This window comes from Leptonychotes weddellii, chromosome 5 (assembly GCF_054177405.1).
Source record: "Leptonychotes weddellii isolate Sample4059 chromosome 5, ASM5417740v2, whole genome shotgun sequence".
Taxonomy (NCBI): domain Eukaryota; kingdom Metazoa; phylum Chordata; class Mammalia; order Carnivora; family Phocidae; genus Leptonychotes; species Leptonychotes weddellii.
This window is the reverse complement of record NC_138373.1, coordinates 102,135,004-102,204,813: the sequence shown is the minus strand read 5'-3', so window position 1 is coordinate 102,204,813 and position 69,810 is coordinate 102,135,004. Positions and strand designations below refer to the sequence as shown.

General features: G+C 47.9%; 4 protein-coding genes across 9 annotated transcripts in view; 1 reads left to right on the top strand and 3 right to left on the bottom strand.

Moving 5' to 3' along the window:
- ASIC1 (acid sensing ion channel subunit 1) overlaps positions 1-330 on the bottom strand; it is a 23,515-nt gene extending 23,185 nt beyond the window's left edge. The window contains exon 1 of the mRNA XM_081818961.1: positions 247-330. The gene's annotated coding sequence lies outside the window, so the exon portion shown is untranslated. The remainder of the gene's footprint in view (positions 1-246) is intronic.
- A 22,663-nt stretch (positions 331-22,993) lies between these two features.
- On the top strand, positions 22,994-49,776 carry RACGAP1 (Rac GTPase activating protein 1). Of its 6 annotated transcripts, none has more exons than XM_081821635.1 (18): positions 22,994-23,146; positions 29,734-29,822; positions 35,696-35,731; positions 36,068-36,270; positions 37,291-37,427; positions 38,574-38,643; positions 40,528-40,581; positions 41,249-41,329; positions 41,940-42,057; positions 42,612-42,742; positions 43,394-43,558; positions 44,777-44,872; positions 45,164-45,362; positions 46,561-46,666; positions 46,843-46,975; positions 47,102-47,237; positions 48,161-48,269; positions 48,596-49,776. In XM_081821635.1, exons 2-18 carry the CDS (start codon positions 29,738-29,740, stop codon positions 48,669-48,671), a joined length of 1,935 nt encoding a protein of 644 aa, XP_081677761.1. In that variant the 5' UTR covers positions 22,994-23,146; positions 29,734-29,737; the 3' UTR covers positions 48,672-49,776. The 6 variants fall into 6 exon arrangements, with proteins under 6 accessions (XP_081677761.1, XP_081677764.1, XP_081677762.1 ...); XM_081821636.1 differs by having other exon boundaries at positions 23,002-23,146; positions 29,738-29,822; XM_081821637.1 differs by lacking the exon at positions 22,994-23,146 and adding an exon at positions 28,519-28,639.
- A 9,279-nt stretch (positions 49,777-59,055) lies between these two features.
- On the bottom strand, positions 59,056-65,530 carry AQP6 (aquaporin 6). Its single transcript, XM_006729287.3, is given in 6 exon segments — positions 59,056-60,463; positions 61,119-61,199; positions 61,463-61,621; positions 62,402-62,547; positions 62,550-62,792; positions 65,524-65,530. Coding segments are annotated over 6 exon segments (849 nt in total). The 3' UTR covers positions 59,056-60,250.
- A 4,153-nt stretch (positions 65,531-69,683) lies between these two features.
- AQP5 (aquaporin 5) overlaps positions 69,684-69,810 on the bottom strand; it is a 4,272-nt gene continuing 4,145 nt past the window's right edge. Inside the window, exon 4 of the mRNA XM_081821632.1 lies at positions 69,684-69,810. This exon is cut by the window's right edge and continues 598 nt beyond it. The gene's annotated coding sequence lies outside the window, so the exon portion shown is untranslated.

The following is a 69,810-nucleotide window of genomic DNA, read 5'->3' as shown; positions in this document are numbered from 1 at the left end:
GGCAGCCCGAGGTGGATGCATGGTGGCGGGGACCGCGGTTCCCTATGACAGCTAGCTGTCCCCGCCCCGGACGCAACCCCCCTCCAGTCCAGCTTCTCGACGCAGCCAGATCCCCTGCTCGGCCCCCGCCCCCCTCCCCAGCCACCGAGCCGCCCCAGCAGCTGGGGAAAGCGAGAGGGGAGGAAAGTCCTGGCTTCGGGGCGCTGGGGAGTCCCGCAGCCAAAGGCGGGGGTATCGGAGACCCACCTGAGGGGGCTTCGGGAACCCGGCAAGCGGCGGCGGGTCCTGGGGCGCGGGGCCGGACGCGGGCTCAGCGCCGAGCCGCGGAGGGGCTCATGGCCCGGACCGGGAGCCCGCGGCTGCCGCGGCACGCCGCGCAGAGCCCTGCAGGGAGCGGCCCGCCCGGCCCGGCTCGGCTCGGCTCCGTCCGCTCGCCCGCGCGCGCTCGCTCGCTCGCCAGCCTCGGCTCGGTCCGCCCGGGCTCGGCGCGGTGCGCGGTGCTCTCAGCCCCGGGATCTGCAGGGATCCATCGTCCGGCCGGGAGGCGGCGGGAGGGAAGGCGGAGGGGGGAGGGGAGAGGGTGCGCGTGCGCGCCTACGAGTGTCTGCGAGGGTGTCTCTGGGCCGGTGTGCGCGCGGGGCCCCCGGACGCGGGAGCGGGACCGAAGGCTCCCCCCCTCCACGGCTGCCTCGCCCCCTCCTCCCGGCCGCTCTCCGCGGCTCTGCCTCCCTCCGGTCCGGGAGCCGTCTCCCTGCCTGCGAGGCCCTATGGCTTGTGTGTGTGACTATGTGTGGCGTGTGTGCGCGCGCACGCGTGCCCCCGCGCGCGAGAGGGAGGGAGTCTGCCCCCAGCGTCCCCCTCCCCGCTCTGTCTCCTTCGGATCGATGCTCCTGCCTCTGCTGCTGCTTCCTCTGATGGCACGCGCGCGCGCGCGGGAGGGCGCGCGCGCGCGCGCACACACACACACACACACGCAAGCTCCGAGTCACACTTGACTGATTCAAGCACTTGCTCGTATGGAGACAGAGACACTCATAAGACCAGAGTCACACCACGCCACTCACAGTCACACACACACACACACACACACACACACCTCACAGATACCACACATCCCAGAGGTCTGGCCTACAGGGTAGGCACTCAGGAGCTTACACTTATTCACGCCTGTTCTTATCCCTGCTTCCACCTATGTGTGACATGTACACACATGCACATATGTAAACAAACACAGCTTGGCTGCCCAAACCCCATCCTTGTAGCCTTGGGCTTGCCTTTACAGGGTGACATGTTTGTAGCCCCTCACTGCCAAACCTCTAAAGAAGGAGCATAGAGAAAGAAGAGATAGCCAGAGGTCAAGGGAATTTGGACAGAAGTCAAGAAGCAGGGAAAGAGAAGGGGGTGGGATGAGGTGGGAAGGTGGAGGGTTAGGAGGGTGGGGATGGACAGGATGAGGAAGGGATGGAAGGAGGAGCTGTACTCAGTAATGGAGCAGAATTCTGGGGCACTAAGCCCAGGCCTGGGGGCTGCTCCTATAGCTCTCACTTCTCTCCTTCTCTCTCTCCCTCCCTTCTCCTCCCTGAGAGGCCTTGGGGGGCCCTCCCTATCCAATTAACAGAGAAGGAGCAATCAAAGGGAAGTTGTTAATTTGCTGATGCTCATTAGTGGCTCTTAGCACGGAGACGGTTGAGGTCTGATGGTGTCAGATGATGAGGAAGGGGGGGACCAGAATTCTATCTCTAGCAACTCCTTCAATCCACTTGCAGGTTGGCACAGCTCTGGCAGAAGGAAGGTGAGAGATGTGTTCCCAGGGCTTTAAGTGAGAAGAAAGAACTTGTAATGAGAAGAGTGGCACAATGGAAAGAAGTTGGATGAGAAGTGAGGTGTTGGGGGCAGGGGGTACATGAGAAAGCAGAGAAGGGAGCTGGAAATCCCTATAGAGGGTGTGGGCTTAGGACCCCAGGAGGGAGAATGGGATCCATTTACTAGGGGCTTGCTCATGGTGCTACCAAAGGGAAGAGAGGATCTTGAGTTCTGGTCTTGAGTTGGGGAGCTGTCCAGCAGCACCAGGCGGTGCTGGAGGACTGCCATGTCCCTGGGTAGCCACTGGGTGGCAGCACTGTTCCAGATACTTAGAATCGACCTACGGGGGCATTTGGGAGTGGGAATTTGGCCCCAAACAGGGACGGGGGAAGCATGGGGCAGGATTCTTGAATTCCAAGTGTCTCAGGGGAGAGGAGGACCATCTTGGAGCATCTGTAATTCCCATAACTCCCCACCCTCGCAGGTTGAGTGACACATGGAGCTTCCTCAAATGGCTGCAAATTGCTTCAGTCACCTGGGATGTTATTGAGGGAGCAGCGGGGGTGGAAGGAAGGTGATGAGGTGAGGTGGAGGCAGACAAGGACTAATCGAGGCCAACGAGCAGCCTCAAGAGTCTGAGGGAAGATAAAAGTTGTGAATCAGGTAATCTCAGCTTCCAGAACTGGCCCTGTCATTCATTAGCATGGGCAGGTCTCTTGACCTCTCTGAGCTCAGTTTCCTCATCTGTAAGATGGGGATAATATTTATTTCACAGGAATTTCTGAGGATTATATAAGCTCATGCATAGAAAGTGTTAGCACATTAGCTTGTACCTAGTAAATCCCCAATAAGTAACTATTATTAGTAGCATTAGTGTTTAGATCCAGCCATAAAAGCACCAGAATCTGAGAGCGGTTCTCAACCCAGGCTGCACGTTTGAATCACCTAGGAAGCTTTTTAAAGTGATGCTGTGGCTCCATCTTAGTCCAATTAAATCAGAATCTCTGAGTGTGGGGCTCAGATTTCCCAACTTTTCAAGACCTCTAATAAATAGCAGCCAGTCTTGAGAAACCTCGATCTTGAGAATCCACAGGTCTGAATCAAGGCTTCAATATGGTTCCTTGTATGACAGGCCCAGACTCAGAAGTTCTTTCTTTCTTTTTTGTTTTTTAAAGATTTTATTTATTTGAGAGAGCGAGCAGGTGCCTGGGTGGCTCAGTCGGTTGGGCATCTGGCTGCGGCTCAGGTCATGATCTCAGGGTCCTGGGCTTGAGCCCTGGATCTCATGCATTGGGCTTCCTGCTCAACGGGGAGCCTGCTTCTCCCCCTCCCTCTGCCCCTCTCCCCTGTGTGTGCATGCTCTCTCTCTCAAATAAATAGAAAAAAATCTTAAAAAAAAAAAAGACAGAGCACACGAGTGGGGGTGGGGTTGGGGGGAAGGGCAGAGAGAGAAGCAGACTCCCTGCTGAGCAGGGAGCCCAGGCGGGCCTCAATGCAGGGGCGGGGCTTGATCCCAAGACCCTGGGATAAGGACCTGAGCCCAAGGCAGATGCTTAGCCAACTGAGCCACCCAGGCGCCCTGGAAGTTCTTTCTTATGCACAACCTAAGTACATCATGTTACTGTTTCCTCTTCATTTGAGGTGAGATGGATTCCCCCCGCACAGATGCCCCCCCATCCCTGCCCTGTACATTTCGGCAAACCTACACTGTGTGAAATCCCAGGATTGGCCCTGGGGACATGGTGAGGAGTGGCATGGTCACTGTCTTCAAAATTTTCCAGTGTCAAAGGAGAGGTGGATGTGTTGACAAGTGACTCTAGTGCAAAGGCCAGGAGTGAAAATGAGGGATGGGCCAGGGCTGCTGGCATAGAGTGGCAGAGGGGCAAGTCATACTGACAGGGGTTTGGGTTGCAAGGATGAGGAAAAGGGGAAGTTGACAAGATGACACTTGAGGGATCCAAGGACTGTGATTAGTGTCCCACGGCTCCTTTCTGCTTCTCTGGACCCACCTACCTCTTATGCAGGATGTGACAGATCCTAGCTCCTTCAGCCTCCTCCCAGTCCCTTGCCCACACGTTCCTCCTCTCTGGCTCCTATAGTCCCTAGACCTCAGTGCCCTTTCTGCCCTGGGGCTGAGAGAAAAGTAGGCCTGGAAATATTCCTCCCTCCACTGGCATGAGACATCTGGCCAGGACCCCCCCCAGCCCCCCAACCCTCCCCCACCCCCCACCACCAGAGCTTTGGCCTTCTGCTGACCTGGGATTCAAATCCCACTTCTGTCACACCAGTGCTGTGTGATTATGGACAAGTTACTCAACCTGCATGAGCCTCACTCTTTCAGAGTGGCTATCTGGCTAAAGCTCACAAGGATGAAATAATGTGTGCCTAGTAAACAGTAGGTGTTCCATCAATAGTAGCAAGTATTATTTTCACCCCAGAGAGGCTGATGGGGCCAAATTCCCCATGGACACTTCCTTTGCTGATGGCCCCATCTGCTCTAGGTATAGAAGCACCCTCCAGCCTCTCAGAGACAAGGGGGAAGGGAGGAGGGCAAAGAGGGGGGTGAAGCCCCCTGGGACTCCCAGGCAGCTCTTCTCTGCTCCCCCATGCGTGAAATCACACAAGCCCCAATCTGTCTGCATCCCCTTCATCTGCCAGCTCAGCAAATGCAGAGACAATTAAGGAGTTAATTAGCAGGCGGGTGGGAAGGGGCTGTGGACCTGAGGCTGATGGGACCCATCAATACACTCCTCCTTCACCCCTCTGGGTACCACGTTGCCCCCTGTGATTCTCATCTTCCCCCCCTGCTTTCTCTTTTCTGGTCCAAATGCTCCTCTTACCCTCCTGGCTCATTTCTCTGCTATCCTCGCCCTTTCCCTTCAACCCCATGCTGTTTTCCTCTCTTCTACCTGTCCTGTCTCTGATCTCTCTCCTCCCCCATTTAGCTTGCCCTCCCTTTCCCTTTCCCACCCAAGTCACTGCCTCTTCCATCTTTTGGGGCTCACCCTTCTCCCCATGTCCTCCTCTTACTCTAGCCCCACTTCACTCTCCACCTCTTCTCCCTCTCTCCTCATCACTCCTCCTCTCCAACTTGAATGTGGGTCTCAGAGAATGTGGCTTGTTCACTCATACGGAGTGCTGCGGGGCTCCAGGAGACAGGGGGTTCAAGGTCGTCTGCCAGGCTGAGTCCCTACCTCTGTAATTTGAAGGGGACTCCTCTGGTCCTTACCTTCTCCTAGCACCTCCCACTCCTGGCTCTTCGGAGGGGTGGTATCCGTCTCTTTCCTATGTCAGTGCCTCTCTGGGGGCTCTCTCCCCAAACTGCTCCTGCTGACGCTCTCAGGGTCTTGGCAGTTCTTGTGCACATCCAGGACCATGCTGGACTCTTCTTTTTTCTCCCTTCCTCCCCACGGAAGGGGGCCAGCAGATGGGCACCTTTCTTCCATCATACATCCCAATTTGTGTGTCATCATGACACTCAGGGAGTCATGGCTTCAAAAGAAAGGGATGATTAAAGAGAAAACAGAGAGACTGAGAGACAGAGAAAGGCAGAGTGCAAGAGAGAGGTGGAGAAATTGGGGCCAAGGCAGAGATTAAAAGGGCAGATCTTGGTGGGGGTGGGGGAGGAGGAGGGAAGAGAGATTGAGGGGGAGAGAAAGGATGAGGAGAAGGTGGTAATAGAGACTGCAAGATAGGGAAGAGACCTCTAAGGTCCCATCCCTGCTTTAAAATGCTGGCTCTTTGAAGAGTGAACAAAGGAGAAACAAAAGACCCACAGAGTGCCTGGGCCTTTTCCTCATCCAGGAAACTTCCCTGGTTAATCCCTCACCCTAGCACTGACCTCCCATTCCCTGCTGCACCAGCTGCCTTGGTCTCTGTTTCATGAGCTCTGGCTGCCCTGAGAGCAGGTCTGTCCTCGCACCCCCTCCTCAAGGTGAAGTGCTTCCCCAGAGTGGGTAGTAGCTATCTAGACCTCCACGGGAGGGAAGGAGGTAAGGGTTGTGGACAAGGCAAATGGAAGGGGGCGGTGACTGTGCTCTACCCACACTCAGTAGATGCCCTGGATCCTGGGTTCCTTGAGGGCAGGGACTGCATCTGCAGCTCCAGGATGCCAGGACTTGGCCCTGGCCTGGCACTTATAGCTGCTCAAAAGTGTTTAGTGAGTTGCATAAATGAGGAGCATCCCTGGGGGCCATAGCTGGGTCTGAGGGTCCCTTGGGCTTGGGGACATCCTCCATCCTCTGTATCAATTGGCCCAGTGGGGCACTTATGTCTGTGAGCTCTCCCTCAGCTGAGCGCAGTCCTCTCCTCTCCCTGTCCACCGCCCCCCCAATCCCCACCCCAGGAGGACTGTTCCACAGCCCATGCCTTTCCCCATAGACCCTCCTCCCACCTTACCCAGGCCCCTCTGGAAGGCGCAATCTCAGCGCTCAGGGCAGCCTTTGAGCAGGAGGAGGAAGTGCCAGTGAATAATTCATGGGGCTGGGAGGCCCTTATCTCCCAGGCCGGCCCCACCCGGGGCCCCTGAGTTGGGCCGCTGTCCCACGGCTCCCCGCTTTATCTTGACGCCCAGCTTGTAATGCAGCCCGCCATATCACAGGCAGAAGGGGAGATTAATTTTCTGGTTTTGCATGGGTGGGGAGAAGGAGGGGGCGTGGGGAGGTGCTGGGGAGCAGAAGCTGGGATCTTTCCGATTTCAGACTCCAGCGGCTTAATCCTCTCCCAGGCCTGCAGGAAGGGGAGGAAGAGGGTGTTGCAAGCCAAATTTCATCATCAGCGGCAGCCCCAACAGAGGGAGGAGGAGGCGAGGGGCAAACAGAAGGGAGAAGCAGGGCTCTGGCGCAGAAAAGGGAGTTGTTTGGAAACAGGGTAAAAGGCAGCCCTCTCAGCCTGGGCTTACAGACTGCTCGGCTTGTCAGGAGAAGAGCCTTGGGCACGTGGGGTGCACGTGTGAGCACACATATGTGTACACACAGGAGTTCTGGGCACATGGGCATACCTCTTAGGGAAGCGGCGCCAGCATTAGTGTCTGTCACACCTCACACAGGGCCTGGCACAGGAGAATCCAAAAAAAAAATGTTGACTGACTGAGGGGTTGAATGTCTGGGAGAATGCTGATGAGCTGAGCAGATAGAGCTCCACATGCTCCTGGAATGTGGCTCTGCCATTTTTCCACCTGCCCCAGGGGCCCTGGCACACACAGACTGCTGGCTCCTTCGGTTTCCTGTGCCTCTAGGGTCTACATAGGCCAGCGAGGGTGGGGACAGGCCTGGGGAGCCTGGAGGTCCCTGCTGCTTCTGCTTAGATGACACAATCACCCCCGAGCTAGAGGAATCTAACACCTGTTCACTGAGCGCCTCTTAACGCGCCAGGACCTGGGCCCGGCAGCCATGAGTCCCTCAAGATCAATATTAGAAGTGAATCTCACCTTCAAGGAGCTTATGGCCCCACTGGGAGGACCAGACACATAAGTAGTGGACTGTGATGCATGACAGAATGTGATGCTTGCCAGGAAAGAACTACTAATCAAGTGCTCCAAGGAGGAAGAGAGTTGAAGATGACCAAGAAAGTGTCCTGGAGGATGGAGCATTTGAGATGGGTTTTGAAGCATGGGTAGGAGTTTGAGTTAGCCATAATGGCATATGAAGGAGGCAAGGCATTTTAGGAGGAAGAAGAAATGGGAGAAATGGTCATAGAGGCTGAGGGTGAAGCAAAGAGATAGTAACTTTGGTGGGTGAGGGGGAATAGTGAGGACCGAGGTTGGGAAGCAGGCAGAGGTGAGGACATGAAGGTTCTTGACACGTGGAAGGAGCTTGCATTTGTCTGGGGTCATTGGGGAGCAACTGCAGGGTTTTGAGCAGGAGGTGGCATAATTAAAGTGGTACTGGGGGAAGATAAAGATAGCCAACATTATTGAGAGCTGTTGTGCGCTGGGTATTGTTCTAAGTGTTATGGAAGCAATTTTCTCATTTAATTCTCACAGCTACCCTCTAAGTGGGTGGTAATATTATCCCATTTTATAGATGAGCAAATGGGGTCACAGAGGTCTTGGCAAGAGGATGGGAATTAATTGAAGACAGCAGAAATCACAGATGGGAAGTTTAGGATGATAAATTCTTTAATGTCTCAAGCACTTTGGGGCATGGAGGGGAATACTAACTTTTTTTCTACTTTGATGTCCAATTTATTAATCTTTACTCAATTATTAACATTTCCCTAAATATTCTCATACCACTTATACAACCAATAAATAAAAAAACTTATGAATTTGGCAAATTGTATTTCCCCAAATATTTAAACATTGACTGCAAATGGAATTAATTCAACTCTTCATAAATCAGGTTTTCTTAAAAACTTTCAACATCTTAAAGAGCAGACAAAACAAACAATATTACTGGGTGCTTGGGTGGCTCAGTCGGTTAAGTGTCTGCCTTCGGCTCAGGTCAGGATCCCAGGGTCCTGGCATGGAGTCTTGCATCCCACATCGGGCTCCCTGTTCAGCCCCCATTCCCCAGCCAGCTTCTCCCTCTGCCCCTCCCCCCACTCGTGCTCTCTCTTTCTCTCCCTCTCTCAAAAATAAATAAAATCTTAAAAAAACCCAAATAATATTACAATGGTTGTCTCCCCTCAAAAGCCCATTACAAAAACAATATCATGAATTTATATTTCTTTGTTCAATATTTCTAATATTTTCTTCATTCTTATTCTCTTTTCTTCCTGGGGCAGGATTTTCCTGACTTAACCTAGAGAGTCAAGGTTTACCGGCTCCAGCAGGCTGAGGGTGCAGATTGGGTTGCCTGGAGTTGATCTGGGACCAGGCACAGGGTCCTGGTAGGGTGGGGCTTCCAGAGAGATTCTCCTGGACGTCATTATGCAGCCCTTCACCTATTTCATCAGGGAACTGTCCTCTTTATGCCTAGACCAATCACAGATTCTGAATTTTTGTGTGTGACCCTAATCTTTTCCCCAGAATAATTCTACTTCTGAGTGCCTTATCTTTACAGTACAGCCCACTGTTTTCGGAGTGGGGCCTGGTCTGGTTCAGCTAAGTCTAAAGCCCTTGGTCAATTGGTTAACTGGAACTACATCCTTCCCTTCAACTCTGCTGCTAAGACCTACACTATTGTGAGCTAGGGCGCTGAAGCAAGGGTCTAAGATGAGGCATTAAAGGCTTGAATTAAAGCAGTGGCAATGGAAATAAAAAGGAAAGGACAGTTTTCAGAGACTCCATGAAGGCAAAATTGACTTCTATTTAATGGAAGAGAACAGTTTACCTCATAGAATCAAATAAAAATACATGTGAAGGTCCTTTGTGGCGTATAAGAACCACTAAATCTGAGTTGTTTTTGCTTTTGTTATTATGTTACCATTTTGAGATGGCCAAGGACAAAGCCTTAGGGAGTTCACCCAAATTTAAGGGGTGTGCAGCAGGATGGGAGGCAGGAAAGGAGGCTGGAAGAGAAAGGGAACTGAGGAAGACGGTCAAAGAGAAGAACCAGGAGAGAGAGGTGTGGTACAGACCAAGTGGGTGGGAGTCATGAGGACAGTCAGGTGTATCTTCTGGAGGTCCAGGAGAGAAGAGGCTAAGGTCTGAATGAGGGTGGGGACAATATGGGTGTGTTGGGAGGAAGGAAGGAAACAAAAGAGGTGAGTGATATCTTAGAAGTGGCAGATGGGGACTGTCTGGACAGGCTGATGAGGGCCAGAGCGGGGGCCAGCAATTCTAAGGTCATGCACCTGGGGGTGGGGAGCCTGGGCAAATGCAGGAAAGGAAGGTTGGGGTGGCCCTGGGGCCCTATGGTGCACAGAGCGAAAGGCTCCCCACTATGACCAGGTTTGACTATCCTTTGCAGACACTATTCTGTCAGCCACATGGCCCTTGGCCTTGTAGCCAGGCCATCATCCTCCACTCAACCTCCACCATTCTCATGGGAATTAGAACCAGAGAAGTTCAGAACTGGCGGGGTCTTCAGAGGTCATCTGATCTACCCTCCACCCTCAACTACCACCATTAAACAGATGAGGACATTGAGCAGAAGTGGCATGGTTAGTGAGTGACAAATCTGGGATTAGAATCCTGGTCTCCTTACTCCCAATCTAATATATTTTACCCCTGTCACTCAACCTGATGATTCTACTGCAAGAAGACTTGGGTCCATGACACCCAATATCACCTGGCTGCTTAAAGAGACTTTTCCAGATAATAGGCTTTATTTTGGCTTACCAGACCTAAAAACCTTGGCACTGGGGTAGGATTAGGGGGCTTAGTGATAGTCATGGAATGTATGAGACATCAGAAAAGATGAGCCTCTTCTGTGCTTATCAAAGAACAGAGGTAATATTGGGGGGATTTTAAGAAATAGCAGGTAGTCAGAAGTGGGGAGAGATTAGAGGAAGGAGCTAGAGGCAGGGGGTACTGGAGAGGATGGGCTACCCTGAGCTTAGCAAAGCTCTAGCCTAAAGCCTATGGGAAGAATTGAGAGAGGGAAGATAAAGTGATGGTGGCGGTGGGCTTTGTCCTATGGGAATGTGGAGCAAGAGACTGAGGACGTGAGGACTCAGTATAGGGTCAGGTGGATGGCTTTATCCAACTTGCGAGAACAGCAGCCCAGCCCCCAAACTGGCAGCACCTCTCTGTCTCCCTTGGGCCTCTGACCACTCTCTTCTTCCTTCCTTTGATTGCTGGTGGTAACTGCTCTCGATTTGGCCATTACTTAGCTCATTAATTGCCTAAAGGAGAACATCAGCCTAGGGTGGGGGTGATTGGCAAAGAAAGCAATAGGGAGGGAGGACTCTAGGGGAAGGGATATGGACATGGGCCTGGGATGGGGCTGGAGTGCAGTGGAGGAGAGCGGGTCTTGTGTATCTGGCTCTAGTCAATGGCACTCCTCTGCCCAGATCTAGTTTGGAGGAACCACTTTTCAACTTTAATTTGGACACTAATACTTTCACTCTCTGACACCCTACCATCCCTGATGCAATCATACTCTCCATCTTTCCTCCTCCACCATTATCATTACCACCATCACCATTGTAATAGGCAGCCTCTAAGGTGACTCCCACTGGCCACTGCCTCCCAGTATTCATGCCCTTGTGTAATCCTATCCCCTCAAGTATGGGCTGTATTAGTGTTGGGGAGGATGTGGAGAAAAAGGAACCCTCGTGCACTGTTGGTGGGAATGCAAGCTGGTGCAGCCACCGTGGAAAACAGCATGGAGTTTCCTCAAAAAGTTAAAAATAGAACTACTCTACGATCAAAAAAACGAAAACAAAAACAAACAACTACTCTACGATCCAGTAATTGCACTACTGTGTACTTACCCAAAGAAAACAAAAACACTAATGTGAAAAGATATATGCACCCCGTGTTTACTGCAGCATTATTTACAATAGCTAAATATGGAAGCAACCTGTGTCCATCAAGAGACAAATGGATAAAGAAGATGTGATCTGTGTGTGTGTGTGTGTGTGTGTAAAGAATATTATGCAGCCTTAAGAAAGGATGAGATATGCCATTTGTTACAACATAGAGGACATAGAGGGTATTATGCTAAGTGAAATAAGTCAGACTAAGATACCATATGATTTCATTCATATATGGAATCTAGAGTAACAAATGAATAAACAAAATAAATGCAGAATCAGACCTCTAAATACAGAGAACAAACTGATGGTTGCCAGAGTAGGGGGGAGGCATGGTGGGCAAAACGGGGAGGGGGAGATACAGGCTTCCAGTTATGGAGTGAACACATCACGGGGATGAGAGGCACAGCATAGGGAATAGAGTCAGATGTACTGTAAGAGTGTTGCATGGTGACAGACGGCAGCCACACTTGTGGGGAGCCCAGCACACACATAGAGAAGTTGAATCACTGTGTTGTACACCTGAAACTAATGTAACATTGTGTGTCAGCTATACTCAAATAAGAATTTTTTTTTAAAGTATGGGCTGTATTTAATGACTCATTTCTAGTGACTAGAATACAGCAGAGGTGATGGGACGTTACATCAAGATTAGGTTACAACGAGGGCGCCTGGGTGGCTCAGTTGGTTAAGCGACAGCCTTCGGCTCAGGTCATGATCCTGGAGTCCCAGGATCGAGTCCCGCATCGGGCTCCCTGCTCGGCAGGGGGTCTGCTTCTCCCTCTGCCCTCTTCCCTCTCGTGCTCTCTGTCTCTCATTCTCTCTCTCTCAAATAAATAAATAAAATCTTTAAAAAAAAAAAAAAGATTAGGTTACAACAAGACTGTAGCTTCTGTCCTGGGTGCTCTCTCAATTGCACTGAGGAAAGCTGGCTGCCATGTTACCAGCCTACCCCTACAAATGGGGACAAAGAACTGAGGGAGGCCTCAGGCCAACATCCAGCAAGGCCCCAGAGCCCAAGAGGAACTAAATCCTGCCGACAACCACGTGTGTGAGTTTGGAAGCAGATCCTCCCCCGGTGGAGACTGCAGACGAGACTGGAGCCCCTGCTGACGCCTTGGCTGCAGTCTTATGAGAAAATGAGCCAGAGGCACCCACCTAAACCATGCCCAGCTTCCTGACCTGCAGGAACTATGAGATATCAGTTGGGGACTCTCTTGTGGGATCAGGACACGTTCATAAAAAGTGAACAGTAAATCAAGGAAGTCTATCCTTATTGCCATTTTGCATGGTAGGCAAGGCTTCATGGAGGCCTCAAAGGATGGGTGAGATCTAGATAGGCAAAGGGGGAGGGGAAGACATGAATCAGCCTGATGTGTCAGGCGGAAAATAAAGTGAGATCTGGCCAGAGGGGGGGACCATGCAGGGGGGCAGTGGGAAATGAAGTTGGAACCGGAAAAGAAGCACATGAAGGTATAATGCATTTGTGCGGGGCTCTACACTTCCCAAAGTATTCTCTGTGCTCAGCTGGCTAAGTAGTGCCATCCTCTTAAAGCTCTGCCCAGGTTTCCAGCTCAGCCAAAGGAACCAGGCCTGGGACTGAAGCTTCAAACCTTTTGCTCCAGTTGGAGGCAGCATGGAGTGATGTTGTCCGGCCCACCTGAGTCACACATCCTTCCGGCATATAAAAATGGGCAAGTTATCCAACCTCGTGTTGGTTACATCTCCTTCTCAGGCTGATGTAGAGACCAGATATCATATGAAAAACACTGCAGATGTTTCTGGGCAGCCTGGAAATGAATATTAATTCCATCCCCTAGGCTCCCTGCACCCTCCCCTGCCTAGCACCTTGTCCATTTGCCTGGAGGCTGGGCAGAAGTTGCCTCATTTGCATCCATTGCACAACTCCAGAGGGCAGTTAGCCTATAAACATGAGGGTAGGAGGTTGGAAAGACACACTATTGACCAGCGCTTCTAAAACCTCCGCCTCCAGAATGTCTTCCAGGATTGGCCCAGGAGAGTCAACTCCTTAGTTCAGGCCTGTCTGACCAAAAAAAAAAAAATCCCCTCATCTGCCTTTTCCAGAGAAACTACTCCGTCTGCCCACTGGGGTGGGTGGGGCCCAGAGCCACGATCCTAAAGCTGGAAGGAACCCTCTAGAGCTTCTGGATGAAGCTCAGGCCCATCCTCGGCCAGGGAACATACCAGAATCCCCATGTAACAAGGACACAATGCTATGCCACACTGTTTACAGTTTTCTCATCCTGAGGCTTTGTTGACACTCCCCACCACCCTAGGACATAGACAGGCCTTATTATTTGCTTTATCCCCACTTTATAGATGAACAAATGAGAGCTCAGAGAGGTTAAGTGACGTGACCCAAGAGCACTGAAGTGGTGAACGGCTGAGCTGACCTCAGGATGCCAAATGCCCTGTGGTCCCCCAACCCCACACTGCCCCAGGCTCAGAGACACTCAATGACTTGCCTGAAGTCCCTCATAGACACTGCAGGGGGCTTAGAACCCAGACCTCCTCTCCAGCCCCTAGAGCAGGGTTCTTTCTGCTCCATCACCCTGCACTGGGTAGAAAAACTGCTTGGGGAAAGCACAGGTTTGGCAGTGAGAAGGGAGAAATGATGGGAGGGGAGGAAGGAGGGAGCTGCAACCCTGCAGGTGACTGCAGAGGATGGGGTCGATATGGAGATGGGAAGGCTAAGACTCTGGGGTCCCCAGGTGGCTGGGCTGGGACCAGCCCTCCCCACTCCATCAGGCCTGAGGCTGCAGGCTGCCAGTGTTCCTCCGCCAAGACCCCTGGAGAGCCCGAAATCAAATATTCCTTTTCCCCTGTTCAGGCAGCCTTATTGCCATTGACAGCAAATGTATTGCTCTAATCTTTTCTCATTTTGCCAAGATGGGCTCCATTCTGACCTCCCTCCCAGCCTTGAAGGCTTCACAGAGGCGGGAGGGATGCACTGAGGTGGGAGGGAGATGCAGGGGCTGGGCTGTAAATGGGGCAGCTGCAGTGATCCCAGATTTGATATGGTCTCATCTCTAGAAGCCTGCAAGACTCAAAAATTGGGAGATGTCTCGGGGGAACCCATGACTGAGGGTTCCCCTGTGAAAGCAGATGGGAAAGGCTTGGTGGGCAATGGGGAAACTGGTCCTAGGGGCCCCAGGGAAGCAGACTTCTGCAGAGCAGACAGGCCTGGTGTGTGTGTGTGTGTGTGTGTGCGCGTGTGTGTGTGCGTGTGTATACACACGCTTTTGTGTTGGAGCCAAAATTCTAAGCTTGGGAGATGGTCGTGTTGAGATGGGGGAAGGTAGGGTGTGCCTACCCTCTCCAGAGTGTCCGGCCTCCCCCGTCTGTCCTGCTGTCTGCTCTGCTGTCCAGAGAAGCCTTGCCAACATGAATGCCCCCTGCTTTTCTGCCTCTCCTTCTGGTCTTCTCTGCTTAGATGAGCACGCAGGCTTGGCAGACCTCAGAAAGGTATCGTGGAAGGGCCAGAAGTGTGGGAGGGCAGAAGGAACAAGGCTTGGGAGACATGCAGCCCGGGGGTCAGGGCTGGTACCCAGAGCCCAGGCAAAGGGGAAGAGGGGCTGTGTAGGGCAGAGTGGTTGTGGGAAGGAATTCACTGCTTAGAGCCAGCTGGGATACATAAGAGAGGAACAGCCGATGAGCGGAGCTTGGCCAGGGAGAAGCGGGTGCCCATCTAGAGCAAGAGTAAGGCAGTAAGGGGTGAGGGTACAGTCCTCAGGCCCAAGGGGGCTGGGGGCCCTGGGTCCTTCTTCATTTGTTCTGCTAAGATCAAGCCTGAGAGAGACAGAGAGAGAGTCAGTTCGGCGGGGGGAGGGGGGGGCGTGTAGAGTTTCTGGGTCCCATCACAGTGAGTGCCTGTCTGTCTGTGTATACCTTCAGGTTGGGCTGGAAAGTCTTCTGGATCCTGACAGGTTGAGTATGACAGTCTCAGCCTCTGGGATTTGTGTGTGGGAGCCCCCTTCCCTCTGGCCCTTGCCAGGGAGAAATCCCTGACTGGAGAGGCTGAGCTGGGTCAGAGCTCTGCCTTGGGTTCTGCAGGTCTGGGGTGGGGTGCGGGGTGTGGTGAGAGAGTGGAGGGAGGGTGCTGGCCTCTCCTGTCCCCTCTTGCTGCGAGCTGCTGCCTCCTATTATCAAGCGATAATTATTTCCCTTTTTATACAGAACTCCCTGCCTGAACTGACCTTCCTGCTCCTCTCTGATTGTCCTCAACTCCACCTTCAGAAAGGCTTCCCTGCCTCCACAGGTCTTCATCAGTTCCCTGCATCCCTGAGCTGTGTGCCAAAGCCACTCAGGAGGGCCATCTGTGCCTTGCTTGGTATCTTTTCTTCTCTCAGTCCCTTTCCCTTGCCTGGGGATAGCTGAGGTAAAATGTGAGGACCCTTCTATGTGGCAGGCTAGGAACTGGAGCTCAAGGTCCAACCAGATGGGAATTACCACTCACTACCACAGGTGTATGCACAGTGCTAAGTGCCCTGGGACATGGGTCACTGTCCCCTCTGGGTCCCTTACCTCCCCCAACTCTGGAGATACATCTCTCTTACAGAGCCTGTGTAACAGGTCCCGGCTGTGGGTTACAGACCCAGGACTGGAACCTTGGTCCCACCCTATCTCAGTTTGGAACAGCCCTCTGGCCCTTGGGCCTCAGTTTCCACACAGTATGGGGCTTCAGCACCCCCTGGTGGTCTAAAGCCCATTCACCAGTGCAGCTGTGTAGGATGGCAGTTGAAAGGGCCTTCAGAGGATATTTAGCCCAGAGGTTTCCAACCTTTTTAATTCCAAAAAAATTCCCATGATCCTGACATGTTAACAGTTGTATTTTTTTTTTAAGTAAACTCTACGCCCAATGTGGGGCTCAAACTCACGACCCAAGATCAAGAGTTGCATGCTCTACTCTCTGAGCCAGCCAGGTGTCCCAACAGTTGTATTTTTGATATCTGTTGGTTGAGAAAATACATAATGACTGAATTTTGGACTGCATCATTAAAACTCATTTGTATTTTATTTTTCCCCCAGCAATCACAGTTACACATAGAGGGTTCCTCAGAGTCTTCATAGGGTCAAGGGCAGAATCTCCTGTGATCACTCTATGGCCTCTACAGTCTGGGAACCACAGATTTAAACCACTCTTCATGTCACAGATGATGAAACAAGCTAGAAGGGAAGAGATCTGTTTAAATTCACATAGCTAGTGAGGGTGTCGCACCATACTTGCTATGATTTACATAAATCTCTGATCTTTTTAAAGAACCAGCTATTTTCCTCTCTCATTCCATAGCTATTAGAGAGCAGTGGTTCCCAAAGTGTGGTCCCCAGAACAGTAGCATCAGCATTACCTGGAAATGTGTTAGAAATGCAAATTCTCAAGCCCCACCAAAGACCCACTGAATCAGAAATTCTAATGGTGGGGAAAAAAAAAAATTCTAATGGTGGGACCCAACAATCTGTGTTTTAACAAGAACTCTGGAAGGGATTCTAATGCACACCAACATCTGAGAACCACCCGTATAGAGCAGGGACCTACTGAAGGTCAGGCATGTTGTCAGAGATGGGACAAAGTGGGGTTAAATGAGCTGTGGTCTCTGTTTTTTATTTTTATTTTATTTCTAAAGATTTTATTTATTTGACAGAGAGAGAAAGACAACCAGAGAGGAAACATAAACAGGGGGAGTGGGAGAGGGAGAAGCAGGCTTCCCGAAGAGCAGGGAGTCCGATGCGGGGCTCGATCCCAGGACCCCAGGATCATGACTTGAGCCGAAGGCAGACGCCCAACGACTGAGCCACCCAGGCGCTCCAGTCTCTGTTTTTTAAAGAGACTGGAATTGGGGGGAGTTGAGTTCAGTACAATAACCACACTCCTCCCCTAAGCAAGGCTTCTGGGTGCTTGGGAGAGGCTCTGGTGTTTCTGAAGGGGCCTTGGTTCTATTACAGTCTGATTTAGTTCGACTAAATTTTTATTTTTGTTTTTTAATTTTTTTAAAGATTTTATTTATTTATTTGACAGAGAGAGAATGAGAGAGAGAGCACATGAGAGTGGGGAGGGTCAGAGGGAGAAGCAGGCTCCCTGCCGAGCAGGGAGCCCGATGCGGGACTCGATCCAGGGACTCCAGGATGATGACCTGAGCCGAAGGCAGTCGCTTAACCAACTGAGCCACCCAGGCGCCCTCGACTAAATTTTTAGTTCGACTGAATTTATTCATTGTGAGAAGGTGGTTCCTAGGCAGGAAGTGGGGAAACCATGGATTGGGGAAGATTTGTTTTTGTTTTGATGAGAGGGAGAAGGGTCATCAAAAGAAAGAGAAGAGGGATGCCTGGGTGGCTCAGTCAGTTAAGCATCTGCTTTCCGCTCAGGTTGATCCCAGGGTCCTAGGATAGAGCCCTGTGTCGTTGGGCTCCCTGGGCTCCCTGCTCAGCAGGGAGTCTGCTTTTCCCTCTCCCTTGTGTGCTCTCTCTCTCTCAAATAAATAAATAAAATATTTTTAAAAATTGTTTAAAGAAAAGAAGAAAGAGACGAAAGAAACAGGAGAACAGGGAGACACACAAAATAATAGTAACTGATCCTTTGGAGCACTATGTGCCAGGCAATGTACTGAGAGTTTTGCAAACACTGTTTCATTGAATCCTCCCAACAGCCCTTCACGCTATCATTCTCATCCCCATTTAATAGATAGAGAAATGGAGGCACAGAGAAGTCAAGTTGCCCATAAGGTCGTAAGTGATGGAAGTAGACTTTGAACCAGGGCCAATATAACCCAGAGCTCACCCATTTAACCACTCTACTTTGCTGCTTCTTTTAGAGAAACTGGAAGAAATAAGGCTGACAGGGCGCCTGGGTGGCTCAGTCGCTTAAGGTTAAGCGTCTAACTTCAGCTCAGGTCCTGATCTCAAGGTCCTGGGATGGGTGGGGCTCCCCACTCAGCGGAGAGTCTGCTTCTCCCTCTGCCCCTCCCCCACTCCCCCACCTCCCTGCTCTCTCATTCTCAAATAAATAAATAAATAAATAAATAAATAAATAAATAAAATCTTAAAAAAAAAAAGGCAGTCCTGTTATTTGCTCAGAAACCTTCAATGACTCACTAGTGCCTCGAGAATGAAATTGAACTTATTTGGCGCGGTATTGAAGGCCCCTAACACTGTGAAGTCAAAATTTTTACCAGTTTTACCCCTACTCACCAGTCAGGATCCTTGCACTTCCGCTACACTGGATCAACTAACTTCTCCGTTTTCTCTTAGAACTTCCGGACCACTTCACTTCCTACTCCCTTCCCCGTTGGGATCCTATCCAAACTTCAAAGCTCAGTTCAAATGCCTCTTCTTCCGGGCAGACTTCCCTGATCCTCAGCCAGAAGTGCGGCTGGCTCTCCCTGAACGCCAGAACACAATCCACCTCTGCACTCTGCGCGCTTTGTACCCCACCGCACCCCCACCTCCCTGCCTAGCGCACTGCCTGGAACGCAAAGTGCCCACAACATCTCGGTTTAATTGACAGGGAGAACAATTCTCGAATGGAGGTAGGGAGTGAGACCTCTAGAGATGGAGATCAGAGAAGGAACGGGGCGGCAAGAAACCGAGACGGGCAGAAAGGATGAAGACGCACACCCGGGTGTGATTAGACGGACCGCAGAGAGGGGAGCAGGTCTCCCCTCGCCCCGCCAGGCCTCTTCCCACCTCCCGGGGACCCACGGTGACAGTTCCTCTGTCGCGACTTCGGGGCAGGCGGCCCGGCCCTGGAGAGATGGGGCGCGGGGGCGGCGGGGCGCGGGCGCGCTCGGGCGGTCACCCGCGTCCTCGTCATTAGCATAAATCCCATTAGCGGCTCCCGGCGGGAGGCGGCGGCGCGGGCGGCTGGGGCGGGGCGGGGGGGGAGCGGGCTCAGGTGACCGCCCTCCCTCCGCCGGCTGCGAGGGCGGCGCGTCCCGGTGCTCACGCGTCCTCCGACGGCGCGTTAGGAGGCAGAAGGCCCTTTTACAGCCATTACCTCGCTGGCACCGCAGAACTACCCGGCGAGTGAGACTCGAGAAGCAGGAGATTAAGTAACCAAGCCCAGATCTCGCCTCCAATAAGTGGCAGAGCCGGGAATCAAACCCATGCTTTTTGGCACCAGCTTTCACAATTTTCCCTTAATAGGTGCAGCCCCAGGATGCCTCCCTCACCAGAGCACTGTAGTTTGGGAAGAAAGGGGGTTAAGAACCGTCCTCCCCGCCCCCCGCCCCACCAACACACACACACACAACCTTACCTTTTCTGTGTCTTCTCCCCGGGCTTGTGCAACAGGAAAGGGGCTTGAGTGGAACAGGAGGGGTGTGGTGGTGTCTTGGGTGGAGGGAGGTGTAGGCGGGCAGACAGTGTGTCCAACCCTCATGGCTACCACCATCCCACTGAACTCACTTCTGCTCACTCAGATGGCTACTGGAGCTGCAAAAGCAAGAGAATATAGCAGTAAATGAGAGGAATACCATCTTCAGTTCGCTGGGAGTTTATAGTTTAGTAGGGAAGATAAGGAATATTTACTGAGCACTTACTGTGTACCAGGCACTATGCTAAGTGCTTTACATGGTATCTCATTTATTCCTCTCAACAACCCTATGAAATAGGTACTATTATGATTTCCATTTATAGACGAGTGAGCAAAGGCACAGATGACTTGTGAAAGGCCATATAACTGGTAACTGGAAGAACCCCAGTACAAATGAGGTGACATGTGTGGAGGGGCAGGGTGTTAAGGGAGCTTCTAACAAAGCCATGGCTCCAGGCCTCAGAGACCTCTGAAACAGACAGAAAACTCTTAAGCTGCCCTGGAAGGGTGAGTAGCACTTAGCCAGTTGAAAAGGCAGTGGGGGTGGGGAGGGAGAAGTGCAAAGAAATGCTAGAAGGGTCAGCAAGTGCAGCTCCAGGGGCAAGCCAGGCCAGGTTAGGGGAGCCTTGGTAGGGATTTTGGTCTTTACTGAGGAGGAAGTTGAAATCATTAATGATTTTAAACAAGACAGAGACATGATCAGAGTTGCATTTTTTAAAAGATCACTTGGGGTGTAAAGAATGTAAGAGGGGGTAAACAATTTCATTGGTGGCTAGGACTACTGAATTGGACTAGGGTGGTGGCGGTAGGGAGGAGACAAGTGTGCGCACAAGAGATACTTAACAGTTGCGCTCAGTAACTGGACAAGAGGTGAAAGGGAGAGAGAGAAAACTGAGTCATTTCGCGCCCTCTTCTCTCTTTCTAATCATTAGGTCCAGTCGTTTAATAAATGCACTTCATTTCATGAATATCTTTCCCATCTGCCCCTCCTTTCCATCCCTCCTGCCACTGGCCTAATTTGGCCATGTCTTTTTTTCCCTAACGACACAGGAAGAGTCTTTCTACTTTCAGGTTTTTCCCTCTCCAGACAATCCTCCATGCCAGCTGAGCATATGACCCATGTAAAAGGCAAACCTAGTCAAAGTCCTCCGAACCCCATTGTCTTGTCATTGTGTCTATTACAGGACAAAGTCCAATTCCTTCCTAGTGTGGTCTCTACATATTTTCTAGCTGCTTCTTCTCTTCCTCAAGCCAAAGCTGCTTAAGAAGGCATCACAGTCACTGAACCCCCAACATCACCTGAGGGTTGAGGTAAATGTTCCTTCACAACCCTAAACCTTCATAAATTGTTTGCTTGTGTATTTATTTATTTTTTTTTTTTAAAAGATTTTATTTATTTATTTGACAGAGAGAGACACAGCGAGAGAGGGAACACAAGCAGGGGGAGTGGGAGAGGGAGAACCAGGCTTCCCGCTGAGCAGGGAGCCCGATGCGGGGCTCGATCCCAGGACCTGGAATCATGACCTGAGTCGAAGGCAGACGCTTAACAACTGAGCCACCCAGGCGCCCCTGCTTGTGTATTTATTAAATATACACATGACTCATTCCTGAGAGGTCACAGGATCCTCCCATTGCTAGGAAGGTGCCACCCCCTTCAATCTGGCAAATTCCTATTACATTTCAAGTCCCAACTGACATGAAGTCTCTGTAGGCTTTACTAACACTCCCACTCCCCAGATAGGATTAACTGCTTCCTCGTCTGTACTTCTAAAGCACTTTACACATATTGTGTCCTCAAACTTATCATATGATAGGTATCTAAGGAGGCACAGACTAATGCAATCAATGAGTGCTCCTGATCTTAAAGGTTGTGGGGAGGATTAAGTGGGATAATAGGTATACAGTTAATATTTACTTTCTTCATATCTTCCCTAATAATATTTTTTTTTTAAAGATTTTATTTATTTATTTGTGAGAGAGAGAATGAGAGACAGAGAGCACGAGAGGGAGGAGGGTCAGAGGGAGAAGCAGACTCCCCGCTGAGCAGGGAGCCCGATGCGGGACTCGATCCCGGGACTCCAGGATCATGACCTGAGCCGAAGGCAGTCGCTTAATCGACTGAGCCACCCAGGCGCCCTCTTCCCTAATAATATTAACAACAATCTGTATTACAGTTTACAAAGTGTAAACTTTGATCGTGTTCCACACACTCTTTTGTTTGATCTGGGACTAAACGTGTGAGATAGGGATAGTACTATTATTTCTGTTTTATAGTTGGAGAACATGAAGTACAGAAGGGTTACAAAGTGATAATGCAACTGATTCGGTGGTATGCCTCCTGCACAGAAGGGCTCCAACAGTATTTGCTGAAAATGTTTAAATGGAGTCAAGTTTTCTGGTTATAAAACCTGTGACCTTTCTTTTAGATAGACCACACTGCTTGTATGTGTTAGCCAGTATTTTTTAAAATTGCAGGTAGCCACTCATTATTGAGTAATGAATTCAATGATGTAGAGACAACCAACATGGAGGTGGGGGTGGGGGAGAATAGAAAAGTTCAGAGCACATTACATTGTAGTAAGGATGAGCAGATTTCTGTGATACTTGGTTATAATGTAAAATGTATTTCTCACTGTGAGTCTGCATGAAAAAGTAAGAAAGCTCTGTGCTTAGCACAATGCCAAGTTCTAAGTGAACACTTATTAAATGGAATTATAGCACTTTTATTTTTGCATTTATTTTTTTCCCTTGGGCTGTCTCTTCCATTCTTGGCTACTGGAAAGCAAAGATCATATAATTTTTTTTAAGATTTTATGTATTTATTTGAGAGAGAGAGAGAGCGCGCGCGCGCGCGTGCACGCCCTGGGGGGAGGGGCACAGGGAGAAGGAAAAGCACATTCCCCACTGAGCAGGGAGCCCTATGCGGGGCTAGGTCCCAGGACCCCAGGATCATGACCTGACCCGAAGGTAGACCCTTAAGTCAGGGAGCCACCCAGGCACCCCTCATCTTTATTTTTCTGATACCTAGTATAGCGCTTGTTATGCTTGGACTCAATAAATGTGTGTCAAGTGAAAAGCTGGATGAATGTACTAATGAATTAAGGTATTGTATACCTCAATAAATATGGTTACAAATAACTGTTCTATCTCCTTCCAGAATTCTTCCTATTCAACAGCGGGACTTGACACTGTTCAATTGATAATTTCCAAAAGCTCTATTTTCCTGCCTGGGGGGAAAAAAACAGCAAGGCCATTCAGGAAGTATCACTTGCCCTTAGTCAACATGGTATCCTGAACGGCTTCAGGAAAGGGATCTGGGGAGGAGAGACCCTAAAGACAGACAACGCCCCCGCCCATCTGCTGACCTTAGTCAAAATGGCTGCCTTTGGCGTCGTTTTTATCAGCAAGCGCATGCCCGGCCCTGGCCCCGCCCCTCCTTACCCCTGGGCGTTGTTGCGTGCGTCGCAGCGTAGAGGGACAGCGCGGGAGGAATAAATTTCTCTGTGATTGGTTGGTGCAGGATTTCAAACCCTAGCTGGAGGCGCGGTGCCGCTCTGCCGTTGGGTGAGGTGCGGAGGGAAGTAAGAGGAAGGCGGCCCAAGTGGGGCCAGGCGGACCCGGCCAGGTGGGCGCTAGAGGCTGCGGGAACAGGTGCGTCTGACTCTGGGTGTGTGGTAGGAGGGAGGGTGTCCGAGGTGGTGAGCCGTGGCCACCGCGGGTTCAGGGAGAAGACCGGCACCTACAGCCCCTCCTCTGGGGCTCTCCACGGGTCGGGGGAGGCTGCGGCCCGAATGGGTGGTGGCTGGGAGTGGGGGGCTTCTTTCTCCTAGCTGTGTTTTGCGGAAAGCTGGGGGCGTCTTTTTGAGGTGGTGGCTTGAACAGGGCAGGAACCGCCCCCAAGAAGTGACTTTAAGTTAAATACAGAGTTTGAGAGTGGGTGGGGTAATACCCCCATTCTCTTCAGAGGAGCAAGGAGTTTTGGAAGGGAGAAGCCCTGGTGTTTGAGAGGCGGGGGCGGCTTGAAGTGGAGCCTCTCTCCCTTGTGGGCTGTGTGTATCCAGGTAGGCTGGCTGAAGCAATGACATCTTGCCTGTCCCATCCGAATTCTTAGCTTTAGGAAAAACGAGGCCTTACTTTTACAATTTCACGTACGTTTTTCTTCCCTGGATTTCGTTCGTAGGCGGAGGGAGTGTTTAGCAACGTAGGGTGGGTGAGAAGATAAGGCTTTTTTTTTTTTTTTTTTTTTAAGAAATGTCATTATTCTTTTGAATGTGTGGGGTGAGCTTTTCGAGTTATTGAAAGTGCTTAGAAAAGGCGCCTTTCCTATAGCTTAATCATTCAACAGGTATTTAATCAGTGCATAATGTAAGTACAATACAATCTTATTTAGCCTTAAAGGAGCTTGCACTTTATTTGGGCTGATAGAACTGAAGATAACTGTGGTGAATCTAGTAGGCCTCTACCCTATTGAGTATACTGTACATTAGTATAGCCCTTTTAGAAAATATTTTGGCAATATTTATCAAGAGCTATAAGAGGTTTTTACCCTATGATATAGTAATCCCAGCCTTGGAAATCTATTCTAAGGAATACAGCCACCTAAAGAAAAAAACCTGTTCACAGTGATGTTCAATTAATTCATTCAGTGAATGTCTATTAATCATTTGCCAAATGTCAGGCCCTATTCTGGGTACAGGGGCTCAGCAGTGAACAAAACAGACAAAAATCTGCATTCTTGGAACTTAAACTGTTGGGGAGACAGACAATAAACAAAGAATTTAATATGAAAGTATGTTAGGTGAAGACAAGTGCTTTGGAGGAAAATAAAGCAGAGAAGTGTAGGGGGTAAAGGCTGCAATTGGAAATTGGGTAGTTAGGAAAGACATCAATGAGAAAACGACATTTGAATAAATCCCTGAAGGAGGTGAGGGAGTGACCATGCAGGAGATTACAGGTAGATGTAACTGAAAAACTGAAAATTACATTAATATCCAAAGAAGAGGATCGTTAAATAACCGCTAATCAACTTTTTGTAACTTAATGGAAACGTGATGGAGAAAAGCAAAACACAAAGTTATATCAATCTATGATTGCAATATTATGAGATACGAGTATATAATGGGCAAAGATTAGTTAAGGAGATGCATGTAACTTTCACGATTAAAAAAATTAATTTTTTTGAACTTAGAAAAGTCACAGTTGAAGCAGTGTTTTATATCTGCCAAATGAATGTTATCAATAATAGAGATAATAATTTTGGACTGAAACTGTTAGGGAATGTTTTAGTGAATTGGTAAGACACCAGACCTTGAAGAATGGAACACTGCAGAATGGGAAGAATCCACAGAATAGGAAGGAAAAAAGAGACCTTAGTATACTAAACTGGTAATAATTTTCTGAGAAATAATAATTCAACTCATCTTTTTATTTTAGTCTTCATTCACGTTGGACTGAGAACATTCTGTTTACTCTTTCTGCAATTCATTTGTTCATAAGAACATTAGGTTTCAAGATATTCCTTCTGTCTGCCAGTTGTATAGAGGCTTCTTATACAGTAAAGCAGAAGCTGGACATTTGGGAAAAAGAATTGCTCTGAAATGCTTTCATATGAAAGAATCTTGTAGTATTGAGACTTTCTTAGGAAATGGTTTTCTTTGGCAGTGGGAAACCTGTATTGCTGAATTCTTGGGAATCTCCAGATTTAGTAATGTTTGTGAGAATGTTTTTCATTAAAACTCTTTCCTGAAAAACTCAGACAACCTTCCATTGCTTTGTCTTACAATATTTAACACCCTTGATGGATCTAAAATGTGATGTATAGGTCTCTTAATAATGTTGTTTCTAGGAGGAAGAAGAGGATAGAGACTTTTCCCAGGATACTCTGCAGTTAAGATCTGTAATAATCTGTTATTCTGAAGGACGATGTCTGTCTCTTGGCTGGGTGATTGAAATTAAATTGGGGACTCAAAGCAATCACATCAAGCTGAGACTCTTTCCTGGTGAAGTGAAATTGCTCCCTCAGGGATACTCACAGATTGGGAATCTGTAACATAGTGACTTCTCCACCTCTGGGGCTTCTCATCAATAACAGCTGAGATTCTCTAGCACCTTTTTGTTTAAAGTGCTCCACAAACTGATTTCCTTGCTATACACAGGGATCATTTCAGCTTTCCCAAAAGGCAGCTGCCTCTATAGTGAAAAGTGACAGCTGTTTTACAGCTACAAAGCAATGTACTACAATATGACTTTGTTTTTGTTTCCTTTCACATAAGTGTATCTCCTAGCTATGGAGCTAAATAATAAAGGCGGAGAAATAAAGGAGTGTTCATGTGGGTGAAAATGTGACCCAACAGGAAAATTAACATCATTTTTAATTGACATTGAATAGGATGAGTAAATTTTAGCTTTTTGAGTTACAATTTGGCAGAGATATCAGAGTTAGTACTGATGCAGAAAGATATTTTTGTCATCTATAAATAATTCCTGAATGTCACTTCTATAGAACATTAATAAAAATACATGGTCCCCTGGCATATAAAGAGAAGAGGATTATATTTTGCTAGTGCCGTTTTTGGATTACCCTAAGTAAACCTGTGTTAGAGGAAAAGCTATTTTCAGATGCTACAAGCCTCAATGTAAGACAGCTTGCTAAAGAGCCTAGACCTGGTCAAATTTTGCTGTCTTCTCCATTCTTCTTGGTCTGGGTTCCAGCTATGATTTGGTAATCACTATGGTAGGATGTAAATAACAACTATCAGACCAAAACAAAAAACAAAAAAAATGTCATACCCACTATAATACCCTATAGTAAGGTTCAGTTTATACATTATAAAACTTACCTAAGTGAATTGATGCTATTCTGTGAGGTCAATAGGCCAAATGTTATTGTTCCCACTTCTAAATGAGTCTCAGAGTTTGACTTACCCCAGGTTATACTAGCAAATAGAAGAACTAAAACTTTATCCTAGGGCTTCTGTCCAAGCCACGCCTTTTTTAAACTCTTGTTTCAGTTTTCATCTATATTACACATTGATGTTCAGGAAGAATGGAAATTCTTTTGACAGTAGACTCATGGGTGTGTGTATGTGTTCTCTGATTTTCTTTTATTATTTATTTATTTATTTAGTAAACTCTACGCCCAACATAGGGCTCCCACTCATGACCCTGAGATCAAGAGTAGCACGCTTTACTGACTGAGCCAGCCAGGCACCCCTATCAATTATTTATTTTTAAATATTGAGTGTGTGTGTATGTGTGTGTGTAATACAGTAGTGCCAAAGGTAAGGTTTCTCCTCTCACATGTACAGTCTACCGGGGATATAGGGTAGAAATGTGGTAAAGTGAAATTAGAGTGCAAGGTGTATGTGTCTGAATGCCAACTGAGCAAAGCAGTGGGGAAAAGGTCAGTTGAAGTGAATGAGGACAGCCTAATTTTCCTGTTGGGTCACATTTTCACCCACATGAACACTCCTTTAGTGGTTGGGTAGAGAACATGAGAGAAGAGTCCACGGGTATGGTGATCATACTTGTCAGAAAGGGAGTAACTTAAGGTGGTTCTGAGGTTTGGAACTGAGTGAATAATAAGGAAATCAAAATTGAGAGTTGGTGGAGTAGGTCAGTGGGTAGAGTAGTTGCTGATATAGAACAAAGTCTCTGAATCAAGCTTCACCTCCAGGGCATCCCACGCAAATTAAGAGCTATAGGACTGCAGTTAGGAGAGAGGCTGGAGAAGGATGGGTGATCATCTGGAGAGCTGTAATGACTAACATGGGATAGTTTGATAAGTTCTTCGAGAGATTGGAGGTTTGAATTTTAGGGAGTATCTGGTGTCGAGAGGGAAGAATAGAAAAAAATCCATAAACCCTTCCTAAAACTCTAAATCTGGAGAGTCTGATGGTCTGACAGTTGAAGGTTACCTCTGTTGTTTTATAGCAGAGCACTGGCAGTTCAGTTAAACAGCTGCCTCCTGGGTACCAGGCATGTTTGGACAATAACGTAGATGGAGGTAGTTGTATGAGATAACCGTTACTTAAATGAGGAGATGTCCCCAGGTAGGTTCTCTGTGTCTTTAGTCTTTTTAGGAATCTGGTTGTGTTTTCAAGAGCGTACCTCCCCACAACCCTCACTCTAGGGAGTGATATACACAAAGAACATAGGCGAGAAGAATAGTGGGCTAGAGGAACTTGAGAAAATGTGAGGATTTCTTTTAAAGGGGACAAAGGATCAGGTTGTTGTATTGTCATTTAAAACAAACCTTCTGATTTTTTTTTTTTTTTTAACAACCAGTTTTTAATACTCTAGTTGCACTGTGAAATCTTCCTTTTCTGCATTCTTGGGCAGTTAGAAGTTTTCCTATGTGCAGAGTTCACTGTCTTAGTCTCAGAATGTATAGATGACTGCTGAGATAATGGAAATCAGTGCCCTACATTAAACTTGATCAGTCTCTTCCCATTTTTACTGGAGCCAAAGGAAATCATCATTTGAATAAACTACTGAATGCCCTGCTCCTGCCCTGTAGCACTGGGTATATGTGCCTGTTTTGTCATACTGTTAAATCCATGGGCATCTCCACGGCTTCCAGATCTCTTCCTGCCAGTTTGCATGCTATTCTTTTAGTTTTGTTCTTAGTTTAGAGAAAGATCTTTGTAATAAATTTGTTAGTCTGGTTGCTTAGCAGCTTGCTGTGATTATGTAGCTTGGAACAGATACATTGCCATTTGAAAATCTTGGTTTCCAGCTCTGATTCAGGTATATGTTACCTCCAAGCTTGGAATTGAAAGCTTTTTGGCTATTAGACCAACCATCATTTGAGTACAAATGAATAACTCTGTAGCATTTAGTAGAAAATATCTTTGTTTATATATCCCTTTGTCCTTTGTGGGTTTTTCTGTTTTTCGTTTTTTACCCTCATAGCTTATGGCACAATCTTACAGACATTGTAAAATCACTAAACCTTCATAAAAGAGTTATTTTTTCTTTCTTTCTTTTTTTTTTTTTAAGATTTTATTTATTTGACAGAGAGCACACAAACAGGCAGAGCTGCGGGCAGAGGGAGAGGGAGAAGCAGACTCCCTGCTGAGCAGGGAGCCTGATGCTGGGCTCCATCCCCGGACGGACCCTGGGATCATGACCTGAGCCACCCAGGTGCCCCCATAAAAGAGTTCTTAAAATTTTATTTAGATGCATGAAATAAGGACCTAGACCAGAATGTTGAAGGGTGGTTTGGAGAAACACAAGAATCCTTTAATGGTATTTCTAAGGACGTTCAATTTTCAAATGAAATTTATTTTTTATTTCATTTCCTTGATAATTTTTGTAACGTCCAGTTGATGTCTTTTTTTCTTGATTGTTAAATGAAGACCTTATTTCCTCAAAGTGTTTCCAGTTAAAGTCTATTCAGAACAGAACTGTCTGTAAGGACACCGTTTTTAATGTAATATCAGCAGGTCTTTGGGGGGAAATATGAAGCCTGAAATTCACTTCACAGAACACAGTAGCAAATGATTTTTTTACTTTGCCATTCTAACTGTGAAGGTGGTGTATTGTCTCCTTGACGCCAGAATGTGGTACAACATAATCCTTTCCCTATACTTAGTATAAATTTATTAGACATAGTCCCTGCACACAGTCCCAACAGAGAGCCCTGCATTACAGAAATAATTCTTGTGCTGCTGAGCTGGCAATTTCTTCACTTAATCACTCGTGTGACGTCATCTGAGCCGTTGGTAGGAAATGTGCTGACCATGTCCTGCGTTTTAAAAGGCAGTTGCAATAGGGGTACTAGCTAAAAATGAAATTAAAAATAAACCTTTTAAGTTAACGTTGAAGGTCTTCAAAGTCCAGAAGGATTAAAGTGGCAAAAGCATATTAATCAATAGACTAAGAGCCACATTTTATAGTTGGTCACCTAGTAATCAACTGACATGCTTGTCCTTAATTGCTTTCCTCACAGCTCCAGAGTGATTGCAGAGTGGAGGAAAAGAAGTAGGCAGGAAGGGGATGTTATATTTGGAGGTCTGAAGTGCTTTTCTGATTTTCAAATGAATGTTAAACATTCCAACTTTGTTTTTATAATAAAGATCATACAAAACACTGATTGTTGGCTTGAGATCCTTATAATGGTAGCTACAAATGGAAGAGTCCAGATGTTAGTCACTGATGGCTATATTGGATTGCTACCGAATCTTTTGTCTGGGGGAGAAGGCAGGACCCCTAATGTATATTTGATTTCTTGGCAGAAAGATGGATACGACGATGCTGAATTTGCGGAATCTGTTTGAGCAGCTTGCACGCCGGGTGGAGATTCTCAGTGAAGGAAATGAACTCCGTAAGTCATCCTGAGCTGGCCTGTGTGAAGAGAAAAAACAGATTTCAGATTTGGGTTTTCTGCAAAGCTGAAGTGTGTTCTAATCTTAAAAATTGTTTTTCATTTGGGCTTCCTAAAAGGAAAATGATGGTCACTCATCCATGGTCAGAGCTTAATGGACACTCATTCTAACTGGTCGCTTTTTTCCTATAGTTGTTCTTAAGTGGGTGTACCCAGATTTCCTTCATTATCAAGAGTCTCTTTCCATTGAATACTTGGCATTTAGTTGCCAGTTTCACTTTCATACCAAGAACTGGGTAAAATCTGAAGTTCCAAGGATGTTGCTTATTTCTTTAGAGTAGTTGTTGTCTACATTTTTTATCCTGGGCTTTCCCTCTGTGCTATAAAACATTTTCAGTTGAAGAGGAGAAAAATGTCATAATTTCTATTTGAAGAAGGGACTGTTCATCTGCTTTCACCTATTTCACGTATTTGATTCTTAGGAAGAAAGGATTGAAATTGGGTAGAGAGTTGGGGAGAAAAAGGAGGTGGTGATAGAACGATGGTCTGGGAAGTAGATTAGTGCAGAAGGAGGGGGACTGATGGCCCTGACTTAAGTGATCTAAGGAAATTATTTTTTATCAGCTTTTCTTTGGGTTGCCGTCATCTTCCATTTCAGATTTTCATTAATACCTAATTTAGTAAGCGTTGCTCTTAAGTCAGTCTCATTGGTATAAAAGTAATGTAAGGGCGCCTGGGTGGCTCAGTTGGTTAAGCGACTGCCTTCGGCTCAGGTCATGATCCTGGAGTCCCAGGATCGAGTCCCGCATCGGGCTCCCTGCTCGGCAGGGAGTCTGCTTCTCCCTCTGCCCTCCCCCCTCTCATGTGCTCTCTCTCATTCTCTCTCTCTCAAATAAATAAAATCTTTAAAAAAAAAAAAAAAAGTAATGTAAGAACTGTGTCTCTAACCTTTATTTATTTATTTATTTATTTATTTATTTATTGATCTTCACAGTACTTAGTATGGTGTCCTGCTTATGCCATTCAGCATTTTCTTTATTTGATGTTTTTAGTAGCTCTTATCCACTTACAGACCTTTTAAAACAATATTCTATTTTCTCTCTCTTAATAGCTGTTGCATGACCCTATCATCTGATAACCAGCTCAGTAACCATGATGGCAGACTAATTAGGCTTCTCTTTGAGGTCACATCATCTTAGAAGATGGATTACTTTGGAGCCCAGTGGGGAAGAGTATTGAATAAGAGATCTTAAAATTCAGGCTCATTCAGCAAATATTTAGCAAGAACCTAAAACAGCTTCTAGCACATGTTGAGTTGAGGGAAAGGGATGACTGACTAAATGGCTTCATGGATGAAAGTGGGGTGGAGCCGTAGATGTAGGGTAGGATCCCAACAGACACAGAGGAAGGAGGGCATTTAGGGTGGAGGCAAGCGGGTGTGGGGCTTGAGGGGAATAGGAGTAAGGGGGGAGTGGCATAATCAGAGCAGAGCTTTTGGAAGATGACCCTGGCAGAGGGGGAGTCCAGGAGACTGATGAGGATGTGGTTGCCATAGCTCAGGGAAGAGGCAGAAGGAGCCCTAAGTAGAATGGTGTTTGTGAAGAGGGAAATAAGGGGAAATGGGTAGAAGAGACTGTGATAATAAGATCTCTATGAGGAGGCAGCTGATAGGATATGGGAGCAGAGGAAGGAATCTACGGTTTGGAGTCCCAATAACTCGGGCTGACTTTTAACTCATTTCTGTGTCTTTGTCTCCATCTGTAAAATAGGAATTCAAATGTCTTTATCTTTGTGGGAGTGCTGTGAGCATTTGTGGATAAAAAATGAGAGACTAGTTAGTTGTGAAAATACTTTGGAAGTAATTATGCCGAAAAAGTTAGATATTTATTTTTACAGGTATCCTTGTTTTATAAAAACATTTCTATCTTCCCATTGATTCCTGTTCTAAAATAGAGGTATGTTTTGCCTCCCTCTCCAAGTCCCTAACTTGGAATGTTGGCTTTTGAGTAAATAGGGTGGCTTCATGTTTTCTAGACTCTAGAATCTCCTTTATACAACCACCTCAGTCTCTGTCCTCTTCTTTGATCCTAGGAATTCCTCCCGTGGTTAAGTATCCTGACTCTTTATTCTTGTCTTTCATCGGTCACTTCATTTTTCTCTCTCCTTGTATAGGTTTGTTCATGTTGTTGTTGTTTTTAGCTAAGTCCAAGATTCCTGAAAGATCAGAGTGAAGGTTAATATTCAAATAAAATGACTGTAATAACCTACTTATCTTTGATTTCCCTGGTCTACATTGTTTTTATCTTCTATTCTTATTTTATCATGAGCTGCCTGAATTTTTTTTCATGTCGTTGGTGTGTAAATTGGGAATAAATAGAACTTAATATTTATCAGGTAGCTATTTTGTACCAACACAATGCTAGTGTGTGTAGGTGCAGCGCTGTGTACAGTAGGTGATACTACAGTGTATATGACTTGGTGCCTATCTTCAAGGAGATTATGGTATTTAAGTTTCAGAGATAGGTTTCTTATGAAACAGAAGATAATACAAGTGTCAAAATATATGCTTTTGGGAAGTATAGAAAAATGTAATGTGGAACAAACGGATTAGGAAAGGATTCATAGAACAGATGGGACTAGAATGGATACATAAAGAAGAGTGTAGGTAGAGCATTCTGTTTGGAGTACACAGCTTGATCACAAGGGAGAAGGCAGAAATAAGCATGGGTCTGTTCTGGGAGCAGGGACAAGAAAGGGTATTGTGTAGTGGTGGGAGGTAAGTTTGAATAGACTGGTGAGGTGGGCTTGGATGCCTGGAGTTTAAATTTGATCTGAACAGCAATTCTTCATTTATTTGTTCAATGAATATTTAAGTGCCTACTGTGTGCTACAAGGCACTGGAGATAAAAGAGACACAGCGCCCTTGCCCTTAAGAAGCTTAGAGAGTGATGGGGAAAACCAAGGAAGAGCCTGTGCAAAGGCACCAGGAGGAGTGAGCTGAGAAAACAAGATCTCTGGGACGGTTTTGTTTTTGTTTTTTAAAGATTTTATTTATTTATTATTTGAGAGAGAGAGAATGAAAGACAGAGAGCATGAGAGGGAGGAGGGTCAGAGGCAGAAGCAGACTCCCCGCTGAGCAGCCCGATGCGGGACTCGATCCCGGGACTCCAGGATCATGACCTGAGCCGAAGGCAGTCGCTTAACCAACTGAGCCACCCAGGCGCCCCGGTTTTGTTTTTTTTTTAAAGATTTTTATTTATTTATTTATTAGAGACAAGGACAGAGAGAGAGAGCATGAGGGGGGGAGGGTCAGAGGGCGAAGCAGGCTCCCCGCCGAGCAGGGAGCCCGATGTGGGACTCGATCCCGGGACTCCAGGATCATGACCTGAGCTGAAGGCAGTCGCTTAACCAACTGAGCCACCCAGGCGCCCCTCTGGGACGGTTTTAATCTATTTGCTGAACAATGAATCAAATCCTTTTTTTTGTTGTTGTTGCTCTTTTGTTTTTAATGAATCAGAGATTATCCTCAATTTGTTTTAAGGAAATTTTCCTTAATTCCTTTTTGATAGATGCATTTCATAGTTTAATATATACATAACTCTTTAAAGGAAGTTAATACATCTTTTGAACGTGTACTTCATGACAGGGGCTAGTACCAAGTTGGAATTGTGATTCACAAACTGACCCAAAAAATGCCATGTTTATTGATCTCCAATATCAGAATTTTTCCTGATCTGTGATCTAACGTGCCATTTTGACCCATCCTGGCAAACTTAGTTCATAACAGAAATGTACCTAAGTAATATCTTAGGTATGCAAATGTTCTGGTTTTGGTCTAACACAAACCAAGTTGAACTAGTAATTGAATCATTCATACTATTAAAATAGGAACTATTTCCTGGAAATGAACTGATACTTTATTTGGTTTGAGTTCCATCGTCCAATTCACTTAGACTTATAATATATGCCAATTAACAATGAGTAGGGATTAAACCCCAAATTTAATAAGGTTTATCAAGAAGGAGTGTCCTTGGGGTGCCTGGGTGGCTCAGGTCATGATCTCAGGGTCCTGGGATGGAGTCTGCTTCTCCCTCTCCCTCTGCCCCTCCCCCCACTCATTCTCTCTCTCTCTCTCTCTCAAATAAATAAATAAAATCTTTTTTTAAAAAAGGAGTGTCCTAAAGAACAAACAAATGAGCAAAATTAGGTCCAGTGGAAATCTTTTCTTTTTTTTTTTTTTTTTTAAGATTTTATTTATTTGAGAGAGAGAGAATGAGAGACAGAGAGCATGAGAGAAAGGAGGGTCAGAGGGAGAAGCAGGCTCCTCGCCGAGCAGGGAGCCCGATGTGGGACTCGATCCCGGGACTCCAGGATCATGACCTGAGCCGAAGGCAGTAGCTTAACCAACTGAGCCACCCAGGCACCCCCAGTGGAAATCTTTTCATTTTTAAAATTGTTTTTTAATTCAGTAGGTATTTGAGTGTGTATGGAGCACTATATTTAGAAACATTTAATGGACCACAGTGTGGAGCTAGAAAGTTTTTAGACGTGTAGTTGAAAAGTATATTTCTTGTTCTTTATTTTTTTGAAATTGAAGTACTATTACATACATCAGAAAAGTACACAAATCATAAGTGTAGTACTTGAAGAATTGCCAGAGTGAACATGGCTAAGAACTAGCTCTTTAAAAAAATTTTTTGTGAATCTACATTGTTGAAATAGTTAAATTGGCAAAAGGATGTATTTTCTTTTTCTTTAAATTAAGAAGGAAAAAAATTTATGTGTTCTAAACTTAACAAAACCAACATACTATTTAAAGCTATTTGAATTGTAGCTATATATATATATGTATGTATACGTGTACATATATTTATCTTTTTTTTTTTTAAAGATTTTATTTATTTGAGAGAGAGAATGAGAGAGAAAGAGCACATGAGAGGGGGAGAGTCAGAGGGAGAAGCAGACTCCCTGCTGAGCAGGGAGCCCGATGCGGGACTCGATCCTGGGACTCCAGGATCATGACCTGAGCCGAAGGCAGTCGCCCAACCAACTGACCCACCCAGGCGCCCCATATATTTATCTTTGATAGTTGCATTGTCTAAGATAACTAGGTCATAATATCCTGTTCTGCTAAAACCTGTTGTTTGTTACAAACTGAAGTGTCATTTGTGTAAGACGCTTTCTCTAGATTGAATTGGCAGTCTAATTTGTAAGTTTGAAATTTAGTCCAATTATTAAGACTGAAAAGGGCACTATATTCATTGTTTCTATGCTCTTAGGTTAAATTCAAACAGGAAAGGTGCCCTTACTACCCAAGAATCTGCTAGCTTTGTGTGCCTGTGGCCTAGTTTCAGCTGTAAACTGGGTTAATTTGGCCAGCAGCGGATGTACACCTTGGGAACTTCCTCCATGAAGGTGGTGGGGAGTGATGCCTAGAGATAGATCAAGGGTAACGAGAAAATAGGAAGGCAGTGTAGAACAGTCTTTGCCAATAGCAGGTGGCAAGCGTGAATGCCACCAGGGTTATCATGCTTTGAGGCACTGTGCTCTCTCTGCAGACATGTGGAAAGAGTCCACATTACGCCTTCAGTGACTCACCCAAAGTTAGTATGATCTGTTCTTCTTGTGTCTTTCCCACTGAAACGTTTATACACCCTTCAGGGCAGTGTTAAACAGCACAAGCAAATTGGCTCTTTACTTTCAAATCAATATTTGTATAATTATATAGTTGAATGGAATTGCAGGCCTAGACATCTATAATATTAATCTACGTCTACTGGAGCATATTACAGCAGTTACATTTGAATTTGCTGTTTAACGTCTCTCTGATGCAGCAATGCATGACTCTAAAGGAGGCTGTTTTTGTTTTATAGCTGTAACTGTCCTGGTGCGCGACAGCTGCCCCAAAGGTATCCCCCTTTGATTGCCTTCTGTTCAGGAGCTTTCAGTGTTGGTATTACATCTGGAGCCAGGTGACTAATGAGTTACTTATTCCATAGCAGATGCCACTGGCTAAGCCAAAGTAAGTGGCCAATTGAAACAGGAATTGCTCTCCACAAAGCTGTCATGCAGGGTGATGAACATATATCCAGGATCTGCTCCTGGTTATTTTCAGCTGGCTTTGTCTAGAGTTTAGCTGGTCCCTTAATTATATATTTGGAGGAAAACTGACTAGAGGACTCAGTCATTAGAGCATTAGTACTGTGTTTGGAGCTCGAATTATTGAAGTTTCCCTCTTTCCTTAGAATTCATCCAGTTGGCAAAGGACTTTGAGGATTTCCGTAAAAAGTGGCAGAGAACAGACCACGAGCTGGGGAAGTACAAGGATCTTTTGATGAAAGCAGAGACTGAGCGTAGTGCTCTGGATGTTAAACTGAAGCACGCACGCAATCAGGTGGATGTCGAGATCAAACGGAGACAGCGAGCTGAGGCTGACTGCGAAAAGCTGGTGTGTATTGTTCTCTACACCAGAACTGTGGCAGTGGGGGGAGGGGGCGGCATCATTTGGTCATGTTTCCACCTGCCAGTTATACTCAGTTTCTTCTTCCACATTAAAGAACTAAAAGCAACCCATCCATTGACAAGTTGGCCTTGATTGGAGCTGAAATTGCAGCGTAGGAACCCTGCTCTTCATAGGCTGAAATTTAAATTTTTTTTTCTCTTTTAGACTTGAAACTATTACTTACTAGATTTCAGATGAGAATTTAAAGAATTAAAATTAGGCAGGGAATTCCTGGCATGCTTGGTCTGTCACAAGATGTTGGCTATCTCTCATGCTGCCCAGAATAGCCTCATCCTTTTGTCAATAGCTAGTACTTTGTTATTGATACAGGCAAGACAACTCTAAGGTTTTCCATCATTACTGCTCCTAATTCAGGGTAAGGGGCTAGATGTATTCAGTCAGTTGAGCAATGTGACTAACGTGGAACACTGTCATTTTGATGTACCAGGATGGATCATGGTACAAAGGAAGGCCTTCATGAGGAGGCACTAATCCATCTTGGTACAGTGTTAAATGCTTCAGTAAGCTCAAATTGACTGGTTCCAGTGTGTCACAGCTTTGTATCCATTTTAATGCATTTTGCTCCACCATTTAGAAAGGTGGGTGGCTGCTTTGATCCATAGAGGAAGCCAATAATTGTCCTGATAAAATGACACTAAATTGTTTTTGCTAGCGAAATCTATTTTGGGACTCTCATTTTGCAATACTGTCTTGGATTTCCAGCTTGACCCAAAAGTCTTGTAGCAGAAAGCCCACTATTCTGGATGGAGTTCATTTTACCAGTCAGAAATCAGAGACCCAATCTGGGCTTGATGTGAATTAATATGCTCTTGCTGTAGCAGCTTTCCTGAAGGCTCATTTGCATAATGCTGTATTTTAATGTCTTCTGGTCTGCCTGTCCCATAAATTTGAGGTGAAGTTTCTCTCCTGGTTAGTTAGGATGTTTTACTCTGCTTTGGTCTGCAGGAAAGACAGATTCAGCTGATTCGAGAGATGCTCATGTGTGACACATCTGGCAGCATTCAACTAAGTGAGGAGCAAAAATCAGCTCTGGCTTTTCTCAACAGAGGCCAGCCGTCCAGCGGCAATGCTGGGAACAAAAGGTGGGGAAACCGCATCTGTTGTTATCTGATCACGAGCAACGCTGCTGTCACAAGTTCTTGCTATCTGAATTCTTAAATAGGCTGCTTCTGAATGTGTGCTGAATAAAGCAGAATACGACTTTGGAGGAAGGGTGGGTGGGAAATAAAGGCACAGGGGCCTCCCAATTTCTTTTATCTTCTTTTGTTTTTGATCTTTCCTTAGGATGTTGTTTCACCATGGGTAAAATTTTGATGTTGGTGCTAAACTGCACATCAATAACTAATCCCACTCATTGCTAAGAAACCTAAAGGTGAAAGTGGCAGTTCAGCAGTACTTTCAGTGTTTACTCTCCAGAGAGCTCTTGTAGCTCTTCTGGTTTAGAAGGCCTTCTGTGAGCCAAGACCAGACAATAATTTTGGTTCCACTGCATCACTATTTAAAATAGTCTCAACCAGGCTTAGAATTTAACACCCCCAATACAATACGTAGGGAAAGGTCAGCACTCTTTGTGCTATTTATTTTGTTGCCTGGTTGTTTTATGGGGAATCTTTATAACTGAGAGGATATATGGGCTTAATTTCTTCAAAAGCTAATGCTGGGTAATACTCTTTCTTGTAGAAAGCACCCACAATTGGGATCAGATTAAACTTCACTCTTCTGCCTGTGAATTTTTAGTAGCCTGTTCAGCAGGGAGTAGCACCCATGCTATTGTAACTTTCTTTTTTATTTATTTGAGAGAGAGAGAGAGAGAGAAAGAGCATGAGACAGGAGAGGGTCAGAGGGAGAAGCAGACCCCCCGCTGAGCGGGGAGCCCGATGCGGGACTCGATCCCGGGACTCCAGGATCATCACCTGAGCCGAAGGCAGTCGCTTAACCGACTGAGCCACCCAGGCGCCCTGACTGTAACTTTCAACTGCTGTTGTGAGGTCTTTGCCGAAAAAGCAGCTGTGCTGCGTGTGTCCTCATGCATGCACAGCCACGCTCTCCCATGGAAACCATAGCAAGCAGCCACCACAACTAGGCTTTGAACTTGTAGCTGTCGCCATAGGAAGGCACTGCTATGAAATTGCTGGTGTTACCTGACCACTGTGACTCGTTCTGAGCGTTCATGCATTTTATTTTCCAGAGTCTTCTGTATCTAATACTGTGTTGTTTCTCTCATCTAGATTGTCAACTATTGACGAATCTGGTTCCATTTTATCAGATATCAGCTTTGACAAGACTGACGAATCGCTGGTAATAAACGTTTGATCTCTGAGAATTGTCTATTTTTCTTACCCCTGCTCCCTCAGGAATCTCTCTCTTGTCCTCTCTTCTGGAATTCCTTTATTACTGTTTTATTAGTTGATGTGTTACAGATACTGAGCTAGCATTTTATTTTATTGATTAATTTCTTTAAAGATTTTACTTATTTATGAGAGAGAGAGAGAAAGAGAACACATGGTGTAGGGGAGGGGCAGAGGGAGAGGGAGAAAGTGTCTTTAAGCAGACTCTGCACTGAGAGTGGAACCGGATGCAGCAGGGCTCGATCTCAGACCCTGAGATCATGACCTGAGCCAAAACCAAGAGTCAAACACTTAACCAACTGCACCACTCAGGCGCCCCTGTGCTAGCATTTTAAAATAAAAATCCACACAGGCTATAAGAGACTGGCTTATATATTTAGTTTCTGGAAGTGAGAATATAGAATTCAGGATTTGGTATGAGGTTAAATTTATTTAATGGATCTGTGAGCTACATGTATTAATTGACTGTATCTTGGCTTATTCAAAAGCCCCAGCTAGCAATAAAAAAAAAAATTTAGTAAGATTCTACCCAGGCAGGGTTTATTTGCTGCTCTTGGAGAGAATAGACTTGTGCCTTATTCAGAATTAGTTTGGTTCTTGAAGAAAACTTAGTCATACTTCACAATTAGAAGGAAACCAGTGCTCTCAGTCTTCAGCCAGAAGACTGACAAAGTTTCCAGGCACTCTTTAGTGCTTTGTTCAACTGTGATTAACTGGTCTAAACTCTTTGTTACCCTGCTTTTGTTGGGCAGCACCCTTTTCTTAACTTATGGTGGTGTTTCTACATAAAAGGTCATCTCTTGATATTTCAGTCTTTGACGTTCAGAGACTGGTGGTTTATTGGTTTGTGTATCTTGCCTGTTTTACTGGCCGAAAGCTAGCAAACAAAGCAATAAATCAGGAGGTTATTTGTGGTTGGTTTTCTGATAGTGAAAGAAGTGATGACTACTTGTTATATGGGCTAGGAGCATTCTGTCCTAAATCAGTGTTTGGGGAAATCATTGCCATTTTATAGATATAAATAATAAGGAATGATATGAATAGGTCTGGGATATATAATAAAATGAGAACATATTAATAGCTGATTTTGGAGCTAGACCTACTTATGGTGTATCTGTTGTAACCCAAACTGAATCAAATAATCAGTAGCTAAATTAAATGACGTGACCAGGAATTGGAGAGATTAGATTTCATTTAGCTAAGCTACCAGTTGCTATGTACTACTGTTTCTGGGTTTTGTGTTTTCAGGGATTATTAGGAGTAAGGAAATCACATGAATGTAAATGGTTAAACTAAGTGAAGTGAAACTAGACCACGGTAAAAAACATAATTCTCCAGTGGTGAATGTCTTTGTTGGGGCCCAAGGAAGAGGGATGTTTGGGAAATGTAAAACCTGAACTAGAACTTTTTAAGTGGCTACATTGTACAGAACGTCTGATTAGATAGCAATCCCTTAAGAGTAAGAAGGACATCTAACCCGATCAGTATAGTGCCTGAGATTCTGTGAGTTCTACAACTAATTACAGAAATAGTCAGAAATAAAGGACCAGGCACTGAAGATAATCACGACAGAAGTTGATTCTCTAACCTTTTCTTGCCTCTGTGGTATTGACTCCTGACTCTATTATAATAGCTTCAATTTTGGAAAGAAAGCAAGTTAACTTACCATAGCTCTGTAGCTACAGCACCTGAGACCCTCCCTTCCCCTTTGCCGAAATTGTAAGTTACGCAGTCTGACTCAAAAAGCCTTTAAAGTTCTCTGTAAATTTATTTGCACAGGGTTTAGGGGAGGCCTAATAACAGAAAGAAATTAATGCAGTGTAATTGTCAACAGGATTGGGATTCTTCTTTGGTAAAGACTTTCAAACTGAAGAAGAGAGAAAAGAGGGTACGTATGGTTTTGTTTAGTTTTTGTTGTTGTTTTTACAAAATTACAATAAAGGAGTTTTCTTTAGAAAATTTTCCATGATACAGCATTCCTGACATGTTGCTCTAACCATAGTTAAACACCCATTACAAATGAATTCATGCTGGGGGGTGGTATGGATGATCCTCAGGGTAGTAACTCAGGACAGAACCTTTCCTATTTCACTGTTCTGGCTGCCTTAGTTCATTCATGGAGTGGAAAAGAATATACTTGAGTTTGTTTTGAGTTGTCATAGGAATTTTTACGCAGGACTTTTGTACTCTAATAGAATTTTCAGATGAAATGTGTGTATAATGGGATATGCAGAGCTCCGTGTGTGCTTGTTTAGGGTACTTAATATGTTTCCAAAGACTTCATGTCCTTAGATAGGATTACAGCTCGACTTTTTCTGGTGCTGTCATCTAAATTTTTCCAAAGCTTGTTTGTTTCTTTTAGGGCACTGAGAGCATTTTTGTGTTGGTACAACTTAAGCTTCATGTGGAAATAGAATGAGAGAGAGGATATTGTTATTTACCATAGCCCTGGTACCTAGGACTTTCACCCGAGTTGTCTAATGGAATAATTTTATTTTCCGTGCTTCAGAACTTCTGTTTCGCACTGAACTCCTTGGTCTTTGTCTCCTTTCCAGCGCTCTAGTAGCCGACAGTTCATTGATGGTCCCCCTGGACCTGTAAAGAAGACTCGTTCCATTGGCTCCACAGTAGACCAGGTAAGAATAGTCAGGCCAAGAGAATTGTGGTTGTGAACACATCAGAGGTTAGTGGCCCCAGCCATGAAGAATCCTGAGTCAAGGGGTGCTTGGGTGGTTCAGTCGGTTAAGCATTTGACTTTGGCTCAGGTCATGATCTCGGGGTTCTGGTGTCAAGCCCCACGTTGGGCTCCCTGCTCAGTGGGGAGTCTCCTTGTCCCTCTCCCTCCCCTTCTGCCCCTCCCCCTGTTTGCGCTCTCTCTGTCTCTCTGTCTCAAATAAATAATTAAATAAATAGAATCCTGAGTCAACCCTGCAACGTTATTTTGAGAGAGAGATTTGGTGAGTTTTTCTATGTAATAATAGGATCCTTATCATCCATATGAATGGAATCACTCTGACTGAGTAAACAACTGTCAGCTTTGTATTTGTTTCTTAGTTGCTTGTATGTATGCCTCTGTGACCTATATTTCTGTTCGAAAGTATGAGGTTTCAACGGAGTGTTTTTGAGCTGGGTCTGTAGTTCCTGACCAAGATTCAGGAATTTTTCAACCACTCCAAAATTACCCTATAGTGGAGGGGAAATTAGTTTCACATGTTTGTCCTTCCCTCATTTCTACTTTTGTTTCAGGGGAATGAATCCATAGTTGCAAAAACTACAGTGACTGTTCCCAATGATGGCGGGCCCATCGAAGCTGTGTCCACAATTGAGACTGTGCCATACTGGACAAGAAGCCGAAGGAAAACAGGTCCACTGGGTTTGTAGCTAAATCGCCTGTGTAAAACAACTGGTGAAATTTCGGGAGACTTGGCTTTTTAGAACCCTTTGAGGCAGGGATTGGATATTGTGGGTAGTTTCTTGCTCCTGCTTTCCGAAGGCCAGAGCACTGTGTTATACTCTACCTTTGGATTGCTAGCCTGGCCTGTGCCACTCACACATAATATGTTCTTTCTTTCTTTCTTTTTTTTTTTTTAATATTTATTTATTTATTGGAGAGAGAGGGAGGGGCAGAGGGAGAGGATCTTCAAGCAGACTCCCCGATGAGCATGGGCCCATACGGGCCTTGATCCCAGGACCCATGAGATCATGACCTGAGCCGAAACCAAGAGTCGGATGCTCAACCGACTAAGCCACCCAGGTGCCCCATAACTCATTATTCTTGAAATGATTTTTCTGCATAGCCATTGTTGTCGCTTCTGATTATGGTTACAAATTACTGGTTGTCTACTAGTTATATTAAAATCGGGGTTAAAATTCACAAGGAACAAAATATTAAGAAGCTTAAAGTTGCTTGTTTTCTAGGTACTTTGCAACCTTGGAATAGCGACTCCACCTTGAGCAATAGGCAGCTGGAGCCAAGAACTGAGACAGACAGTTCCAGCACTCCACAGAGTAATGGAGGGATGCGCCTGCATGACTTTGTCTCTAAGACGGTAGATGTGATCGCTCTTTCTTCTTTTGGGCACACTTAATTTTTTTATTGTGAAAGTAATATATACCGGGAACAGATTTAAATAACTTAGTGTTAGAAAGTTAAATGTCAGATCTCCTTTCAGTTCTACTCTTCAGGGCTGACTGCTGGTTACAGAGGGTCTATATATTTCCATTCTGTGAGTAATATTACATTAAAGCAGCTTTTCAGAAGCAGTTGTTTATGCTTTTTAGTGATATGTATTTACATAGTATGCTTGAATATAGCACATTTTACCTTTGTCCCATTGGATTTCCTCATAAAAAGCCAAGCAACCTGAGGCTCAGAAGAGTTAACTGCTTTGTTTGAGCCACAGGACAGCAAGTGGCAGAGTTAACGTGGAGATTTTGTCAACAGGTTCTTTCCACTACTGCACACTGCCCCCTTCCAGCTGGAGGACCGTATGCAAATTACACAGCCTTGTTGGCTTCTGTTTCCTTAGCTTAAAGAACAAAACCTGTGTTGTAGGACTATTGTGAGAATTATACAAGTATTTGTAAAGAGATTAGGAAGTTGTTTGGCACATCCTAAGTGCTTAATAAATGCTGGTTGTTGATGATGATAATTTTCTAATTCAGACCCCTCTGTTATTTCTGTCCTCTTTTGTCCTCAGGTTATTAAACCTGAATCTTGTGTTCCATGTGGAAAGCGGATAAAATTTGGCAAGCTGTCTCTGAAGTGTCGCGACTGTCGTGTGGTCTCTCATCCAGAATGTCGGGACCGCTGTCCCCTTCCCTGCATTCCTACCCTAATAGGAACGCCTGTCAAGATTGGAGAGGTAGAACCTATGGGGGCCGTCCTCGTGTTACCGCTTCTTTAGCTTTTTCAAAGCTTAATGTCAGTTTTTATCCTAAAATTAGTGATGCCAAGCATAGTTTTTCCCACAAATGATGAAGAGAAATGATAAAATGTTAATTTGCAGCCGAGTCCTGCTTGGGTTTGTCTGTTTAGTAACTTTTTTATACCAGACTTCTCTTCCCTTCCCTCCTTCCATCCTCTCCCCTCTTCCCTACTCATCCTCCCTCCCTCCCTTTCCTTCTTTCCTTCCTTCTTCCTCCCGCCCCCTTCCCCTTCCTTTCTTCCTCTTTTCTTCCTTCTGCTCCACATCCTATTCTTGTTTTGTAAAATTCCAAACATATACAGAAGTAGATTAGGATAACTAACTTCTGGTTCCTATCACTCAACTTCTGTGATTACTAGTTCATATCCAGTCTTGATTTATCAGTACCCCCATGTCCTCCTTCTGGCCCTGTCCAGTGAATTACCTTGAAACAAATTCCAGCCATCATATAATTTCATCTGTGAATGTACTTCCTCTTATGTTAGAGGTATCCCATACTAAGCTATTAAGATTCAATTGCTTATTTTTAAAAACTGATTCAATCTATTAAGAAATTATTTATTGTATGAATAACATTAACAAGATTCAGAACAAAATGATTATGCTGCTACCCAGCCCCTAGCAAATCAAATGTTACTTTTCTTTAATCTTAACAGTTCTTATTCGTGCATGTAATTGGTTACAAATTTTTTCTACTCTGATAGAGAACCATGGAGTTCTCCTCTACAGATAGGTTTGTGTCCCGATCAACTGTGAGTTGTGTTAAATAATTTTTCTAAGAAAAATTAAAGGGTAAAAAAGGTTTTCTTTTTTAGAACAATAAATTAGTTCATATTAAAGACCATACCTGTAATCTCATTATTGCTTGCTTTCTGAGGCCCTTGAGGAGAGGAGAAGCAGGGACAGAGTTGTAGCTAGTGGTCTTATTACTTGTTCATGCAAGAGTGTGGTATATGTGACCATAGATCAGTCCTGTTGGGGTTGTAGGAAAAATACAGCTGAGAGTCTCTGTTCTAATATATGGTTTGGGAATAGGAGTTTAAAAGTAAACCTGATGTCCCAGCCTGAGTATTAGTTTGGAGATGGTTTTTCCTACTAGTCTTGATTTGCTGGTCTAAGTGGTATAAATAATAATTTAAAACTCTCTCTTTTCAGGGAATGCTGGCAGATTATGTGTCCCAGACTTCTCCAATGATCCCCTCCATCGTTGTCCATTGCGTAAATGAGATTGAGCAGAGAGGGCTGACTGAGGTAAGAGTCGACCTTCAGGGGTTCCTGGGTGGCTCAGTTAAGCCACCAACTCTTGATATCCGCTCAGGTCATGGTCTCAGGGTTGTGAGACTGGGCCTGTGTCAGGCTCCGAGCTGGGCATGGAGTCTGCTTAAGATTCTCTCTCCCTCTCCCTCTTTCCCACTCCCGCCCACCCCCGCCCCCCACTCTCTCTTAAAAAAAAAAAAAAAAAATCTACCTTCAGAGAGTGTGAATTTGTTATTTGTGTTAATAATTAGGAGTTCTTAACTGAAAGTGTCACCTTGATAATAGACAGGCCTGTATCGGATCTCTGGCTGTGACCGGACAGTAAAAGAGCTGAAAGAGAAATTCCTCAGAGTGAAAACTGTACCCCTCCTCAGCAAAGTGGATGATATCCACGCTATCTGTAGCCTCCTGAAGGACTTCCTCCGAAATCTCAAAGAACCCCTTCTGACTTTTCGGCTAAACAAGACTTTCATGGAGGCGGCAGGTAAGAGGAGCTCTTACTACTAGAATGTGAGTCCCATAGGGGCAGGAAATTTTGATTCTTCTTGTACCACTCAGTACAATGCCTGCAACATTGTGGGTGCACACATGCTTTGATGGAAGAAGAACTATATCAGTGTTCTTGGTGCCTGTCCTCTTCTTCTCTAAACTATATAAGGTACTGACAGGGGGCCCATGTGAAGGACTGTGGATCTTGTCAGCAAAGGTCTTGTAAAATTTATCTTAAAATTGAAATTTGCCACTCCTACTGCTACCACTCTTGACATCTGTCATCCTGGAGTGGCAAAAGAACTTACTGATTTTCCTCTTTCTATTCTCGGCCCTCTGTATGATCCTCAAACAGTATCCAGAGGGGTCTTTCCAAAATTTAAATTAGATGATGTCTCTTCTGTCCTTAGTTTTCTCCAGTGACTTCCCATTGCTCTCAAAATCAAATCCACAGTCCTTCACATGGCCCCAAAGACTCCACCTGTAGGATTCGGCTCCTGGTTACGTCTCTAGAATCATTTATCTCAACAACCTTCCCTTCTTTCTTCTCCCGATACGCCGGGATGCTTGCAGTTCTTAGCACATAACCAAGCTTACTCCCCTCTTGAGGCCGTTGCATTCGTTATTGTCTCAGCCTGGAATGTATTTGCATGATTTGCTCCTTTATTTCTTTCAGGTTTCTTTGTGGGTATCTTGTCCTCAGAAATACCTTTCCTGACCACCTTGTCCAAAATAACTGCGCCCATTACTTTCTAGCTTCTACTATATAGCACTAACTGATAGATACCTGCTTTTTGACTCACTCCTCCAATAGAATGTGAGTTCCATGAGGCAAGGTCTTTGTTTAATTCTGCTTTACCTGAGCACCTAGAATAGTACCTGGTCCATACTAGGCCCCTGACCATGGTTTATAAACGAACACCTTCTTGGTAATTGTAGTCGCTGCAGTTGTGGGTTGCTAGCTGCTTTCCCTAACTGCAGGAGCCGATTTTTTTTTAAAGGTTCTGATTTCTAATATTGAGCTGTTGGCCAGTGTCCTGCTTGTTAATGAAACTGGAGTTTGATGCAGTCATGAACCTAATCAGAAGTTTCAGAAGCTTACTGTATAGATGAGACTTTGTGGTCGATCACTTGGAAGCACGCTGTCAAGGGAAAGAAGTCTAGGGCTCTTGGTGTTCTCTTTTCATTTGCAGAACTCACAGATGAGGACAACAGCATAGCTGCCATGTACCAGGCTGTTGGTGAACTGCCCCAGGCCAACAGAGACACATTAGCTTTCCTCATGATTCACTTGCAGAGGTGAGTACAGCAGAAACTTGCTTCTGGGAGCTTGGGAATTTGCCAAGGGGAACATAATGCGGGTTGGGTGTTAGGGAGGGAATGTGAAGGGTGAATTGTTTTCTGGTAGATCTTATCTTTTGGTCTGTGTTTAAGCAGAAGAGCAAGTCTTCTAATTGAGTGTTCTCTTGCTTTAGAGTGGCTCAGAGCCCAAACACTAAAATGGATGTGGCCAATCTGGCTAAAGTCTTCGGGCCTACCATAGTTGCCCATGCTGTGCCCAATCCAGATCCAGTGGTAATGTTACAGGACATCAAGCGTCAGCCCAAGGTAGGCAAGTGCACTGTATATGTAAAAAATATATATATAAACCTGTTTGACATGATAACATGAGAGAGTGGTGAGAGGTAGGCCCTAAGCTTTGGAAGTGTGCTAACCTGTTTGGTGGCTGTTTAGGTGGTAGAACGCCTGCTTTCACTGCCCCTGGAATACTGGAGTCAGTTCATGATGGTGGAACAAGAGAACATTGACCCCATGCATGTCATTGAAAACTCAAATGCCTTTTCAACACCACAGACACCAGATATTAAAGGTAAGGCCCGATCTGACTCCCTCTCTGGTTTTGGCCATGTACCCTCTCCCTGCCTTTGCTAGAGCTATTTCGAATTCATATTCTTCAATAAAATTAAGTTTGTTATGAGGATTCTAACATTAAAAGAAAATTTGTACAGTTCTACCATCCTAACTTCTTTTTTCACTTTTATGGAACGTGGTTCTCCTTCTTTTCCTTATACATATGGGTATTTTAGGAATATAATAACAATTCAGATAGAATTTGATCTTATTTCACTTAGCATATTGTGAGAATGTTTTTTGTTCCTATATAATTTTATCATTTTTATGGTTGTAAATAGTAATTTGCTTAACACATTCTATTAGGAATTGATGTTATTTTTGAATTTTCCATAGTTACTAATAGTGCTGATATCAGCATTATATGTATATACCTCTGTTTCCCCTAATACTAAATTCCCAGGAGTGGGAATCGCTGAATTAAAGGGCTTGAACATTTTTATGTTTCACCAACTTGATTTCTTAAAGGCTTTTGCCAATTTGTATTGCCACCAAAAATGTTTGAGTTTGGTTTCTTCCAACTTTACTGGCATTGGAGACTTGACCTCTCATTTTTACAAGATCCTTTTTAAGAAAGACCATTGTTTTTTCTAATATAGGTAAGAATCAAGTGGTCAAACGTTAGGTTTGTGAATGTTGGAGTTTGAGAATGGCCTAAATCAGGAAGTGAATGTCAGCTATTCATTGAGCAGTTGCCTACATAGTTCAGAAGATAGACTGGTGTGTTACAGACGATGACAAAAATGATCTCTGGGACTTTGCTTGGGTCTCTAACCTTAGCTCTTAAGTGCTTCATAGGGTATTCAGCTGAAAACTGGTCACCCACAAGGGTGCTTTTCTTTTTGCCCTTCCTTTAAAAATATGTCTTAACTTTGATTGAAGTGAGTTTACTGGGGCCTGTGACCACTCCTGAGCATCAGCTTCTCAAGACTCCTTCATCTAGTTCCCTGTCACAGAGAGTGCGCTCCACCCTCACCAAGAACACGCCCAGGTATGTGGAACCGGCTGGCTTGGGAACTAAAAAAGGACTCTTTCCTTAGACCTCTCTTCCCAGCATACCAAAGCTCGTATTGAAGGGAAAATGGAATGAGGCCTTCAGCTAGCAGCTAGCCTTTAAAAGCTAATCTGGAGCCATAAGGACCCCTTTTTGAAAAGGGTCTAAAGGTTTTGTTTCTCCTCTCTCATCTCAGGCGACAAAGAGTAGTTTGCCGAGTAGTTGAGGAGGGTTTCCTGTTTTTAGCTGATAATATCAAGTAATGTTAGAGTTGTTTATTTGCCTTCTTTTCATAGAATACTGTTTTGGTTCATTCTCCGTAGATTTGGGAGCAAAAGCAAGTCTGCCACCAACCTAGGACGACAAGGCAACTTTTTTGCTTCTCCGATGCTCAAGTGAAGTCACATCTCCTGTTACTTGCCCGCATTCCCTGGCTGCAAGGAAGGGCGCACCTGTATTCTCTGCTCTGCAGCCTCCTGTACTCATTACTACTTTTAGCATTCTCCAGGCTTTTCATCAAGTTTAATTGTGCATGGGGGTTTTATTAAAACTATATATATCTCCCTCTCTTTCTCCTCAAGTAATGTCATATCAACACCTTGTGCTGTCGTTGTTGGGAGCTTTTAGATGGGAGATCTTTACAGCGGTAGAAGGGAGAATATGGAATTCATTGTGACTGGGGGCGGGGGGGGGGCTGGGGCGGGCGCCTCCCTTTGGCTTAAAGCCAAATGCTGCTCATGACTGATCCTTCTCTGGTGTTATTTAGAACGAATTTCCATGAGACAGTGACAGAAGCTGCACCTCTTTGGTTAAGACTGACTTGTCTCAGGGTGGGAGGTGGGAGGGCAGGGTAAAGAAAGGTTGGACAGAGGATTTAGGATGGCTCCTTCTGAGAACTTGGAGGTCCCCTTCCCCCAGTATGAACTCAGCTGTAACGTGGAGCCTTCATAAAAATGGATAGGGTGAGGACAGAACCAGTGATGGGGGTGTGCTTATTAGCTTCGATTCGGATTGATTAGGTGTAATAGTGTTAAGTGGCACAACCTTGTAAAAGTGATACTACAACTTGTATTTATCTCTAATGGGCCTCTGGCTGGACTTTGGTTTGCTTGGGGTCAAAGCCAGTTTGTATTTCAGTTGAATTCGTTCTGATGCTTGACCCTCCTGTCCCCTTGTCCATTGGAGCCCGACTTCTAAAGGTCCTATGCCGTCTATCTGGCGTCCCAGTTCACAATTAAGAGTAGGCTATAAGGGGAGATTGTCAATATTTTGTGTGGCAAGAAAAGCCACAGTCATTTTGTCTTTGCACTTTGGTTGCTAAAATCTTCCTATGGAACATAGCCACATCTAGATAAATAAGAACTTTTTCTTTTATTAAAATTATTTCCAATGTCTACAAAAATGCTTTCTTCTGTAGAATGTTTTTGACCCATAGTCACCTTTGTCTGTAAAACACCTATTTAGAATAATATTTGGAAAAAAGTAAATCGTATTTTCAAAAGTTCTGCGAGGTTGGTTTTCTTGTCCTGGAAGGTAACCTTCAACGCCTTTTTAAAGAAAATATTTTTCCTCAGTGTTTTGGTCCATTGTTCATTTTCATTCTCTCCCATCCCCCAGTGTGGCCCCCACCAGGAGTTTGTTTCTGCGTTTCTCATTCAGTCTCTTTCATTGTCCGAATTGAAGTCCTAGATTTGTCCTTTGACTGTTACCCTCTCATTTGAAGAAACTACTTTAAACAAAAACCAAACTTTTTAAACAAGTCTTCAGGGACCAGAATGGTGCAGTTTAAAAAAAAAAAAAAGACAACTGGCTGGCTGACTGCCTGGAACATCCTTCACTGCTGGAAGTGCCTCTGGAGTGAGCTGGGATGATTAACTGAGGGCACCTGCACTTGGAACTCTGAAGCTGGTGAACAGAATGTATCTGAGATTGAGTGTAAACAGTTGCAGGCTTAATATGTAACCGTGGAGAGGAGGCAACCTACTGGCTTTATTCCCGGGAGGTGGCAGCTCTCAGCAGGGAGATTTTGCCTCAGCAAATTGAAAGAGGACGGGTCCCTTCTCCTCTTACCCCGCTTTACACACACACACACACACACACACACGACTGTTAAGTTTTATTTTATTTATTTTTATTTATTTATTTGAAGAGAGAGACACGGTGAGAGAGGGAACACAAGCAGGGGGAGTGGCAGAGGGAGAAGCAGGCTTCCTGCCGAGCGGGGAGCCCGATGCGGGGCTCGATCCCAGGACCCTGGGATCACGACCTGAGCCGAAGGCAGACGCTTAACGACTGAGCCACCCAGGCGCCCCTTATTTTATTTTTTAACTTTGTCCTAGATGCCGACTTTTTCCTTACGTCTGTGCAAGCCTGTGTTGGCCTGGCTCCATATTTGCTGTTCTGTAGTATCTCCCCAAGGTGCATTTTAAGTCACTAATGTGGAGGAAGTAAATGGATTGTATAATGTTAGTGAAGGCAAGACTACCCTATGCAGGAACTGATGGCCCATTAACGAAAAAGGAAATGGTCCTGTGTGTCAAATGTTGGCCGCCAGTTGCTCAGTTTTGGGCTAGGCCAGGAGACCTCAGCCATGAAAATAATTCTGATATTAGCAAAGGGAAATATGTACCCACCTTCAACTTCTTTAATAGTACTTCATGTGGAACAGCTTGAATTTCGAGGGCTTTCTTAATTAAATTGTATTTCCTTGATGTGAGATCTAAGGAAAGGGTCCAGTGCTTTGGAGTAGCAGGAGTAGCTCCTGCCACTAACCCTTTCTGATGCTTCCTCTTACCCCACCTTTAATGCAGTTTAACTTTACTCTCTCACTTGCTAAATAACCAGAATCTAAATTTTTAAGTCCGTTCTCCCTCAGTCTAGGTAAGACTCCTAAGTTTGATGTTTCTTTAACTGGGCAAGCATTACATGGTTTGATTCAGCAGCAACAATTTGCATTTATTACTGGGTGTCTAATGATTTCTCTCTCCTTAAGAACGTGAATTCATTGCAGAAATAGAAAGCATCTGAGTTTCCATCAGAGGACTATAGAGTGTTCAAGTGATTTACCATGACAAAAATGGCCATTTTTGGCTATGAACTACACCTGTGACATTGAAAGGGGTCTTGAATTCTTAAATTAATGGGCAGCACAAAGTGACCAGGAGTGCTGAGTGCAGGGAGCAAACCCATCAGCCTTGCTGGGTTGGTTTTGTTAACGGCAGGGCCCCCTGCCCACCTCAAGCTTCAAACAGACACATAAGCATATACATACAGTACGTGATACACTGTGATTTCCTGGGATGTGATTTCCCAGTGGAAAAACATTTGGGAGACCCACCATGGTGAGTCTGGGATTTTGAGCAGTGGTTTGCTTACTCATGCATCACCTTTTCTGAGGCTCCACAAGGCACAAGGAAGGGGCTGTTACAGAGTCCAGGTCTGAGAAGCAAGGGAGGCACAGTTCATACAGTAGGGTCTGGATCCATGTGCTTCGATGATAGTCTTGATCGTGACTCGGGTTTCGGCCACTGGCGCAAAAAGCTTTTAAGCATGCAGAGTTGGGGCATGTTAGTCATTGTGCTTTTCGTATAAACAGGATTTGGAGAATGGTCACTTAACCTAGGAACTTAGTGATTTTTAAAAAAATCTGCTCCCTGGAGTTGGTCTGTTTTGTAAATAAGTGAAGGCCCCAGGCCAGGGCCAGGGTTCTAAACTTGTATGATTTATCAGACTCTGGTTCTCAGAGTCTGTATTTGTTGATGGTTTCTATTCACGAAGTCAAGCAGAAGGCAGTTTGACGTCACTAGGAATAACCTTGTAGTGTGTGGGAGCCATGTCCTCCGCAGTTGTGTGGGATGGGAAAGGAGGCCACTTTTCAGGGACTCGGAGTTGGGAGCAGGAATTTTCCTTTTGTCTACCTTCTCCCTCTATAACTCTTGCCAGCTTCATTTAGTTGCATTGTTTCGATACAGATTGCTCTCACATCTCACACAGTTGGACACCATCTGTGTGCTAGGCTCAGACACATATAAATGGATATTTAGATTTCTAATAAAGCACTGCCAGTTAATATCTTCTCTGGTCTTCAGTGAAGATGGAATTAACCGATTCCTCATAAAGTCTCTAGGAAATGTAATATGGTGATTGACAGTATACCAAGTGCTTTCATTCATCATCTTACCTGATGTCACCACATCCATGTAGGGTGGGCAGGTAGTCTTATCCCAGTTGACAAATTCAGAGGGGTGATTTGGCTTAAATTCCCACAAACTAATCTATAGTTTAGCAGGGATAAGAACCTGGGGATTACAGCTCCTACTGGAGTTCAGCTGTGGTGCTTGCTATTTTAGATCAGCATTGTGGGGTCTGTTGATATATTATTAGGTACATAAATTATTCCACTCAAGGCTGTATGCGGATGTGCTTATTTACAGATGACCCAGAAGGAGCAGGGAGGCCCAGACTGCTGGGAAAAGCATTTGGGACAGGAGAATGAAATGTCTTAATGGTTGGGCTTATTGTCTTGTAGAGTGGGAGCCCTGGGCTTGGTTGGTGACCCAGGGCTGCTTTCTGTGTGGAAGGAGGTGGATGAGCTGGTGTGAGTGTTTGAGGTTCCTCCTGGTGGGAGTCCGTTCCCGGGTCACCCATGTGCATCTTGAGTGCTCTGAAGCTCAGAGCCAAGAACAGGCGAGTCTCTGAGCCAAAGCCATCAGCCTGCTTCTAGAAACGTGTCAGCAGATTAGCTTATTGGCTTTCCCCCTGAGTGGCATTAGCTCTCACCCTGTCTCATGTTCACCATCTGGCTTTGAGTAAGAAGTCGTCGAGTGATCTCTCTTCAGCAGCCTGCTCTATGCCAGGGCTTTCTGAGGGCTGCTCAGCTTTCTTCCTCATCCACCCCAGGGCCCAGTGCTCTCCAAGAAGAGGTAGTCGGTCTGTTGTGTCCACACATATGCACACCTGGGATCAGAAGAATAGACCTCAGAGGAAAGAAAAAAAAATCAGCTCAAAGGAGAATGCGTCTGTGTGGTTAGTGGCCTAAAGTCTTTTGTTGTCAAAACTAACAAGTGGATCTGTCCTTAGGTGAGTTTTTAAAATGGATTTGCTCCTGCCTGTAAGATGGTACAGTTTGTCCAGATTTTAGTAGAGCAAGACATACGAAGGGACTGGGATTTTTCTTCCTCATTGGAAAACAAGGCCTCAGGTGGGGTGCTTAAATGAACCACCTCTCGTCCCCCCAGGGAGCTGGCTGCTCTCTCCTCCTAGGTTAATAGATGTTGACTGGGGCTAAATGATGCTTATGGACAGAGCCCATCCCCTCAGCAGAGAAGCCACACTGTGGAGATACAGCGGCTGCCATTAAAGGGCTAAGCCCTTTCCAGCTGCTTTGCTTTAACGGGCACTGCCTGCAGGCGGCAGCTTAACGGAGCTGTCTTAGCCCGATTAGGAGGAAACGACTAATCTCAGCATCTTCTCCTGGCACTGGCCTGGAGGCTCTGGGGAAGATAACCCGGTAGGGTGGGAAGTGGTTGGATAAATGGTGTTGGAGTGCTAGGCGATTATCCCCTCAAAAATGGTGGTCACTGCTTGGCATGGCTTGTGTCTTACTTTGTCTCCTTAAAAAAAAGTGGGCTTTTCTTCACTGGCCTCCCTGGCACTGAGGGAGAAGTGATGTTAACCATGTTGGGCGGCCTGGGTATTGAAACCCTGCAATAGAGTTGAGAGCATATGAGGGCAATGGTGCCCATTCCCCTTAGAGGAAGAAGACCTGAGACCCTCCAGTGTGGTCCCCACTTTGGCCTTACATTCCCCTTCACTTCATTCATTCATTCATTCATAGTAGGCTCCACACCCAGGATGGAGCCTAATTTGGGGCTTAAACTCAAGATCAAGACTCAGACACTTAACCAACTGAGCCACCCAGGTGCCCTTCCCCTTCACTTTGAAATCTGACTTAAAGAGCCAAGATCTGGGGCGCCTGGGTGGCTCAGTCGGTTAAGTGTCCGACTCTTGGTTTCAGCTCAGGTTATGATCTCAGGGTTGTGGGAAAGAGGCCTGCGTTGGGCTCTGTGCTCGGCACAGTCTGCTTGAGATTCTTCCCTCTCCCCTTCCTTCCCCCTCTGCCCCTCCCTCCACTCGAGTGCCTGCAAGTGCACTCTCTCTCTCTAATAAATCTTAAAAAGTAATAATAATAATAAAGAGCCAAGATCTGAAGGAGAAATGATCATTTCCTTGGTTGTAAGGTGCACTTAAAATATATGTTTTAATATTTCTGAGAACTGGGATATCTTAGAATCAATGGCATCTTACAAAAACAATGTAGTGTTTTTTCTTTAGTGACTCATAGAATAGTCAAGCATCTTATTATCGATGTTATTTGGGTTGGAAGTGTTAGCTGTTTGCAGGAGACAGGCTGTTGGCTAGACCAGATGTGGAGGTCAGGGAACCTCCTTCTTAGCTGTGGTCCAAGAGCTTTAAAACAGGGAATTCCTTGTGTCTGAGGGAGCCACAGGATGGGGAAAAGGAGGGCTCAGCCCCAGAACTCTGGCACCAAGAGACAGGCAGTATGTATGATAGGATCAAAATCTGTCCAGTCATGACCCCTAGAGCCATTAGATGTGACCCTCAAGTCGGGGAAGGGTAGGAAAAAAGCCCCTGTGGATCAGTGAGTCTATGACCAAAATCCTAGTCCTCCCCGATGGAGTTGTGAAGTGAGTATAGCAGCCAAACACCGGGGTGCTTCAACACAGGAGGTTAGAGGTCCGCTCGAGCAGGGAGCTGGGAGTGTTTATTGCAAGTCCAATTTGCTCACCAAATCCAGAATATCAGAGGTCTTTCCTCCCGTGAAACTGGAAGGCCATGGTTTGGGGACCAACAAAGAAAGGACAGAGAGTCAAGTTAGGGAAACGTTGCCCTGAGATGAGAAGTAGACTAAAAATCTAATTTTGTTTAAGAATCGTCTTCCTGTTGCGGTAGAGAGAGGTGTTCAAGTAACTGTGAAGTAGTGTGTTCAGTGCCAGGATGGAGGTGTGTGCAGAGTGCTGGGGGAGCTCAGGAGGGAGGGGCTGGAGGCTTACCAGCCTCAGAGGTGATGACATTAGGCAGCGTCTCAGGATGCACAGGACAGCTAGAGAGGCCCGGGAAGCATACTCCGGATGGAGAGGCACCTCCAGCCCGGGGCCGTGTAACTGGACGCTGACGACCGTCCCGGCCTCTCCTCTGATCTCACGCTGGGCCCTGGCCTGGCTGGGCCTTGTTCCATCCTTCTGTGGAGCGGCGGCGGGGGGTGGTTGTTGGTCCCTGCCTCCCTCAGTGGCATCCTCCACCCCCAGTTTTGGCAGTAACTGCCCCTTTCGCTGACTTAATCAGAGCTCTGAAACAGTTTGCATTTCTCTCTTTTCTGCCCATTCACTGCAGCCTACTAATTAGTGCTGTCAGACTCCACAGTCTCCTAAACCCCCTTCCCTAACCGCACCTCCCCTCCAGCTTTGGCTGACTGCCACCGCCCCTCCCCAAGAGGTGCAGACCCCCTGCCCCAGCTGCCCTGAGTGGCCACTGTTCAGCCGGATGGATGCTTCTTGATTAGCCCTTAACTTCTCCCCTCCCTTCTTCGCTCCCTGTCTTCCCCCCCTAACATTGCCGGGCCTGCCATTAGCACTAGGTCAGCGTCCCTGCTGATAAGCAGCTCTCTTCCCGCGCTGCTCCGGGTGCTGGAGTGCAGTGCTGTGGGCTGGGAGGGACTGAGGCGATACCCTCTCCTGACCCAGTGCACTCTTCCATCAAGTCCCCTGTCAGCTTGTTCCAGATCATTTGACCTTATTATAGATCAGAGATCCCAGACTTTGATTTGTGCTACCTCTTAAACCCTCAGCTCTGATGGCTGCTTCCCTTTTGTTTTCTTAGCTTTCATATGAAATTCCAGATGCTCAAAGTCCTGCGTCTTTTTACCCCTTTATACCCACCCGGCCTCCTTACTCTCATTCCCTGGATCTTCCAGCAAACCAACACTTGCCACAATCACTCCAGTGCTCCACCTCTCTGTTCTGGGGAGACCTTTCTTTCTTTCTTGGGTTTGATTCGTTTTTTCTTTTTTTAAAAATTTATTTACTCTTAGTAATCTCTACAGCCTACGTGGGGTTCTAACTCACAACACCGAGATCAAGAGTGGCATACTCTTCCAACTGAGCCAGCCAGATGCCCTTTCGGTGTGATTCTTGACTCTTTCCTCTGGGATCCTCCTCCCCCAACACACTCACACACACTCAACTTTGCTTAAGCTAACTAAGGCTGGGGAGTGGGGAGGGAGTGGGTCCTTCTTTAGTAATAGCCACCTGGCCTGCTGGGCTGCGTTAGGAACTGTGGGGAAGCAGCTGAGCCAGCAGCAGAGGGAACGGCAGTCTGCCACAGTGTTGGTGACAACCGTACCACCGCCTGAGATCTGTGTCAGGTGCCTTGCTAACCACATACATCCCGTGTGGTTCCAGCCCCCTTATTGAATTAGATCCCATTTTCCAGAAGAAGAAAGTGAGGCTCAGGATTCTTAAGTAACTTGCTTAAGTTCACACAGCTATAACTGCCTGAGCCTGTATTTAAACTTTTTCAACCCTTTCAACCCCTATTATACCTTTATGTAGTCTTCTTTTTTTTTTTAATATGGTGTATAGAATCCTTTAAGTCAAAGTGATTTTCTTTGGAAAGTGAAAGTCTCTGGATCATTGTCTTCTCCTCCTCTGCCCTCAGTCTGAGCAGCCCAAATGTGTCCCAGAGCCTGGCCCCTTCGTGGGCTCCCTGCAACACGCCCTCCCCCGCCCCCCCCACAGTGTGGTCCCAGTGTGTCCTCTTTCCAGCCAGAGGTAGCAGTGGGGGTGGGAGGTGGAGAGGGGCTTCCTGCCAGCCAGTGGGGACGCTGCAGCCTAGGCTCTGGGCTCACATCATCTGTTCCTGCTAAGACAATCATCAACATAAAAGGCTAATTGTATTAATCACCAAGGCACCCCCCCTCCCTTTCGGGAGAATTATGAATTGCAATTGCAGATGGCTTTGCTGATTGAAGGCAGTGCTCAGCGGGGAGAAGGGCCAGATCAGATTACACACCATTAATTAAAAACTTCCCCTGACAACCGGGAGGAAGGGAGCGCACACCAAGGGTCGGCCTGGTTGGGTCTCAGTCCTCCCCATGCTCCCACCGCCCCCTCCACCCAGGCCCAGGGGCTGGGGCTATGAAGCCCTGCTGTCGCAGGCTGGAACCTGTGAATTTGGCTCCCCAAGGGCCATCCAAACAGATGGCTGGCTGTCCTATTAAAGGGCTCCAGAGAAGGAGAAGCTAACCTTTGGTTACTCATTCCTATGTCTAACTTTGGACGCTCTTCAGATTCTAACCTATTTCCTCACTTTTCATGAAGCTTGTCTCCCCCTTGCTCTAGTCTATTCTGACAGAGCACAGCTTTAAAGAACTCGTCAAGAAAACAGCCCCCAACTCTCTCTCTGAGCAGTCACCCTCACCCTTTGGGCCTGGAGACAGGGGTTCCACAATCATATCTGGAGTAGGGGCTGAGGGCTCCGGGGTGCTGTGCACCCTGGTCCCAGCTACCCCTCCCTGCGAGCATAGGTGTCTCAGCTGCTCTCATCCTGGCGCATCTGAAGTTGTAACTCCTGAATTCTCGTGATCGATCCCCGCCTCCCCTCCCTCCCCAGTCACCCAGCCTCAGTCATTCATTCATCAAACTTTTATTGAGCACCCAGTGTGTGCTCAGCTCTGGGGACGCAGAGATAATTTGTCTAGGAGCTTCAGAGCCCTACTGCAGGAGCTCCACCCCCCTGCCCTTGTCAACCTTCTAGTTCTTTTTTTTTTTTTTTAAAGATTTTATTTATTTATTTGAGAGAGAGCACATGAGAGGGGGGAGGGTCAGAGGGAGAAGCAGACTCCCTGCTGAGCAGGGAGCCCGATGCGGGACTCGATCCCGGGACTCCAGGATCATGACCTGAGCCGAAGGCAGTCGCTTAACCAACTGAGCCACCCAGGCGCCCCTCAACCTTCTAGTTCTTGCCTCCTTCCTTCCTTCCTTCCTCTGGCTATATAACTTGTATAAGCCCCCTGGAGCTCTGTTTTGGAAAATTCTAAGCTGGGAGCTGAGGAGACCTTAGGGGGCTGTGGTACTGAGCTGGGTGACCTTTAGCAAGTCAATCACATCCCTCCCCACCTCCCCCCCACCCCGACACACACCCAGCTGTCCCTGCTCATAAAAGGGCACAAGAAGCCCTGGGCTCGGAGAGATTGTGAAGATGGATGAGTGGCGCCCGGCTTGGACAGATGTGGATAGTAGTCCACACTGACAATATCACAGAATCCTGAACCCGGCCACTGTGGCCACGAGCACTTGGGGACTCAGCTCTCGCTCTGGTCACCGGCTGGGCTCTGTCACCCTACCCTTGAAAGACTTTGGGAGCCCCTCCCATCCCCAGTGCCATTGGAGACATCATGGAAAAGGACCTATCTTTTTTATGGATTTGGTTGCTGTATCTCAGGGTACCATGGTGATGGGCACCATAGAGATGAGAAGAACTGACTTTTATTGGCTTGTCTCTTTGTTCCAGTGGCCCTCCTCAACCCCCTCCACACACACAGCTCCTGGGTCAGTAGATCCAGGAGAGAAGGAGGCAGTGCAAGTAAGTGAAACAGATGAAAGGAGAAAAGCCTACTCTCTTTTCCCTCCCTCTCAATCATCCCCCTCTCCCTTCTCCCCTCCTCCCTCCCATTGCCAACAGCAATTGTATTCAAACCCGATAATTACAGTAACAGTGACAATAATCATCATTTATTGGGTTTGTTTTTCTAGCATTTTAACTTCCGAAAACATTTTCCAGTCTCTTGTTTGTTTTCACAGCAGGCCCTGGGGGAGGGCTGTGCCCATTTTATAGCTGGGGAAGCTGAGATCCAGATAGGGCCCCAAGTCATGGGGAGAGTATATTTATAGCAGCTTGTAAATATTAACAAACCAACTGAGACTAATAGTCCTTCAGAGGCACTGAACTGCAAATCTTGGTTTCTTGGGTCATTCCTGAGTTCTTACCATCCTTGGGGCTCATTTAGTAGCTTTTTGAGGATCCTGGCAGAATTGAGAATGAGGCTGGAGACAGCTTGTGGCCCAGATCAGGGACAGGTGGCTGGGATAGGGACCTACCCCTCTCAGGATTGTTCCCATGAATGGGGCTGTGGGGTGGAAGGTGGGCAAACATCTGGGGAGAGCCTACCCTGGGAAAGGCCTGTTTGGCCCAAACCTCCCTTGTGTCTATCCTGCCCCTCTGCCAGCCCTAGAAAAGGCTCCTCTGTGTCAGCTCTTCCCAAGGGCAGGGTCCTCTCCTGAGCGTTTAGAGGCGTGAGGAGTGAAGATCGATCAGAAGGACAGTCTTTGTCCTCAGGAAGCACCCACGCTGAGGGCTGGTCTGTAGCCCCCAAACCATACCCAGGAGCAGAGATAGCCCTATGAGGAGCTCAGAGAATGTTCCAGGATCCAATTCTTCTGGGAATTCTGGTTTTCCCCTCAAGGATGGGTAAGACATTGGGGTTCCCCAAGGTCTCTATAGCCCTTAGTGTCTAAGCTGAGTGGCTGTCTGGGCTCCAGTACCCAAGGCAAGGCGATCCAGAGGCTCAGGATGCCCACTAGGATCCAGATGGACGAGAGAAGGGGAGGGCAATCATGAATTTCCCTGCCTCCTTCTGCTCTGTCCCATTAAGAGATGTAGGAGGAGGAAACTGAACAGATTTGCTCCCCAGATTCTTTCTGTCTAGAAATATAACGCCAGGGATAGGGATTGGCATTCCCTGCCCACCCTGTTAGGACAAGAGGCCTAGCATCCCCATCCTTCCTGCCCTCATCCCCCCACCCCGGCCCCACCCCCTATAAAACCTGAAGTCTGGTTGTACAAGGCAAGCTACCCACCTAAAGGGCTCCTCTCAGAAGCCCAAAGGTGAGGGCCAAGTTCTATACCATCTGACACATGTTCCCCGTTTTAGTATCCCCTGAACTGGACTGGTATTCTCTCTTCTTGGGCTCCTTTTCTGCCACTTTCTCCATTTCTTCAGTTCCCATGAGGATGGCCAGTCGCTGGGCCATGGTCTTGGTGTCAGGGAACAGGATAAAGTTGTAGATGAGCGAAGCCAGGACAGCTCCTGTCAGGGGTCCCACCCGGAAGATCTGAGGGGGCAGAGAGGAGTGGGCATGAGTTATCAGGATCATAGGGTAGCTTTGGGACCCTCGCCTGGTTCCCTAGTATTAACTTGGTCTCCCAGGACCCCTCGAGCTGTCTACACGATGACAAAATGGAGAAGCAGGCATCCTGCCTGCCAAGTCTCTGCAGGTGAGGTGACCTTGCCTTGCACAGGGCAGGCCCAGTCTCCTCACCCCTCCTGTTTCCCTCCTCTCGCCTCCCCTGTTCCAACCAGGAGCCCTGGCTAAGTGCTGTTCCTGCTTCGGCTGGTGTGTGTGTGTGTCTATTTCTGTTTGTCTTTTTCTTTATCCAAGTTTGGAAACTGGTCCAGCTGGAGGAAGTGAATAAGGAAACAGCCAGGACTTGAGGCCTGGGCTGAGGCTGCATCTCCTGCCCTGGCCCATTTATCGACAGTCTACTGAGTCCCCTTGGCTATTGAAGCTGGAAAGAAAGGAAGTACAAGCCAGGATACTCACCTTCATCTTCTGAGCTTAGGGAAACCTCGCCTGGGGGTCAAGATGGTCTGTGGTAGGGGGACGTGTCTCCCCAAGTCCCTGTGGACCCCCCCCGGTGAAGGTCACTGTCCCTAAGGGCCCCTGCCCAGCCCCTCCCCACCTCACAGCGGCCAGCAGAGGCTCTCACCCAGTGGACCTTGAACTTCCCAACGATGATGGCGGGGCCAAAGGAGCGGGGCAGGTTCATGGAGCAGCCGGTGAAGTAGACCTGAGGGGGAGAGTGCAGGTTCAGGGTGTGAGGAGGCTTAGGGCAGGCCCGGGAGGGGACAGCCCCCTCTGCCCTGGCTTAGAGCCTTGGTCCCAGCCTTGGCCACTGTGGCGCCGTATCCCAGACCTGGACTGTGGGAACACAGCCTCCACCCAACGCATGAGGGGCTCAGGGAGGGACCCTTCCTGGCCTTCAGGGTCCCTGCAGCCTCCTCAGGGAGGGACCAATTTGTGCATGTACACGGTGTTCCCTTGGCCTCTTACCCCAATGAGGTGGCCCAGTGCCAGAGAGATCCCCATCATGGTGGCCGGGGAGCCCGATGCCTGGCGGCTATTGGTGGAAACGAAAACACAGAGCACCAGCTGCAGGGTGAGAACCAGCTCCACTGCCGCAGCCAGGCCCGTCGAGACGCTGCTCCGGACCTGGGTGCAGAGGCTATGCTGGAGGTGACGCGGCTCTGCCAGTGGGTGGTGACCCGCTCGGGCCTCATTTCCTCACCAAAAGGAGGTGACGCCGCACCACCCCGGTTCCAGGCCCCAGGGAGGTGGAGCGGGGAGAGCTGTACAGTGCAGTTAGGGTCAGCCCTGGACACCTGCTCCCTGTGGAAGGGAGTGGCCGCCCTCCTAGCCCCCTGGGGGGCTGCAGCCAGTAGTTGGCGAAGGGCTCAGTTCTGTTGGGGAAGGGAAGGCTCGGAGCAGGGGGTGCAGGTTTTTGGGCAGACTGGGAGGAGACCGGGGGTAGGAGGGGAAGGAGGAGATGGAGGGGGGGGATGTAGGTGGAAGGGTAGATGATTAGGGGAATCTGGGGGAGTGAGACAGGCCTCAGGGTGCTGGGGAAGGAGGAACATGGGGACGCAGAAGAGCAGGGCACACGGGGTGGACCAGAAGAGAAGAAGGGCATGCCGGGTCCCCTGCCACTACCCGCAGCCCCAGGCGTCCCTGGCTATCCTGACCCTTCAATGCCCGGTCCTTTCCTGACTCCTGCCCTTGCGCCACCTTGTACCATAACCCCGTTCCCGCTCTGCCTGCACTAAGGCCACGGTCTGGTTCCCCTGGGTCCCAGGGCGCAGCCCAGAGCAGGCAAGGAACACGGGGCTGAGTTATTTCCTCCCTGTCCCCTCTCCTCAGGCCTGGCCATCCACCCTTACCACCCGGGTGGGCATCCCTTTCCTGGTCCTGCCAGGTGCCCCTCCCTGCACCTACCATGTTAACCCCGAGGGTCTCTCGGATGTCTCCTGGGATGACCCCATAAAGCAGAGCAGCCCCCACAGTGACCCCGGCCAGCTGGGCAGCCACATAGGCCACAGCATGGGGCAGGGAGATTTGGGAGCCCACGAGGAAGGCGAGAGCACGGCGGGGTTGAGGTGGCCCCCGCTGGTCTTCCAGGTGATCTGCGCAGCCACAGCCGTGGCCAGGTTGAAGGTGATGGCGATCTGCAGCACAGTGGGAAGCGCCGAGGGCCAGGGCAGGGCTGAGCCCACGCCGAAGAACACATACGGCCCCGTGGCCAGGAACTCGGCGAACAGCGCCCTGCTGGTAGCTCTCCACAACGGGCAGGCCAGCATCCTGGCCCTGCGTCACCCGCCGGGCTGCCCTGGGTCCGGGCCCGGCTGCCTTGGCGGCTGCCTCTACTTCTCCTGGGACCTCTGCTTCTCTGGCCTCTGATCTCGGCTGTCTCTGGGGGTCTCTTGTCTCTGGCCTGCTCCTCTCCTTCGCTGCTGACCCAGGGGCCTGCTGGTCAGACTGGCAGGAGCAGGCTGACAGGCTTGTGTGCGTCTAGAGGGGGCGGTGGGAGGCGTGAGGCCCGTATGAGGACTGGTGCTCCCCTGCTTGCTCCGCCCACCCGGAGCTCCCCTCACAGCTGGGGGAGTGGGGCAGCCCCTAGGCGCCGAGCTGGAACCTGCAGGTTCCCAAGCCCGACAGACCTAACGCTGCTGCAGGCAGAGGCCCAGCCTGAGCGTAGCAGGTGCAGGAGTAATGGTGGGCATGGGATTCCAGCTTAGATGCAGCAAGCTCCTCAGATCCCCAAGTCCAAGGCCTGCTTCCGAGGGTCCCATGCACTCCCAGAGGCTCCTGTTCCCCTGGCCCCCTCTGCCTGCAGGCCCTGCCTGCAAATGGGCTCACACTATTCGATGCCCCATAAACCCAGATGTGAAATGAAGCTCTTTCCTCCATTCCCACCTAAATCCCTATTCACAGAAAGCAGATGTGAACAGAGTCAAATTTTCTAAGGACCTGGGTCTGTGTGGGTGCAGGGGCGACAGAGGGAGGAGGGGCTTATTCCACAGCTGATCAGATGACACACACAGCAGTGGAGAATTTCCCCTGCGAGCTGGGAATTTCCACTGCCTTGTCCTTGCCCCATCCTGTCTCCCTTGCCCGCCCCCTCCCTCTCAACCCTCTCCCCTCCATGCCCTGCTCTCCTCCTTCTCAGGGGCCTGAACAATTCCTCTCAAGTCTCACACAGGGCGGCTGAGCCATTTTTGTGACAATGCGGGCCCTAAGGTCAGCCAGGCCCTAGGCTCTGCCCTTTTAACCCCGGCAGCATATCAAGCTATTTTCCCAAACAAAGGGATCTCCTCCCTAAGAAGAATCTGTGGAGCTGTTGAAGAAAGTCTTCACTCTTCATCACATCTGGGGGGCCCTGACCTCACCCCCGGCCATAACTTCCTGCTCAGTGGATATGCCCTGGCTGTCTTCAGCCTCCTCAAATGCAACCTGTCTCAAAATGAGATCCTCATCTCTCTCTGTGCCCCCCCACCCCCCATGCACTCTTCCTGTTTTCTCCAGCTCAGCTGGGAGCATCTGGGAAGCATCCTTGAACCTTCTCTCCCTCCTGCCCCCAACCAATAAAGGCATCGAGTCAGGCTGCTTTGGAACCCTAAATATTTCTTGACTGTGCCCTCTTCTTGCCACCCTGCTGCCCTGTGGCCTTGAACGAGTCTCTGTCTGCGTCCTCACTCAGCTCCAATCAATTATCCACACTGCAGCCTGAGAGATCTTTCTAAAATGCAAATCTGATCCTGCTGCTCCTTTGCTAAAATCCCTTCAAAGTGTCCCTCATGCCAGGCCTACAAGGTCCTCGGGGATCCTGCTCCTCCTACCTCACCTCTCCCCACTCCTTGCTTTGTCCTGTGGCCTCACCAAATGACCAGTGGTTCCGCAACACGTTATGCTGGTCACTCCTTGGAGGACGCTCTGTCCTGTCCTTGGATAGCCTTTCCCACGTCTTTTGCTTGGGTAACTCCTAACTCATCCCTGAAGCACAGCTTCAGTGTCATCTCCTCCTTTGCTGGGTGATGACCCCTCCGTGTGCTCCCACCCCATCTGGGCACTTCTGTACACTTCAGTCACTGCAGAGTGCCGTCATGGTGATAATGTGTCTCCTTAATGAGGTGGTGAGCCCCTCTGGGGGCCGGAACCAAATTTTGCTCATCCCTACATCTAGTGTCTTGCACAGGGATTGGCCATAGTTGGTGCTTGATAAGTATATTTTTTAAAGATTTTATTTATTTGACAGAGAGAGCACACACGTAGGAGGAGCGGCAGGCAGAAGGAGAGGGAGAAGCAGGCTCCCCGCTGAGCAAGAAGCCTATATGGGGCTCAATCCCAGGACCTCGGGATCATAACCTGAGCCAAAGGCAGACGCTTAACCTACTGAGCCACCCGGGTGCCTTGCGCTCAATAAATATTTATGGATGAAAGAATGAATGAATAAAAGCTTCTTGACCTCCTGGAGGCAGGTGACTTTCATACCTACTTCATTCCAGCCAGCTCTTCTTCCGGCCTTATACCCATCCCACCTGGGACTGAGCTCTCTGAAATCTTCAAGTGGAATAGCCCAGCTCTGGTTACAGGCTCTGTCCATGCACCCTCTTCCATTCCCTTTCCTGGCCTCACCCTCCCCTCCCCAGCCAGATCCCCTGGCATCAGTGCCTCCACTGTCCTGCCCCCCCTCTTCTCTCCACCCCAGCCCCTGCATGTCTCCGTTCCTTTCTCCTCCACCGCCCTCTGGCCCCATCCAGATCTGCGCCGCTGAGCGCCGCTGGAACAACTTGCCCAGCATGCAGGCTTCTGCCACGAAGAGTCCACGGGTCCCTGGCTTCAGCAGGGGTCACAGCTCTGCTCAGCAATCCTTACACCGTCCTCAGTCGGCTCTCTCTCTCTCCCCATTCTTCTAAGGCTGACTTCCAACCTTGCCCACGCTCTCCAAGTGCCCTACTCCAGCTTTCTTCTAGCAGCTCAGCTTGCCCCCTGTCCTACCTAGAAAGAGAAACTAGCAGGTAAGACTTCTTCCCATCCTTCTTCCCCAGCCACAAACCCACCTGCCATTGCTCCATGCCCTCACCAGCTTCCCTCTGGCCCTGAAGAAGAGGCAGCCCTTCTCCTGTCCAGTCAGGGGCCCCTCCTTGTGCTCCTGGCTCCCTTTGAGTGACTGGGATCCTCTCTGGGCTGGTCCCAGTCTCATCTGGGGTTTTTCACTTCTCCCTCTCAAGGCTGAGACTTGAAAATGGGACCTGGGTAATCCCAGAGTTGTGGAGAGACTGTGGGTTTGAGGAAGGCTTTCCTCTTTGTCTCTTTCAAGACTTTGCTCACGTCCAGTTCCTCTATGAAGCCTGCCCTGATTCTCCTCTCCAGCCAGTGGCTACTTCTGGCTTTGACCTCCTCAGGGCCTCCCCTGTTCTGGTGGGGACCCATGCTTGCCTGGTCTCAAAGAGGCTTTCAATAAATGCTCGAGGAAGGAAGGAATGTGGCCACGGGGGCAGCGTGGGTGACCCTCCTCCCTGGCACGGTGGGCTGTCCCAGGGAACCTCAGGGCATCTCTCTCCTTCCCTTCCTGCAGACAGGGCCGCAGAGGGCTCCCCTACACCCCACCGAGCCGCGGCGAGGCGCACCTGTAGGCCAAGCAGCCGACAGCACTAACGCCTAGCTGGTGAGGGCCTTTGATAAGGCAGCACGGGCGAAAGCGTTCACACGTCGCCATGTATGCCGCACCCCTGACCAGTGGGTAACTTTTGTGAGCTCAGTTTCCCCACTTATAAATGGACATAATTCTCGTTGCCCCATGTGTCATTTGGGGTAAATGTGCTGATACCTAGGAGAGTGTCTCTGAGCCAAGAAAATTTTGGTTGTTCGGATCGCCCTCCCTCACCCCTCCAGGGAGACAGGTGTGAGGACTGGGGTGGGGTGGGAAGGGTCCCGGTTGCCATGGCAGCTCCCAGACAAGCAGCTCCCGGGGCCCCTGCTCTGGGCCCTGGAGGCTGAGAGAATCAAGGGCAGCCGGAGCCCTGGTGTCCAGCTGGTCTAGAGCAGCGCCTCCTGGGGCCCTGTCTGGCCCGGCACAAGGTTGTTCAGCCCCTGAGGCCAGGTGGGCACGGGCCAGGGCTTTGCTCCAGCTCCAGCTAGCACCTCCCCGGACCCTGCCAGTCCTGGGCTCTACTGGGAAGCTCTCAGGTCCCTCATGCTCAGAGGCCCTTTGCCAAGGCCCCACGCCCAGCTGCCTACAGCTGCCTGTCGGTGGCTGTGGGCTTTTAACCCCCTAGAGGCCTGTCCAGCTGCTGTGGCGGCTAAATCCGCGGGGAGTGGGGTGTGTAGGTGTGCGCACAAGGGGCAATGGGGGCTCTGACTGAGGTGCTCTCAGTTCGGGGAAACAGAGGGGGAGCAAAAGGGAGGGGAAGGAGGGAGGTACTAGGAGAGCAGAGGAGGGAGAAGGAAAGCACCGCAGAAAGGGAAGGATTCGAGGTGTTTTCCCTCGCATCATCTCACCAATCCTCCAGAATTGTGGAAGCCTCGTCCACACCTGACAGAGGAAGCTGAGGCTCCAGAGGGGCTTCGAGAGCTCACCCACCCCTCAACCCCTCCTCCTATCCCCCTAGACACCTGCGGCCAATTTCTTCCTTTACCCTCAGCCCTCCTCCATCTCCCCATCATGTCCCCATGTCCACCTTCCTACCAGGTGAAAACCAGCAGGCCCTGGGCAGAGGGGGAGGGGAGGAGTAGGAAACCTCCCGTAGGAGAACCAAGGCTTTTCCCGGCTTCCATTTCCAGGTGGAGCAGAGGCTCAGGGGGTGACTGAGCACGTGTGTACTTGGGTGTGATGCACGGAGCCAGGTTCCCAGGTCTGGTCCTCAGCAGCCCCGTGAGAGAATGGGGGAGGGTTGATGTGGCTCTTCACACACGCACGCGCACACACACGCGCACACACACACGCACGCACACACACACCCCGCGTGAGCAGTTTATGCCCAGCAGACACGGCCCCTTGAGTACAACTGAAGGTCAGTGTAGATGTGCAGGGCTACTGTGTGCGTGTTCATGTGTGCGCTGGCCTCTGTGCGCTCCGGAACCGAGCGGCCTCCAAGTTCACACATCAAGGAACACAGCGCCCCCTGCTGGCCAAACCACCCGCCGCTGCATCTTGAGGGCCCAAAGCCCTATGGGGACCCGCACCCTCTGGCCAGGCCAGGCCAGGCCTGTACTCCCTCGAATTGGGTGCCTCACCCATCGCTGAGGGTCTGTCTCCCGTAGGCCCACCGTTCACCACGTTATGCTCCCCTTCCGACCCATCAAAAAAGGAACGCAGGTCGCTGGGCTGGAGGGAGAGGCTGGAGGGAGAGGCCCAGTCATGTCTGTGCCTGTACCTGAGGCCTGTGGGGGCGAGAGGGGTAGGGGTCCTCTCTCTTCTGCATCCCCTCCCGGATAGTGGACTGGGGGTAGCTGCTTCCTGGTGGCCTAGGGGACACAGGCCTGAGGGACTCCCCCTACCCCCGCGTGGCTAGGGCCCAGACCCAGGATTTGTGTTAGAGGAAGCCCAGCCGCTGCGGATTCGGTGGACGAGGTCCCCCCCTGCTGGTCGGAGCTGGGATTTGCGGCCTGGCTCGAGGGTAGGGGCCGGGGTGGATGAGGGCAGGTGAGGGACTACTCCTTTAAGGGGGCCCTGTGAGGTACACACACACACACACACCCCTTTAGGGGGCCCTGTGAGGTACACACACACACACACACACACACACACACTCTCCCATTTACCGATACTAGGCTCAAGTTTGAAGGAGGGCTAGGAAGTCTGGCCCTCCTCACCCACGTTCCCTGGGACTGACACTGGCCAGCCAGGGTCTATGGCTTCTTCCACGCCGTCTCAGTCCCTCTCCTGACCCTACTGGCCCCTTCTCTTCAGAGGCAAAGCTGTAAGACCACAGGAGAGGTTCCCATTCCGGAGAAGCAGGAACTCAGGTTCAAACACTCTCAGGAGAGCAGGTGCCCAGAACTGGAGTGTGGCTGGGGTACCAGATGTGTATGTGCTATGTTCTGTTCACACTAGTTTATTGAACACTCACTGAGGTGCTGGCCCTGTTTTCCTTCCGTCCCCTGTCTCACTTTATGTTCCCAACAACCCATGAGGTGGGTACAAGTATCCCCATTTTATAGATGAGGGCTCCCTGCTCAGCGGGGAGTCGGCTTCTCCCTCAGCCCCTCCCCCTGCTCTTGATCATGTGGGCACTCTCTCTCTCTCTCAAATAAATAAATAAAACATCTTGCAAAAAACAAAACAAAACAACAAAAAACCACAACTCAGAGAACCCATGTTACCCAAAGTTGCAAAATAGGATTTGAACTCCAAGCCAGACTCCTTAACTATGATGCAGGGCTGTGTCCCGAGCTGCTCCCCATTTTCCCTACAGAGAGCAGAATGGGCCCAGGTATCTCACTCCCTTAATCTTAAACCAGTCCCTCAGCAACCCTGTGAGGGAAGCATTTTTATCCTTGTTTCATAGCTTAAGAGACGGAGGCTCAGAGAGTTTAAGGCGGCTTCCTGAGGAGTGTCAGGGACAAGGGGACAAGGGCAGAGCAGAGCCACAGGCCCAGAGGGGAAGACAGTGAGAAGAGAGGCTGGCCGAGGCAGGAGTGAGGAGACGCAGAGAAAGGCCGGGCTGGCTGTGCCTCCTGGGTATGCTGGGGGGTGAGGCAGGGAGCTTCTCCCTCCGACCGCAGGCTCCCAACATGGCACCTTTTTGGAAGAGTGAGGTGCAGAGAGGGGAGTCCACGGCTGTGTCTCCTTCCTGATGACAGAGCCCCTTGGCATCTCAAGGGGCTGTCAGCTGGTTCAATTCTTCTCCACCCTGCCTGGCACACCCTGGCACTGGGGCCAGGCCCTCCTCAAGTGGCAGAGACTTGACATAGCTGAGGTGGGAGGGGCGAGCAGGTGAGCGACTGGGTGAGGACCACTCCTCTGCTCCCACGGCCCCCTCCTGACCTCTAGCTCTGTTTCTGTGTCTTGGTCTCCTCTCCCTCTCTCTCTTCCCGACCTCACCTCTCTGCCGCTCTAAGCCTTCCCTCGCCTCAGCTTCCCTGTCCTTCCACAGAGAACTATGCAGACCATGGAGAGCATAAGGGATGACAAAGAGGAGACTGACTGTCCAGAAGGACAGAGACGATCAGTCAGAGTGTCCCAAGGAGAGGGTCTAAGGAGAGACGAGGCAGAACATGAATGTCAGTGGTTTATTGGTAAGCCCCTGCTCCAAACACCAGCAGCCCTACCCCGTGCATCCTCGAGCAGAAATAAATAAGGCAGCGTTTAATGAACCAGTTTGTCTCCCTCCTTAGGCAATCTG

Coding starts and splice junctions, on each gene's coding strand:
- RACGAP1 (XM_081821635.1), top strand. CDS start 29,738: ATGGATACGACGATGCTGAATTTGCGGAATCTGTTTGAGCAGCTTGCA. Junction 29,823..35,695: donor CAGTGAAGGAAATGAACTCC/GTAAGTCATCCT, acceptor TTTGTTTTATAG/CTGTAACTGTCCTGGTGCGC. Junction 42,743..43,393: donor ATGACTTTGTCTCTAAGACG/GTAGATGTGATC, acceptor TTTTGTCCTCAG/GTTATTAAACCTGAATCTTG.